The 72,089-nt window shown below is 35.5% G+C and overlaps 1 long non-coding RNA gene across 1 annotated transcript; it reads left to right on the top strand.

Annotated features, from left to right (window-relative positions):
* The first annotated feature begins 22,118 nt into the window (after window positions 1-22,118).
* LOC122901863 lies at window positions 22,119-69,041 on the top strand. Its single transcript, XR_006383695.1, has 3 exons — window positions 22,119-22,225; window positions 65,704-65,813; window positions 68,983-69,041. It is a non-coding gene; the product is annotated as an uncharacterized LOC122901863 (long non-coding RNA).
* Window positions 69,042-72,089: the final 3,048 nt, after the last annotated feature.

Genomic DNA, 72,089 nt, shown 5'->3' with positions numbered 1-72,089 from the left:
ATGGAATAATCTGCTTTCCTTTCTGGGTTACCTTTATCCACGTTTGTAGTTTATTTGCCACATTTGTAGCTTATTTGCTCATCAAATACAATTCCATAAAATACAGTTTTATCTGGATTTATCCTCTACAAATTTGAGAAATCAGAATGTAATTTTCCCTGCTATGAAATATTATGTGATTAACTCATTTCCTGCGTTATAGTGCATTAGTGGGTCATGGCAGCTCATAAGAACCTTCTGACATAGTTTTCTAATTTTGAAAGATTTCAAGTCTATTCTGAAGTGGAAATCTAAATCACTATATTTTTTTTTCCTAGAAGTGCTTCTCAGACTTTAGTGTGCTTAAGAATTATCTGAGAACTTATTAAATGTAGATTTCTGGACCCTACTTCTTGAGATTCTGATTCAGGTTTGTCTGGGCTCTGAGGTTTTGCATTTCTAACAAGGTTCCAGGTCATGCTGCATAGCTTCTGCCTTCAGTTCGGGAAATGTCATTCAGATGTCCTTATAAAGATGCATGGCAAATGGACACTAAAATCCATCCTTGTACACTGTAAAAACAGATATTCATTGTTCAATTCACATCATTCAATCTGTTAAGTGAAATATGACATTTAAGAGATGGTGGCATAGTGGTTTCCATCAAATCACATGACGATCACCTTCCCGTATAATTACGCCTTTTTATTTGAAAGTACATATGTGTACAAGAGAAAGCACAAACAAAGCATAACAGAGCTCCATTTGTAGTAAAATATACATGTATTAGGGGGGTGGGGTTATGGACATTGGGGAGGGTATGTGCTATGGTGAGTGCTGTGAAGTGCGTAAACCTGGCGATTCACAGACCTGTACCTCTGGGGATAAAAACTTATATTTATAAAAAATAAAAAATTTAAAAATATATATACATATATTTATGAATTCTCATGATTAATGATAACTGCCCCCAAAGCTACAGCGACTTGGCGATCCCTCATCTCTAATATTTTACGGAATGAACTGGTAGGTCTGTGGAAAAATCTTTACAGGATTATAGAAAAGTAAGAATAAATAATAAAACATAAAAACAGATAGATGTGCCAGTTAAAGGCATGAATATTTCAGGGAGAAGGTTTTCAGGGGTCACTGTTTAGAGAATGCCTCAGATATAATAGGGAATGGGGACAGACAACTATCAATTGTGTTCTCTTCTGATCTAGAAAGGGATTAAGAATTTAAAGCCTTCTGGATAAGCTGAATGATAAGGAATGATAAGAGAAAGTTGACTAATATAGGAAAGGATGTCTTCTGCTTTAGAAAAAGAACCAAGGGGCACTTGGGTGGCTCAGTTAGTTAAGCATCTGCCTTTGGCTTGGATCATAATCCCAACATCTGGCTCCCGCTTGGCAGAGAAACTGCTTCTCACTCTTGCTCTGCTGCTGCCCCTGCCTGTGCTCTCTCTCTATGTCAATTAAGTGAATAAAACCTCTTAAAAAAATTACTTTGATCATGCCATCTCCCACTAAAATATTTTTGAGCACACACACCCAGTATATGCATATTTACTTATTTCGATGTATTTATGCTTCTCATTTTAACCTTATTATAGATATTATAAAACACAGACTAAAGTATATTTTTGAAAGTTGAGATGAGGAAATAAATATGTTTAAATGTTTTACTGATCATATCTTCATATTTTTAAAAGATTTTATTTAACTAAAAGAGAGAGAGAGAGAGAGATCACAATCAGGGGGAGGGCCAGAGGGAGAAGCAGACTTGCCACTGAGCATGGTGCCTTCTGCAGGACTCAATCCCAGAACCCTGGGATCATGACCTGAGCCAAATGGGCCACCCAGGCACTCATATCTTCATACCAAAAAGGCATAAATATACTTAGGGAAAGATTTATCATTAGTTTATTAAATATAAAATCATATTTCAAATGCACTTCTTGATAATTTCAACTTTTTGCAAGAAAATGTGTCAATATAATTGGCACTATATTTTTTAGCCTCCTAATGTGGCTAAACGACCATATCAGAAGTAGGAGAAATATCAGCTGTGCCAGTTTCTTGTCATTTATCTGTGCTTGCCCTATTAGATTACATTCAATTTGTGGTTCCTTTGCTGGAATCTTTATGCTTTCCCTTTACACCCTAGTTGGAAATCATCTCTTTTTCCCTCAACTTCCTTAGCATTCATAGTTTGTGTATCACTCTTTGGTCAATGATCAGTTACAACCTACATATTCTTGAGCACCTTTTACTCCTTATATTCCCCTCCTTACCTACCATAGTATCTTAGCCATAGCAAGTGAATAATAAATATTTATTAAAAGAGAAGTGGTAGAGGAAGAAAACACTCTTTCAATTAGAAGTATACTAAGAGGCAAAAGAAGCTTTCATTTGTTTTTAGTTAGAAATCAAATCTACTATAGTCCTTCTTTTGTAAATAAAGGCTTTCAATTAGAATTAATTTTCAGCAATAATGACAAAAGAGTGTTTTTCTATGAATTTCTTTGCCATGCCAACAGGATGATTACTCATACTCCACTAGAAAACTGGCACATCACATTACTTTCACTTATTTTTATAGTGTGTAAATTGTCTCACATCCGATAAGTCGGCAACAGAACTCCCTGGAGATGGACTAAAATAATTTAGGAGGAGAAAATCTATTTAAATCTAAAAAATTCTCAGAAAATATCTACTTTGAATGTTATATAGACAGGATAATAAATGTACATTAGCTGGTCTCTTTCACTGGTGTGTCAATATATAAATATATCTGTAATTCTTGTGTTTCATGAAATAATTGATTTTTTAACATAAATTTACAGAAAGCATTAGTTTTATCTCTTGAAACAGTCAACTATTTCACAAACTAAGAATCTTTAATATGAATGAAATATATAAAATATTGAAAATATCTAAAAATCACATACAGTACTTGGAAAATAGCAACAGAATCAGTGAATTCACATAAACAACATAGCCAAACCAAGCAAAAACATTTGGTTCAAAAAATCAGAAGGAACATTTCATATGGATAACATCCCCTCTTCTCTGACAAATACTGTACTATTAATGATTGGGCTTGAAGGTTTATTATACAAACTTCACTTTAAAGAAAGTTATTAATAATTTTTTTATTTAAAAGTTTTATTTAAAAGTTAATTTAGACATGGCAAACTTAAAATCCTCCAAAAACACTTCATGGTAGTTTTGTTAACAAAAGTCTGGGATTTTCCTTACCTTTCAAGTTTATCTGTATGGGAGGAAGTAAATAGCTACAGGGGCCCATTAGCCTTTATTCCCCTCCATACTTAGGTATTGTCCAGGATTAGTTGGTCTGTGGGCACACAAAAGCAATTTTTGACCCTTAACATCCCTAGTCCTTCAAATCAAATCTAATAAATCCCCTGGCATTTTGAATGAAAGCATGGGTTAACAGAGAAAGATACAGTCCCTCAAAGAGGTAAAAAACACCATAGTCCCTGAATATTCTAGGAAGGAAAATATATAGACATTAAATCTAAAGACATATCCCTGTCCTTTAAGAGAGTTTTGTGACATAGACAAAGACACACACATCTAATTCTAAAATTGTGTGTCTATATAAGGTGACAGACAAGGGCAGATGACATATTTTTTTTTAAACCTTCACAGTCTTAGTCTTAGTAATTGAATTGATTGACAATTATGCTTCTCTTAGAGGGAATTATTAATAAGATGTTATCTTAATTATTCAGTGATGCATTTTTTTAAAAGATTTTATTTATTTATTTCATGGAGAGAGATCACAAGTGGGCAGAGAAGCAGGAAGACAGAGAGGGAGAAGCAGGCTCCCTGCTGAGCAGAGAGCCCAATGCGGGGCTTGATCCCAAGACCCTGAGATGATGACCTGAGCTGAAGGCAGAGGCTTATCTACTAAGCCACCCAGCGGGGCTTGATCCCAAGACCCTGAGATGATGACCTGAGCTGAAGGCAGAGGCTTATCTACTAAGCCACCCAGGCGCCCCATCAGTGATGCATTTTTAAATGCCAGAATCGATACCCACATACTTGTGTATACACTTACATATTAGAAGAAAAAGTATTTTATGAAATAAAGATGAAAATGTTAAAAAAAGTATTTATAGGAAATATTTCAAGCCTGTTATCATTCCTAATTAGTACTGTGTTATCTTTGGAACTCTCTTATTTAATCTTGGAAAGAGAGCTTTAAAATCCATTTAGAAATTGCCTGACTTAGAAAAAAATATATATATATATACACACACATATATATACAGTATCACCAAAGTAAAGACTTTAGCTGTGGTAAAACATAAACATTAAAAACATAGATAAAAATTAAATATCAGAAAGAACTACCTGATTAATAAGCATTTCACCTGTCATCAATAGAGCAACCTTCTCCCTACGTTCAGGTGAGACTCTTGTGAGTGTCTGGGAAGCTTACATGAATACCGAGGTAAGAAGTTTGTAGTCCATAGAGAAAACAAAAGCTGTGGAATCTTATGAAGAGCAAGGCTAAGAAGGGGGCATGATGGAGGCAGAGAGACTCCAAAGCAGAAGGCGCTCAGTTCTTACAGTTATCTACAGTCATTGATGCTCACAGTGTAGTCCCTGGGCTAGCATGTCCCCATCACCTATGTGATAGGCAGAATAATGGGCTCACAAAAATGCTCATATCTTAATCCCTGAAAACTTACATGGAAAAAGAGACTTTGCAGATACGATTAAGTTAAAGGTCTTGAGATGAGAAGATTATCCAAGATTAACCAGTTGGGGCCAACATAATCACAAGAGTCTTTATAAGTAAAAAAGGGAGGGACAGGAGAGTCAGTGGTCCAAATTTGAAAGATTTGAAGATACTACCTTGATGGCTTTGTAGATGGAGTAAGGGTCTGCAAGCCAAGGAATGCAGGCAGCTTCTAGATGCTAGAAAAAGCAAGAAAATATAGTTTCCCCTACAGCTTCCAGAAAGGGGACACTTTGATTTTAATCCACACCAACCTATTTCTGATTTCTGACCTCCAGAACTGAAGGTAATATATTTGTGTTGTTTTAAGCCACTAAGTTCATGGTAATTTGTCATAGTGGCAATAGGAAACTATAATACCTAGAAAACTCTTAGAAATGTGAATTGTGAAGAACCAGACTTGCTGAATCAAAAACCTGGAGGGAGGAGGGCAGCTATTTTAACAAGTCCTCCAGGTGATTCTGATATACACTAAATGTTGAGAACTACTGCTCTATATCAATTGCTTTTCTTAGATATTGAGCTTTTCCTAAATATACATTATATAATATACATTTTAATGTAAAGTAATGTCATACTCAAGAAGTTAATCACAAAATTAACAACAGAAGTATGATTAAGAAACATGTATTGACTGTCTTCTGGTTTACAATACATTACTGCAAGTTAAGCAGCTTAAAACAACAGATTTGTCTGATAGATTCTGTGGGTTAGGAATTTGATCACAACTTAAATGGCTCCTCTGCTTCTGACTTTCTCACAAGGATACAATCAAGCAACAAGCAGAGCTGGGGGTTCATATGAAGGCTCAATTAGAGAAGTATTCACTTCTAAAATCAATTACATGAGGTTGGAAGAATTTCAGTGTCTCAAGTGCTCTTGGGCTAAGGTCCTCAGTTCCTAGCAGAACTCACCTTTTCTATTCCAGGGGCCTCATTTTCTTGCCATGTGGACCTCCCCAAAGGGGTAAGTTGCTTTATCAAAATCAGCAAGGGGAAGAATCTCCTTATACACTCTCAAGCTATTGGGTATATCAAATTGGAAGTTAGTATTTTATAAGCTAAACACAGAAGTAAGATCCCATGACCTTGGCTCCATTCTACTGGTTAGAAGCAATTCACTGGTCCAGCACCCATTTGAAAAAGATGACTGATGACAGAAGGGTGTAAACACTAGGAGGTGGGTATTACTAGAGGCCGCAGCAGAAAGCCTGCTAGCTACAGACTTCAAAATACTCAGTAAGATGTCACAATCCAATTGACTATTTCATATTTTATTAGTACTCCTTATATTACCACCTCTTCTTCCTGCCTTTATATGTTCTTTTAGAAAAATTCATGCCAGGACAAAAGACTCCTCCTGCTTACCCAGCTTCCCCCTTAAGACTTGGACTCGAAAGCTATCCCTTAAGATACTGCATCATTCAAGGCTGTCACTGTATCTTTGGTGAATAATCTACCTAGTGTTAAATGTATTACCAATAAGTATAATTATGATTACTAGTAATTGATCAATACTCATGCAAATGACTATATGAATTAAAAGAATATTTATTATTTAGAAAACATTTATTAGTAAGGTTTATTATTAAGATATTAAGATTTAACCTTATTAAGATAATATTATTAAGATTTATATTATATAAAAAACTATCCAGAAATACCACATTCAGAATCACACTCACCAATAACAAACCTGACTCATAATCCAATGCCCCATTCCTTAAAACAAATATTCTAGTCATTGAGATTAAAAGTATGTTAAATCAGCATGTATTTTCATGTTGGGAACTCTTCTGTTCACTTAGATCCATATCCTTAAAAAAACACTTCTCAAATGCTGATAGAATAATTCATTTTGTATGTTAACTAGCAGAGGACTTATTTTCCCTCTACAGAATATTTTTAGTAGTAACTAAAATACATACAGTTTAAAATAAAATTGAGGTTGTGGGCATAAATCATTAAAAAAAAAAAGACCGTTCTTACTGGCTATATAATTCCCTATCATCTTTGGAAAACCACTTATGTTTCTTTAGCTTGTTTAAGTCTTGAAGAGTAATTATATCTAGAATTTATCAGAATATTTCCTTGTGACTTTGGAGAGCAAAAGAAGGGAGGTGGGATTATCTTTGTATCTCCAAAATTGCTCCAATACAGGTTGATGTATGGTCATTAGGATACCTTCTAGACATTCAAGAGTACAGCATAAATCACATGGTATTCTCCTTCAGTCCTCCTTAAGAGGTCACATTTGGAAATCAGGATAAAAGGATCAATCTAAACAAATGCCACAGAAGGGCTTCAATCCTGTATATAATATGGAACAGAAAGGGGCAGCCCTTTCACCAGGTTATGAAGTAGAAGAGGGATAACTTATCTACTGACTGCAAAGAAAGATATTTTCTCTAGATATTTCTGATACTGATTTCTGATACTGATACAGTGTTGCCTCGTTCATCTTGGACAACAATCCTGAAATGCTGGTTCAGTACACTATGATTATGAACCAAGGCAAACCTCCAAATACCATGTATCCTAAGGAGGTATCTAGCAGTGCTCCACTGGATAGTCTAACATACAGAAATGAACACACAGAAAGAATCAGTTTATTTTTCTTTAGCTAAAAAATTGATGACATTCCAACCCTTGGAACAGAGATATAAAATATGTTACTCTCTTTATTTTGGTAAGATATAAGCAATCAATTGCACTCTATTAGAAAAAAAAATCTATTTTTTTCTTTAAATGAATAAAAGTGGGACCATACCTTTAAAATATTTGGGAAAAAAATTTTTTTATATTAGTTGGCAATTAGGCTTGTTAGGGAAATTGATAGCACTTAACTTGATTACTATAGCAGGACACTCTCAAGCATCAAGACCAAACAACAGAATTAGGCATTTCATGTCAAATGAGATACAAAGAACACCTACAGGAAACATTTTATATTTTTTCATGTTTTAGTGTAGATAATAAAAAACCTGAAAATTAAAATGATTACAACATTTTGTGATTAAGTGAAAAACTTCAGAGAAATGAGTTGTTGGAAAGGAAATATAACTTAACTATTTATACTCTCTGTAATACTGGCACTTCTGAAAACTGACAGGACGTATAGAACAAGGGAGTCTTTCACAAATAGAAATAAAAATCAAACTGAAATTGTGTAACAAGTCTTCTACTCCTAGCCTGCCAAGATGAAAGCCATGGAACAATACACATTTTCCTTCTTCCAAGAGAATAAGCAACAGAGAACTTCAAGTAAAGCAGCTCCAAGAGCCAATAATGCAATACAAAAATAACAAAAAGCACAAAAGGCTAAAATATCCCAGAATCTCTATCCCAGAGGTTCGTTAGAAAGTATACTTTCTCCAATTCTGCTTTCTTAGTAATTTTTCCAAGGCCTGTGTATTAATTTTTACTAGTTTATGCCATGGTAGCAAATGATTCATTTTCAATGCCTTGACACAACAAAGTTTATTTATTTATTTTTTTTGAGAGTAAGAGAAAGAGTAGGAGTGGGGATGAGGGAAGAAGGAGGGGAGGGAGAGAAAGAATCTTAAACAGGCTCCCCATTGAGCACAGAATTCAATCTCACAACCTGAGATCATGACCTGAGCCGAAATCAAGAGCCATCCAGGGACCCCCAGCAAAGTTTATTTCTAATTTCTCACTCATGATATACCTTCTACAGCTATTTTTCATGTTCTCTTCACCCCAAGATTCAAGGATCCCCTGTCTAGATACTGTCCTTCCCACTGCAGAGAGAAAAGACCAAGAGTACAACCTCAAAGTGATTCTTCAGAACTCTGCTTCAAGGCAGTACACACCACTTTCAAAGCCAGCCACTTAGCCAAGCCTGATGACAACAGTTCTGGAATGCAGAACTCAGAAAGAGGAGAAAATATGGGACAAAAATCAAACCTATCACAGATCATCACATACAAGCACATAGCATGGTATCAAGAACAAGCAGCTAGCTCAATCTTTGCTTAACCATGACAAAGGAAAGAACTGGAGTTGAGAGTTTTAATCTTAAACATTTTCCCTACATAGAAAAAAAATTCACTTCAGGGTGCAGAGGTATACATGCATTCTAGCAGGAATGAGTCATCTCCTTTTGGTTCATTGTCATGGCATCTGTTCATATTACCAGAGTTTAATTATGAAAGTAACATGTGATCATGGTAAAAATTCTAAAAGCAACAGAAAGCAATACAATGAATTTTTTTTTAAAAAAAGTACATCTCTTTTTTTTTTCAATTTATTTATTTTCAGAAAAACAGTATTCATTATTCTTTCACCACACCCAGTGCTCCATGCAAGCCGTGCCCTCTATAATACCCACCACCTGGTACCCCAACCTCCCACCCCCCGCCACTTCAAACCCCTCAGATTGTTTTTCAGAGTCCATAGTCTCTCATGGTTCACCTCCCCTTCCAATTGGAAGGGGAATTGGAAAGTACATCTCTTAGAACCACTCCCCAAAGATACTCATTACAATATCTCAGATATCATTCTAGAAATTGTTCAAGTAGATATTCTTTGTAAGTTTCCTCATTCGAAAATTGAGAATAATAAATATCACTTCAAATGATTGTTATATCAAATGACTTAAGATGCATACAATATATAGAAGACTGCCTTACATATAATATATTTCATATAAGTATTAGTTACTATTATTACTTTTGGCAAGCACTGTTCTAAGTGATCTGCACAGATGAGCACACACACACACACACACACTCGCACACATAAACACCACAACTACCGCTACCACCATCACACACACAAATAATTTAACAATATTCTCTTAAAATAAATTTCCATGTTAATTCAAATACATCCCACTCATTTCTCAAAGGCTGTAAGGTATCCCAATGGATGAGTTTAACATGAATGTATTTAACCAGAAACCTTTCTGGGGATTTTGCTTTTTTATATTACAAATAACACAGAAATGAACATGCTTGTGTCATAGTATAAATTCCTAGCAATGGAAATGCTAGGTCAGAGCTATGCATTATTGAGTCATTTGCCAAGTTGTCCCTGAGACAGTCATTGGAGATTTTACCAAAACCAGGGTTCTGGTTGGACTGCACTTTTCTCCCTCATTACAGTGAGGCATGACTATATGATTTAACTTGACCAATAAAATGTTAGCAGAAATAATGCGCTACATATTTCACTGAAACTGGCCCTCCTCCCACAAGAGCGAAAGACAGTGTTAAAATAGTGGCTGCTCCATCAGTTTGTTCCTTTAGTGAGGAGAACATGAAGGAATGTTCTTCCCCCACTGATCTGAAAAAGCCATGTAGTGTAAAAAGTAGTCTTTCCAGCTTTAAATCCCTAAGATTTTGGGATTGTTTGCTTTCACAAACAAACTTATCAAAGTATCGGTAAATATTACAATGGATTTGCTCTTTATTAAGAAAATACTAATATATATTATCTATATAACTAATACATGCATTATAACATTTTTCAGATCCTTATTCAAGAAAAATCAAATTATAAAATGTTACCTATTTTAGGAATTAGGGGGAGAGGATTAGGTATATTAAAGTGTATCTGACAAAGGCATTTTTTTGAAAATGATAGATTACTGTTATTATTAGTCAAATGATAAAAGGTTTTCTTCCCTGTGATTCCATAAGAAAACAATTCTCTCAATAAATTATAAGGCAATTTTGAGGTTGATGTCCCTTTCATCTTGATAATCAAGGCATATCATACAATTGAGACAAAACAAGGATTTGTGACTTAAGTGACTTAAGGTCACTTAAAGGTCATGCAGGTACATAAAAACCAGCTATAACATTTAACTGGAAAGCCATGATGGTCAATGGAATTAGAGTCTAGATTCCATTACTGAATATATAGGAAAACATTATGTACCAATTCTTCCAGGCACATTTATGACATGCTACATTCTATCTTTCCTAGATAGAACCTTGTAAACCCAAAGAGGATATACAATGTACCTAGCAAGGAAAACTGAAAGTTTAATATTTTAAAGTGCATCATTGTTTTCCCATGTGAACTGAATTGTCTCCATTCAAATTGCCCCCACTCCTGATCTGAATGGAGAAGACTTGAGTCCACACCAAATCCTGACAGCAGTTGCTTCTTCTTGGACAGAGAATACTGTTTCATGTCTTAAGGAATCTCACAAATTTCTTATTTTTTTCCCAAGCTTGTTTATGACCTTCATGAACACTACACAGTCACCTTCATACCTCCAGAGGTAGGCATCTGTTTCCCATTTAGGATGCCATCTGTTGTGTCCCCACCAAAAAACAAGAGTCATGTTCACCTTGATGCACCTTTGGCAGCATCTTTAAACAAGATCCACTGTATACTTCTAGGCATTCTGGTCAAATTTTGTAAATCTGAAATTGTTCTGGTAGCACATTTTCCATTATAGTTGGTAGATAAGAAGAAACATTTATTTACTGGATGAACTTTATGGACAAATAAGGATTTCAACCAGATACTACTCTGATGTCTGATATAAGAGACTGTCAATCAGCAGGCTGAGCTGAAGTGGTAAGGGAGGCCTGCCTACCTTAGAAGTCTCTGCTCATGCCACCATCTTATTCTGCTCCTCAGATTTCATGCTGCAAAAGAAATGTTTGAATTGTGTTAAAATTCATATTGGAGACTGAAGGAGAGAAGCCAATACACTAATATGTATAAAACAAAACAAATATTTCACAAGCTGAAAGGAATTTATGTTAAAGTACCTTTACTTTAGGCCTGAACTATTCTTCAGTGTTAAGTTTCAAAATCTTATGTTTTACTAACTATCAATAAAAGACCAGAGAACACAGATGAATGAGGATATATTTGTAAATCATATGCAACTTTATTTTAGGAGTATATCTAGCTTTTGCTACAAAAGTTAAGAAGTTATCCACATACATTTTGGTTTCAAAAATATACCCATGTAATGTCTTAGACATTGAAAATAATTGCTGAAGTAATTGTTTCCTTTTGGCATTTTCTAAGCATTGACATTCCAGTAGAGCTCAAATTGAAGTGGGTATATTAACAACTTCTATAACTAAATATCTGTTTTAAAATATCTCTGTTTTCCTAATGCATAATTGATTGTCTTACCACTATACCAAAATAAATACTGATTTGCTAACTATTGCATCGGTGGCTTTAAGAAAAATATATTGCTGTTACAATACCAATTCTCAAAAACATTGCTTAATAATTTCTTTGCTTTGTGACAATATACTTTAAATCCATGACTCAATCAGAAATTCAAGAAATTCAAGCTATTTTTTATTTAAATTAAAGTAAAGGCCAATTTGCACACACACACACACACACACACAAACACACTTGGATAATCACAGTTGAAGTTTCAGGCTGTGAGTTTTAAAGATGAATTAATTTGTGAGATTGTGTATTTCTTCAGTAGCCTGATAGAAGTGAAGCCAACAGATAACTGATTAATCCAAGTGTGTATAAACTCTATAGGGACTTTCACACACCTGCTTGAAAATCCTTCTGGTTTTTTCAGTCAACTCTCTTTTCTACCTTTCATAGACATTATTGAAAACTTTTCTCCTACCATCATTCACAACACTATCAAAAAAAGCTCCTCAAAAATCATGGGAGATACTGTAAAGATTTAAAAAGATTTTTATATATATTATGTGAGGGCTCAGACCATTTTTATGTGAATGTTACAATATAAGATGGCTTCAGCTATCAGAGAGCTCAGAGACTACCCACTGCTAACAAGTGGGTAACACAAACATGTCAGATAGGTATAACCCTGTTTCATCCTCCTCACCATTTTCATCACTGTAGAAAAAAACTGCAGTTTTCACAATCATTAAAATAAGGTCAATTATCATACAATCTCAGAAGAAGAGTTATTAAGCAATAATTCAACAAATATTGAATGCCTGCAACTATATCCCATGAAAAGTTTCTCAAAAAAGTTTTATTTTCACTATAGGAGTAAAAACAGGATTCTCAGCTTGTATTATATAACTGGAATGTTTCTATGCCATATACTCTTTCTTCTTGTTAACTGAAACTCATGGAGTTAATACCACTGGAGAGGGCAGGGTCTCTATTCCTCTTCTCCATATGGTTAGTTTTTGAAGAAAGCCATCTCCAACAAGTTTTGCCTACTTTAATTACTGTCTCCACTGGGTATATATGTGGTATGAAACTAGATGCTACCTTGGCCACAGACGATTAGACTCGAGACTATTTTCAAAGTTATATATAAATAACTGCTACAGCTACTTTTAAATGTCAAAGAAATTACATGGATAAGTAAGCACATATGAATGTAGGTCCCTTCTGTGAGAGTGCTCATAAATTCTGCCCAGTAGAGGTGCTCAGTATCAGGAGTGCCAAGACAATCCTACTGAATCCTCTTATAGAGCTAAAATACAAGGTGAATGACTCAGTTCAGGGTGCTTCTCCAAAGAGAAACAACTCTCACGATGTTATTATATAAATGGTTGCACCACTGGGATCACTGTGTAGCTGGTAGAGCAGATAATCCTTCTTGCAAATACTCCTACCACTACATGAAATCAATATGATTCTCTCTTTTGTAGAGTGTTGAGAAAATTTACCACTTTTAGGTCAATTATTAACCAATGAATTTTTAATTAACCATATTGTACATAAATTATTTATTTGTTACACAAAATACATAATAAGGGTAATTTCTACTTTTTTTGAAGCCCTGTTACCTCATATTGATTCAATACCCCCATGTATCTTTAAGCAAAAATGTTAAATGAAGGAAATTTTGAGGTAGGATAATCACCTTGACAAAATACAAGTACCTCAATAATCAAAGTTAAACTCGTTTCCCCTTTAGATTATAAATTTTTTTAAAAATACGTTACACATTTTACACATTTGTTTAAATAACTTGTCATTCATGGGGAAAACCCAATCACTAAGCTAATCAGAAGGAAGTATATGAAGAGAAAAGAGGTCTTCAACCACTAAGACAGGATTTGCAGAGGTTAGGTATGCGGGCAGCCCTTCCAATGACAGGCTGACAGATGGTAATGATGACTATGAGGTAGATGAAGCATCAAAGGCCATTCCAGAACCAAGTCCACAGGTCTAGATCTAACCAGAGATCCAGAGTTGTGCAGAGCTAGAGATGGGCAGGTAGGCAAGAGTCAGATTGGGAGCTACCTACTGAAACAAGTATTCAAACACATGCAGGGGTGAAATACATGGTCAGAAAGTCAGGGTAAATCCCCAAGGAAGCAGAGAAGTTTTGGTGAGGCCACAGTCATTCTTTCTGGAAGAAATAATAATTGCTTTTTTATGTTTCTTGAGAAAACAGTAATTGTTTTTTTTTTTTAGATTTTTTTCTAATTTATTTATTTTCAGAAAAACATTATTCATTATTCTTTCACCACACCCAGTGCTCCATGCAAGCCGTGCCCTCTGTAATACCCACCACCTGGCACCCCAACCTCCCACCCCCCCGCCACTTCAAACCCCTCAGATTGTTTTTCAGAGTCCATAGTCTCTCATGGTTCACCTCCCCTTCCAATTTACCCAAATTCCCTTCTCCTCTCTAATGCCCCTTGTCCTCCATGCTATTTGTTATGCTCCACAAATAAGTGAAACCATATGATAATTGACTCTCTCTGCTTGACTTATTTCACTCAGCATAATCTCTTCCAGTCCCGTCCATGTTGCTACAAAAGTTGGGTATTCATCCTTTCTGATGGAGGCATAATACTCCATAGTGTATATGGACCACATCTTCCTTATCCCTAAGGAGAAAACAGTAATTGTAACAAGATTTACTGATTGTGAGATACAGTATAGCATGGTATGTTGCAAAAAGAGTCTTAAATCCTTCTTTGCTCTATCTGTGCCCCTTAATACATTACTTCGCACCCCTTCATATCAAGATCTGAGTCTATTCTCCCTCCTCCTAAATTTTGGCTGGTCCTATGGCTTCTTTTGGTGAACATAATACAGCAGAAGTAAAAGTGAACTGGTTGAAATTCAAGGTCTCAAAGACTGCTTGCCTCTGTTCAATTTCTTGGAACTCTAAGCAGTCACCATGAGAACAAGCCCAGGCTATCCTGCTGGATGATGAGAGAACACATGGTCCAAGATGAGTAGCCTTAGCTGAGGCCATTCTATACTAAGCAGCTCCCAGCTGACCTGGCAGCTGACTGCAGACACAAGTTCAACTGAGTTCAGCCCAATTTAATGATCAGCACGATTATGAGCTAAAAAACTTTTTTTTAAAAGGCTATTGTTTTAAGCGACTAAATTCTGTAATTTTTTTAAACAGCAAAAACTAACTGATGCAGAAATAATTGGTTCCTAGAATTGAGGTGCTGCCATGACAAAAATCTAAAATAAGTGCCATTGGCAGTGAGTACTAAGTAGAGGCTGAAAAAATGGCAAACAAACTCTCAGCAAATGCTGGGGGAAATAAAGCAAATTGTTATTGGAGGTTAGAAAAAATGGCAATCTGTGTTTCTTAGAATAAAATAATATGCAAATGTATTACCTACAAGAACATGAAAGATGACAAATGTATATAATTAACTTTGGATTTTGGCTCTAGAGATCTCCACAAAATGTAGAAATGTCAGCTGGTTGGTCCTGGCTACATATAGGTACAGGAAGAAGGAAATGGGCTAAATAAAGAACTGGCCAGTCTGCAAGGAGAATTTTGAGGGAATACAGAGGGGACATAATTTTCTGGGATGCAAAAATTGTTTCTTATCTTCAGTCTTCCCAGTCAGTAAAAATCCTCTACATATAATGAGGACTGAAGAAAAACATCCATTCAAAAGTACAACTCCAAAACCCTTTCTTAAGGAATCTGAAAGAACTAATATGTTGTTAAACAAACTCTCAAATACCCAAAACTGTTCCTTAGATTCTTCAGAAGATGGTCTCATACAAGCCCAATTCCAAAGTGACAGTAAATAAGTGTATCTATAGAGAGGCATGTCTTCAAAACAATCAGGGCTGTACATTTTTAATAAAGGGAAAAAATCAAACTCATAGTCTATAGTAATTCAGAAAAATTTTATATGTAAAAATGACATCAACCTGGATTAAAAGAGAATGATTTTACTCACACACAACTATAAGCTATTAGTATCCTTATTGCTATTTCTAAAGAGGAAACAAAAAGGTCTCTGGGCTCCCAACTTTCTAGGGCTGGCTGACAAAATATTTTAAAGGTCTAAGGAAGGACACCAAAAAAGGAAACATGCCCTAGAGGGCAGTCAATAGCCCTAATAGCCCTGAAGGTAGAACCAAGAGCCATGAAGATCAAACTGGGGAACCACTTCCAAAGAATATAACCTCACCTTAATCAAAGAATATTTGCTACTCTACGATCCCACTTGGATTTTAAAATTGCTATGGGCCAAAGACTGCTATGTATCTCTGATTTTTTCTCTTATACAATTATATTTATTGAGGTTATTCTATTTCTGTGTCAGTGCCATATACTGGATGTTTTCATGAGTCTCAGGATCAAGGGAATCCATATATGATGAGTTTCATTTGGACATACCATGATTATATTCTAGATTTAAACCTGATGTCATAGTTCATGGTGTGACATTTAGGGATTCTTGAATAAAGAAGAGAATATTTTCCATGGGGAAGAATGTGAGAATTGTAGCCAGAAGGCAGACTATGGTGTATTCCAATATTAGTCATAATCCTTCATTCTTCCTTGTATCTGTGTTCTTTGCAATATGTCTATAAAGCTTCTCTCTTTGAGAGATGCATTCTATTTCCAATTATTTTAAGTCTGGGCTGGCCTATGACTTGCTTTGACCAACTGAGTGCAGTATAAGGGATGATGCACCAGTTAGAAGCTGTGGCCTCAAGCAGCTTAGATTTTTGCTTCTCTTGGAACCCTGACCAGGAAGCAAGTAAGTCCAGGCTCTCATGCTGGAGGATAAGAGCCTTCATGGAAGAATGATGAGCCCTTACAGCCAAGTCTATTCTTGACTAGGTAGTTCCAGCCAACCAGATAGCTAACAACAGACACATGGATGAATCTGCATGCATCCAGAAAAACCATTTAGCTGATCCCATTCCTAATAGTTGGCTCATAAAATAATGATCTAAATAAAGAATTATTGTTTTCAGCCACTTGGTTTGAAATGGTTTGAAATAAAATGAAAGCTAACTTTGGACATATTTTGTAACTTTTCTCAGCTTCTCTTGTTCACCTAGAAAATGTTGACAAGAAGAATACTTGTTATATAAGTATTTGGGATAACACCATGAATACAACAAACACTATTAACTATAAGCTATTATTATTCTTACAGGAAACAATGGGTCTTCATCAATATTATAATAAATATTACCATTTATTGAATACTTACTAGCAGGCCACTATGCTTGGTACGTTCATGTTATCTTTAATCCTCACAACAAAACTATAGATAATTATTTATTTTCTTTTTTACAGATGTGAAAACCAAGTAACAATGATGTTGAGTAACTACACCCAGACAAACAATTAAGTCAATAAGCCAGGGTTTGAAAGTCATTCTGAATTTTTTAACCCTACCATAGCTTCCCTGGTAAAATAATGTAGTCCCGTTCTCTCCCTTATAGTATTATTAGTTGTTCATTTGTTTACCACAGCCTCATGGTAAGTGGCATGTACTTCCCTAGCCCTAGACTGTGGTATTGCTTATGTGAAATACTTTTAGCCAATGATTAACATATGTGACCTAAGTAGAGGCTTGAAATATGGCTAGGCACTTATATTTGTCCTCTTGTGCTTTTGTCATAACCAAAAGAAGATCAAAGCCCAGCTAGTTTCTTCCCCTGAAGTTGGGTACTTTAAATGAGACAAAAGAAGTAGAGTTGCCCTGACTCACAGACACAGAACAATTACAGCCAATTCACATGTTCATGAGAGGAAAATAAATGTTCAGTGTTTTCTGTTTGCCATAGAGATTTTGTGGTTGCACTGCCTAGCCAAATGTGACTGATACAGCTTTTCAGTCTTTGAATGTTGCAATAACAAAATATTTGATAACATAAAGTGGGCTAAAAGGCAAGTGAAGCAAGGGCAAAAATGAACTATTGGGATTTCATCAAGTTCAAAAGCTTTTGCACAGCAAAAGAAACAGTTAACAAAACCAAAAGACAACTGACAGAATGGGAGGAGATATTTGCAAATGACATATCAGATAAAGGGCTAGTATCCAAAATCTATAAAGAACTTATCAAACTCAACACCCAAAGAACAAATAATCCAATCAAGAAATGGGCAGAGGACATGAACAGACATTTCTGCAAAAACATCCAGATGGCCAACAGATACATGAAAAAATGCTCCACATCACTGGGCATCAGGGAAATACAAATCAAAACTACAATGGGATACTACCTCACACCAATCAGAATGGCTAAAAGTAACAAGTCAGGAAAGGACAGATGCTGGCGAGGATGTGGAGAAAGGGGAACCCTCCTACACTGTTAGTGGGAGTATAAGCTGGTGCAACCACTCTGAAAAACAGCATGGAGGTTCCTCAAAAAGTTGAAAATAGAGCTACCCTATGACCCAGCAATTGCACTACCGGGTTTTAACTCTAAAGATACAAATGTAGTGATCCAAAGGGGCATGTGCACCTGAATGTTTATAGCAACAAACCTAGATGTTCATCAACAGATGAATGGATAAAGAAGAGGTGGTATATATGTACAATGGAATACTATGCAGCCATCAAAAGAAATGAAATCTTGCCATTTGCAATAACGTGGATGGAGCTAGAGGGTATTATGCTTAGCAAAATAAGTCCATGGGAGAAAGACAACTATCATATGAGTTGATACGAGGAAATGAAGATGCAACATGGGGGGTTTGGGAGGGTAGAAAAAGAATAAGTGAAACAAGATGGTACCAGGAGAGAGACAAACCATAAGAGACTCTTAATCTCACAAAACAAACTGAGGATTGCCAGGGGGAGGGGGTTAGGGAGAGGGTGGTAGGGTTATGGACATTGGGGTAAGTATGTATTATGGTGAGTGCTGTGAAGTGTGTAAACCTGGTGATTTATAGACCTGAACCCCTGGGGCTAATAATGAATTATATGTTAATAAAAAAATAATAATAATAATAATAAAAACATGAAGTGGGCTATAACCTGGTAAATGTAGACAAAAGATAAGTAAATTTCAACCAGAAGGGAGTAAAATGCACTTTCACAATAGGAGATAAAAAATATTGTTTCAAATGTGAGCTACTCTTCCCGGTAAATATATGGATAGATAACTTGTTTGAAATTTAGATGTAAACTTCACACAAGGAGAGATGGACTTTGCAGCACTAGGGTGTTCAACTCCTGCACATTGGTCAGGAAAGGTTTGGTCCTTGACTGGCTCCTGAAAGTCTTTGGAATTTTCTGCCCTGAGAGTGTCTTCATTTATCCAGGCCCTTGGGCCATGCCAGATCGTTATGCTAACAATGCAATCTATGGTGGGGTCTTGAGTCTCATGGTACTGGCTTGTTCTTTGGAGGGGCTGGAGACTAACGTCAACTATATGGGCACTCCGTGCCTATATGACTAACTCCAAATAAAATCCTAAACACCAAGTCTTAGGTGAGCTTCCCTGGTTGACAATACTTATATGTGTTGTCATATATTTTAACTGGAAGAATTAAGTGCAGTTGTCAGACTCCACTGGGAAAGGTCAACTAGAAGCCTGTATATAGTCTACCGTGGACTCTGCTTTATGCGCCTTTCATTTTCGCTGATTTTAATCTGTATTCTTTCACTGTAATAAACCATAACCAGGAATATAACAGATTTTCTGAGTTCCATGAGCTCTTCTAGAAAATCACAGGGCACCTGGCTGGTTCAGTTGGTAGAGCACATGACCCTTGATCTCAGGGTCTTGAGTTCAAGCCCCATATTGGGTGTAGAGCTTACATGATAGAGACAGACAGATATATAGATAGGAAATCACTGAACCTGCAGAGTCATAGGGACCAATGTCAATGATGTTATTGTCCCCATAAATTCTTGGAACTCAGATTATTTGCCAGGAAAAAAACAGAAAGAAAGAAAGAGAGAGAGAGAGAGAGAGAGAGAAAGAGCAAGCAGCAAATATATCACATAAATATGGCTACTAGTCTCTCCAAAGGTATTGCCATTTCTCTAGGAAATCCCTTTAAGTACCCAAAAGAGTCTTGGTAGCCAGGCCCTCCTTTTCTTTTAAAATATTGGTTCTTGGTAGAGGATATTTCTGGATTCAAGAATGTCCTGGAATGGATGGCCTCTGGCATGTCATTAAAGACATCTGGTTCTCCAATAATTGCTGTGAAATCTGAAAAACCTAAACTGAGTAAAACTACTGCTTTATTCCCCCCAAATGAGAGCAATGTTTGAATGGCATTTGGATCATAAAACATTTGATCACTCATTATTTTGATAGGTGGGAGTGAGGAGTAGAACAGAAAACACTTCTTTTTGGAAAAAGTCTAGTTTTTGGATCAAAAAGTGCCATGATGAAGGCCTGCAAATTGGGGAAAAAAAGACCATGGACTCAAAATTGTATATTCTGGAATGCAGAAAATTGAAGGGCAAGGCTCTCAAAATTGTAATGGCATAGATTATTTCTAACACAGAATGATAGAGTTTTACTATCTTGGAGAAAATAATATGTATAAAAAACTACCTGTGGTCCTTATAGCCTAAAATGTTCACTATCTGATCTTCTGCATAAACAGTTTGCCAACTCTTATTTTAGAAGAACAGTGCTTATTCTTGGTAAGAATGCAGCATGAGAGGGCTTCTAGGATTTGAATATTCTGTTTCTTAATCTGAGAGCTGGTTATAGTAGTGTGTCCAGTAAAAAATTCACCCAAATGTACACCTATGATGGATGTATGTGCTTTTCTGTATGTATATTACATTTCAATTAAAAGTATATGGACATAAATGTGTGCATATACCTGTGTGTATAAAGTATCTCTGTGTATATAAAGCATAGACATATCAATCTATCTACCAACATCATCACCACTTTATTCTAAGCCACTGCATCTTTTACTTGCATTTTATAACTTCCTATCACTGATTCTCCCCACAACAGTAGAACCACTCAACAAATACATTCAGAAGTTTCCTGAGACCCCAAATAAATTCTGAAGACCTTACTATGACCTATATCCCCTATCCTTCTCCAACCTCTCCAGTTACTCCTCCCCACTTGCTCATTCTAATCCGTCCTGGAGGTCCTCCTTGTTTATTTATCCTTACAAACACAAAGCAGTGTGTATCTATATCAGGATCTTTTGGATCTCTGCATCTACTACTTTTTCCATCTGGCATTCTCTCTCCCTAAATATTTTCATGGCTTACCTCCTCATTTTATTTTTATCTCTATTCAAATGTCACCTTATCGAAAAGGACAAATAGGAAGAATATTACTCCCCTGCACAATTACACTCTTTCCCTCTACCCTGCTCTATTTTTTAACAGAACTTACTTCCACAACCATAACATATTTTTATCATCTTCCTCTCCCATGAGAATGCAAACAACATGATATCCATGGATTTGTCAGTTTTACTCACTGCTTTCTTCAATATCAAGAATAGTGCCTGAGACATAGTAGGTGATCAATAATTACTTGTTTAATGAAGTGTGAATTTGGATGTGTTCGTGTAGTAAAGACCCCTAAAAACAATAAAAGTTTGGAAATCTCTCTCTCTCTCTTTCTCTCTCTCTCTCTCTCCCTCTCTTTTTAAATAGATACCCTGCCTCTGCAGAGCATATATCCCACCTATAGGTTATGTGGCTTCTGGAAACCAATAATCTTGGTTGAAACATTGACTGCCAATTCCTAGCTGGGTGATCGTGGTAAGTCTTAATTTCCTTGGCTATAAATTGGAGATAATTGCAGCAGCTACTTCATGGTGTGGGTGGAATGGGGAAATCATACGAGCAAATCCATGTAAATTACCTGGCACAAGTAAGCACTAAACATATATTAACCATTTATTATTATCATTGTTAGGATTTCTCTAGTGCCCATGGGGTATTTCTGAATACTGACACTCACAGCATTGGGAAAGACAGTGAAATTCTTCATACCTAGGTCTAGATAAGTGGAAAATGTTTTTGACTGATAAGTGGATTTAAGATGGAAGATGAGGAAAAAAAAAAACACTGGCTTGCACATTCATATTCCAGGCTAAAGCAGTAACTACAACGAAATAAACCAAGGTCAATTCTGATGGCGGGGTTGGATTTAAGGGATTAATAATTAACAGAGATCAAAGGAGAGCTGAGAAGAGGACTGAAATAGAGAAGCAGCAGGTTGGCCAGGAAAAACAGACTTCAACTAAGAAGAGAGAGAAGGAATTAATAGCAGGATGGTCAGAAAGCTGTCATCAACTACTAGGGGAACCGGGTGAAAGGAAGAAGCTGGACTGGGTAGGTACAGCAGTTAAAGTACTTCATTTGGTAACTGACTGAGTCGATATTGTGTTGATTACTCTTAAAGACAGTAACTCAGTACTATTTAACCAACTCTAGGCAAGGAAAGGAGGGTTAAAAGGAAAGGTACGGGGAGCTTCTCACACTTGTGACCAGATTTCCTGGACAGATTCCACTATAATCTTAGTGCAACCTATTTTCCAAGGAAATTTATTGACAACTAACTGTCCAAAAAATTGCACTGAATAAAAATTCCAGTATAGATAATACATACACATACAATGTGTGTAGAATTCATACAATTAAGAATTTAACTTAAAGCAGTTGTTTCAGGGAGGTACACAATTAATACATTATCAAGGAACACCAATTTTCTAAAATAATGTTATAGTTGCCCAAACATTTCAAAATGTCTTCCTTGAACTTACTAACATTTCAGGATAAAGTTAGTACTGGAGAAAAATTTATTTTTCATAAAACCAGGAAGAAAAGTGACAATAAAAATTAAAATACTGTGCATTGATAATATGTGAGATGCCCAATAAAATATTTTTAAAAAGTCCTCAGATATATTTATGCTTCTTGCCACCATGTAAATAGTCCACTTACATAGTAAAAAATATACTTCCTTAAATACAAAGATTTTTATATAAAGAGATATTATTTCAGCATCATAAATGCTGAATTTCCCAATGTCATTCAGTTATTCAATAATTTTATATAAAAAGAGCCAATTATCTAATGTGGAACTCACTTTCTTCTCAAAGTAATTTTCCATCCTATTAGTTTTATATCACAAGTGATATAGAACATGCTTTAGATACTATAAATCATTTCCCAGTATAGTTTATAAAAACTAAAAATAACAGAAATTATTCAAATATTGGTTAAATTGTAACTTATTTGAAAGTTGGAATATATTTTCCAGTTCCACTACAGATTATGTTCTACAAAAACTTCTTTCAAATCTAGGAGACTTGACCAAAAAAACAAAACAAACCAAAAAACAAAACAAAGACCAATTTGCAGTTTTCTCTTCTGAAATAAAATGTGAATCTGAAGCTAATGAATACATCCAAAAAAATAAGAAGATCTCCCAGATAACACCAAGTACAAAAGCTTTTTTTCAGTTGTCAACTGTGTTAGAGGTTAATCCATAGCTTATATGACAGTATATAAGCAGTAGCTTGATATGTCCCTATATTTTTTCATATTATGCACATGGAATGAATTTGATAATTATTCTAAAATTCATTCTTTTTTTATACACAAACACAACACACACACAGAGCTGTACATACATTAAACAGTTATATTAAGAAGCATATCTGGGAAAAGGTCCATTTCACACAAAGCTAAAAATCAAAACCACCCTGTTAATAGCAAAAATGTTTATCAGCTGATATGGACTTATCACCCCTGGTTGCTATAATAAAACTTCACACAGATAACCATTTTCTGAACACAAACAGCAGATTCATCAACCAAAACATTCTTGGTCCGAAGTACATCTGAATAGATCTTTCTCAAAAGTCTCTAGCACAGGCAAGGTTTGTGATTTCTAAATAGCACAGCAACTGATAGTCAGGGTTGGTGAGCAAAAGGGTTAAGGTCTCTGCATTTTTATCAGAAGTACATATATCTATTATACCAATACACTGTGAAGAAAACCAGAAAAGAGTTCCACATGAATTTGTCTTCATGATTTAAAAATGCTACCAGAAAGTATATTTTAGCAAAGAACTGAACACTGAACTCTCTGGTCTCTTCTTTTTAATTTACACATTCTATGAGAGCTAAATCTAGCATTAAAATTCACTGGTCTCATTTCATATAAAGAGTTTTTTTCAGTTACATGTAGTATAATATTTATGGTGACCTTCAAAGTGCATTTCCATTAGGAGGCATTATGGTGTTTATAGACATATAGGTGTATATAGACATGATCCTGAATTGTCAAATTGTTTGCATGAATATTTGGCCTTAAGTATATATACACTACAATAAAGAAAATTAATGTATTACCCTATCTGAATTAGATCAGACTATAGGGAAATTTAAGAGTTGTCAATAGCCATTATAGTAATTATTAGACCTGCTGTTATTTTACCCATTGTTATTAAGATTTAGATAGTGCTCTAGTTTCTAACACAAAACATAGTCACAGTCCACTTGTTAGGCAAATTAGTTGCATTATACCTGGCTTAACCAAGAAAGATGATGTTCATCTCTTTTGTTGCTATTCAGGTGAAACTGACATAGTACCTAAAGAAGTTTAACCAGATGTAAAGACAATCAAAAATGTCATATGAAAACATCACGCCTTATCTACAGCTAGTCATTCATACTCACTGGATAATAAAATAATCTGTTATACCTCAGCTGGGGAGTAATAAATGGAAAGAGAATTTCATCTCTACTATCCAAAACTATATCCCATGAGGGCTTCTCATGCATCTCACCCTATATGTAAATGTATTATGACCGTTCTGCTGCACTGAAAACACCTATGAGCAAAATGATGTTTCTTTTTTTTTTTTAATATTTTATTTATTTATTTTACAGAGAGAGATCACAAGCAGACAGAGAGGCAGGCAGAGAGACAGAGAGAGGGGAGCCGGCTCCCTGCTGAGCAGAGAGCCTGATGCCGGACTTGATCCCAGAACCCTGAGATCATGACCCGAGCCGAAGGCAGCGTCTTAACCCACTGAGCCACCCAGGCGCCCCCAAAATGATGTTTCTTAATACTGTCCCTTACTTCCCACCTGGTCATGTACAGCTTAATATGTCAAATTCCAACACAGAGCCATACTTCTCATTTATATTTAAAAACTCACTCTCCTTTATGAGCCATGAATTGAAACTAGACAACTTTACCTAAAGTGTTACAGATTGCTCAGAAACCAAAATCTTACACTCTGGACTTGAAAAATGGGTACTTTGTTAGACACAGAAGGAAAAAAAAAAAAAGATAAGAAAAGAAAGACACAGAAGCCTAGATTGTGGCAAGAGTCTATATTCCAAGATAAAACTGAAACTGGGAAGGAGAGGGACAAATAAACACGATTTTGCTAATTCTTAATAACTGTGAATTTGATTAGATTTTTTTTCCAGTTGTTAAACTTCTAAACCTAATTCATGTTATCATTTGATGAGCTCTTTTTCCTTCTTTGTTGGGTACACAGTCTATCTGTGCCAAGACAATAGATGACCCATTGTCTCCCTTGGAACTCTTCACTCTAATTTGGCTAAAATTTAAAGGTATAAAGATGACAAGACTGCTGGAGTTTAACATTATTTCTCTCAACTTATTTCCTCTCTGCAGACCCCTGCTGGTAAAACCATTGAATAGAGTCACAGTATTAAACTGGTTGCAGCTCTTCTTCTTCTCAGATTATATATACACCAAAAAAAAAAAAAAAAAGTGTCCTTAACACATAGAATGCTCTCTGCCAGCACAAAAAAGGGATTAGGTAGCTTTCATACTTTCACGTGGAAATATGTTTCAACATAAACAAAGCCCTGACAACTGTCCTTGTGACTGATCAAGGGTGGAAGTCAGCTATTCTTTAAAAAAGAAAAACAGGGGCGTCTGGATGGCTCAATGGATTAAAGTCTCTGCCTTTGGCTCAGGTCATGATCCCAGGGTCCTGTGATTGGCCCTGCCTTGGGCTCTCTGCTCAGTGGGCAGCCTGCTTCCTCCTCTCTCTCTGCCTGCTTCTCTGCCTACTTGTGATCTCTGTCTGTCAAATAAATAAATAAAATCTTTAAAAGAAAAAAGAAAAAAAGAAAAACACACTAAAAAATCAGAATTAAGAAAGGTTTCCAATTGATTGCAAAATTATCATTTGTATTCTTCTATTTGACAGTACCACATTAAATCAATTACTAAATTTCTTACCATGATATATTCCATGCTGTATCTGTCCCAGGAAAATGACACTGATATACTCACCTTCCTTGAGAATGAAGCTTCTATAACTTTCCTTTAAAGGTGTCTTGAGCTTTTCCTTCTTTGTGTTTTATGATATGTCTTTAGTTTTTGTAATTTCACTTTGTCAAAACATTATGTTATCAGTCATACTGAAAGACAGGATATTATGAAGATAAAAATCTACCAAGGACTATCTACCAATCGTTTTGATACAGAAGATTTAAAGAAGATTTAGAACACAAAATAAACAAACCTTCCTAAGGACATATCAATACATCAAAAACCATGAACAGTTTACATTTGTAGGAAATTAAAAACACTTTCAGTTGAACTGAGAAAAAATTAACTTTGGACCATAATAAAGATTTCATATCCTAGCTATAATCACAGAAGGTAATAATAGTTGATAACCATTTTTAAGAATAAAAATAGATTCTGTGAATAAAGGACCAAAAATCTAACAAAGAAACAAGTAAACTCAGAACAGGTTATCCACACAGTACCCCTGAAGTTTTCACCTTACAACTGAGATGATACTTCACTGACAAAGTTTAAACACAGTAACATTAAAAAAAAATTATATAAGTACTTCATAGAGAAAGTCGCTAAGAAAAAAATTCAGCATTAAATTTTAAGGATGATTTTGAAAGTTTTCTGAGGGCAATACATATTTATTAAAGAATATATAGAAAGAAAACATAAGTAGATGATAAAGATGAACTAATAGTAATGAAAAGTTTTTTCTTAAATCCCCATCAGTTAAACTCTTATTTTGAAAAGCTACCACAATACTTTAAGATAAAGACATTATCAAATATTGTTTGTGATTTTCATTCATTACAGTGTGGTAAGCCAGTATTCCAATAGTCAAAAGATATATACGTAAAATTTATAAAAGCCTTCCCTAGTACCCAAATCACAACAAATGAATTGCTAAAATGTATCTGACTTTGAACATGTCATAACCCTAGTATTCATTTCCATTTTCTCTCTAAGGCAGGGAGCTGGCTCATAACCCATGTTTTTCACAACCAGGAGTTCTTCTTTATCCCTAAATAACCAAATCCTCAAGAGAGCAGCAGACAGTGGGAAAAGACAATTTATTTAGAGAACTATTATGTGAGGAAGAAAACAAGTTGCCATTTCCAATTTGGAACATAATTAGGGAGACAATAGCCTCCTGACTGATGCTCTTTGTTCCCCTTGGATATTTATGTAGGACAGTAATTGGAGTGTATTTTCCTGTTTCACTTCACATTGTCTAGAAAGGGTTTTTTCATGCTCCATGACTTTCTAGTTTCAGAAGAAAACATCTTGCAGCTTCTGCCCTGTGCCATGTACCTTCTGGACATTGTCAGCTGCCCAAAACTTTTTTATTTTTATTATTATTTTTTTAAATGCTAACAAGTAGCAGAGTTAACAGGATTGTTAGAAGGAAAAGGTGGTGACAGGATTTGGGTGACTGAGGGCTTTTTACCTATTACTAGAGAACACTGGGAAAATCAGCCATTATTTTCTTGAAAACTTGATATACATATTGCAAATTTCAACCGATGCAAATAAGTGCATATACCAAATATATCAAAGGATATGGTCAATGGCAATATCAAATGAAAGCAAGGATTAGGAACCATTACATTTCTAAGGAGATCTTTTCAAGAGTAGAGCAGGGCAGCTACCTCCTTTCCCTGTATAAGCGGAGAAAAATATGTCTTCCTCATTGCCTGCATACAGACTGTCTAGCTACTCATATGGGAGAAGTTCCCATTGACTCTCATCATGTTATCCTAGTGATAAGCTGTGGGCAAGGGGGATGGACATATTTATTATTTACTGTGAAATAGTTACTAAGAAATCTATGATCCAAACCATCTCATATGCATATTCTAGATAAAAATTTGAAAGGTAAATATTAAAAACCCACTTTATATCTTGAATAACCACTATGGTTTGACACAGTGATCAAACCTCACAATAATTTATGGTGTAGATATTATTATCCTCAATTTTTATAAAACAAAATTAGAATTCAAAACTTATGTGCTTAAACCAAGTAACACAGCTATCAAGAACTAAGACTGACCCTCCTCATTTATTTCATTGCAGTATACTTCTCCCAGGTAAATCATTGCATTAATCTGATCTATACACCCTCATTTTGAAGAATCAAGAATCCTTTGGATTCTCTGAAAGGGTGTCAATCTGTAAAGATATAGTTTATTTTGAGAGGTGAATAAGATATCTACAAGCACCTGGAACTGGGTTAGGCATATGCTGACCAATGGGCCAGTTCAGACCATCTCTGTAAGCCTCAGGAAAGAAAATGGGCACTCCCAAATATTATGTAGACAAATCATCACCACTGGGATTTACTAACCCCTCCATGCCTCCATAATCCCAATGGTGATGACATTTTATGAAAAGTTATATGCATATAATAAACCTTAATGTAATCAGAAACACATTGAACCTGCTCAATATCCTTCTATTTTCTAAGATGCATTAAATGTTTTGCTTTCCAAATATTGGACAACTTTTGAACCTTAAAACTTGATATTGCATTTCTTTTCAGATTTAATGGTGGATATATTATTCAGAATAGGATTTGTTAGTCTGCAGTAATAAAAAAAACCCTAAGTATCAGTTGGTTAACAGTAAAAGTTTCTGTGTTTCTTCCACACATTTTTCATTGTGCAAGTTTAAGGTGTATAAAATATTTATTTGATATATTTATATATTGCAATACGACTGCCATTATAGCATTAGCTAGCACCTCTATCATGTCACATAATTATTTTTTTGGTGAGACTAAGATCTAAACTGTCAGGAAAGTTAATACTTATAATATTCTGGTCTCTAATTATTATCCTGGCTTTTTCCTAAACATTTTTTTTTTTAAAGAGTCATTCATCCATTTTAGAGAGAGAGAATGAGTGGGAAGGGCAGAGGGAGAGAGAATCCAAAGCAGACTCCACACCAAATGTGAAGTCCCACATGGGGCTTGATCCCAGGACCCTGAGAGCACAACCCCAGCCGAAACCAAGAGTCAGATGTTTGACCGGCTGCGTCACACAAGTGTCCCTTTCCCATGCATTTTTTGCCCTTAAAGCCTAGGTAGAGGTTCTGTTACTTATCATTTTCATGAAAGAGCTGGTATTTGCATTACTGCCAATAATTGTGGGAGAGAGAGACAGCATGGCAAATCTTGCATGACCTTTAGAGGTTATGTCATTTTTGCTCATATTTCATTTTCAAAACAAGTCACATGACTGTCGTGTGCGTGCACATGCTCTCTCTCTCTCTCTCCATATATATATATATATATATATATATATATATATATGCAAAAAGCAATCTTACTACTTGTTCAGGTGGGCCAGAAACATTTGATATGAAGCTCTAATGACTAAAAAGCCTGTTTTATGGTTACAGAATAAATGGTTCACTCTCCTTCTTGCATGCAAATACATTAACCAACCCCAAAGGAAATAACCCATATGATCACAGTTTCAAACTCTAAGTTCAGAATCTCTGGATAATGGTTGATGTCTCTTCATCAGATCCACTCATGGACCCTTTCAATCAATATGAAGTAAACAGACAAGTCTACCACCCTACTTTCTAACATATTATGTGTTCATTCTTCTAACCCTGTTATTTGGTCTTTAAGCTACAGGATGTAAAAGAGGGATTAGAGGGGAGCCTGGATGGTTCAGTTTCAGTTAGGCATCTGACTTTTGATTTTGGCTCAGGTCAAGATCTCGGGGTTGTGATATCAAGCCACACACAGGACTCCCCACTGGGCATGAAACCTACTTAAGATTCTCTTTCTTCTTCTCCCTCTGCTCTTCCCTGACCTTCCTGCTTGTGAGTGTGGTCTAAATATAGAATAAAACAAAATAAAATAATATAATAAAATAGGGATTTGACTTGGCTAGTAAAGGTTTGAATATCACCAAGAGTTGGGTACCATACACATGGGACTTTGTATCCTTCCTTATTTTAGATAAATTGATCATGGTGGGGGTACCTGGGTGGCTCTGTGGGTTAAAGCCTCTGCCTTTGGCTCAGGTCATGGTCCCAGGGTCCTGGGATCAAGCCCCGCATCGGGCTCTCTGCTCAGCGGGGAAACTGCTTCCCCCTCTTTCTCTGCCTGCCTCTCTGCCTACTTGTGATCTTTGTCTGTCTGTCAAATAAATAAATAAAATCTTTAAAAAAAAAAGAAATTGATCATGGCTTCAGTCATATGAGGGTTATGCATATGTATGTAATATTAAAATCATGATTTGGTGGTTGTGATGAGGGTGGGAGTCAAAAGTTTAAATATTGGTAAAAGAATATCATAGGATGATGAGGCGACTGAACTGTGCTGGATTAACTGTTGTCAACATCACTGCCATTACATTCAGTAACCTTCTCGGCACCACAGAAGAGACTACTAACCCATTCCCTGGAATCCTTTTTCCTACGTGATTTCCTGTAGGGTTAGATTCTGCCATTGGCAGTCACTTATGTGAGCTTTGGGAAATGAAAGAGATAAAACTATTATTCACTGGCAGCAGATAATGTTTGACATGTGCACAAATATCAGATGTGAAGTCTGTAGGAACTTCAGGGTGAAGTTCTGCAAAATATCCACGTAAGTGTTCCAAGCAGCTGTGAGAACTGATGAGTCTTCTTAGGAATCACTCACTTCAGTGCAGCTGGCTAAGCTAGACACCTGGACACACCAGAGTTCTGTAGAAGCTCCAGCAGGAGCTCTGAGATTCACCATTCCATTCTGTAAGCTAAGTGAGTTCCTGCCTTTCCTTCCCTGGTGTCCCACAATTATGGATGCCTCTCATTCTGTTATCAAAGACATATGCACTGGCTTCTGTTTTCTTAAACACTGATGCTCCAAGTAATACTGAGTATCATGGGGAAGATATCTGACAACCACAGATTATATTCAGTTACTTTTTAATAAGTAGATTTTTAAAAATTTTATATTTTAATATCTATAAGAACACTTGCAATTATTACAATGACAATGAAAATGCAGGCATGTATTTTTGTTCATATTGTTACTAATTTTTCAAGTTTCAGTTACCAACGGTATTACATTGTCAGAAAAAAATGTATTTTTTAAGAAATCAATCTAAAATTTCTCATTGAATCTCTAACTACAACCTCACAAAAAAGGGAAATATAGATTTTTTTTGCTTTTAATTTAAATTCATTTGAAATTTGGGCAGAATATATGTTTTGATAATAATTACTTGGATATTGATTTTTTTTGTTGTTTCAAACCAAAATAAAATCTGCAAAGAATGGCAAAAAAAAACCCTCCACTTATAAGCATAAGGAATCATAGATGAGAGGCACGCAGAGTTTCAAATTATCCACCATCTTTCACAAATGACATGTCTGAAAATCTAACAAGTAGCTCTCACCTCTAACAGACTATCACGTCCCTATTTAGTTTCTTATTTGTCTCTGTCAGGCTGATCCATGGGTTTAGTCCCCAAGTCATCAAGATGAGACTTGGCATTGATCACTGTAATTTATGATGCTTTGAAAGACCGCACCTGATAAATGGCACAGCCATACTTTATGTATTTTCATAGCCATACTCATTCACAGTCAGTGCTGGTAGCATGTTGAAATTGTGGGAGGACTTTTAGATAAATTGGAGATTGGCATAAATCCTGGGGTCTCTATCTCTTTATGATTAAAAAGTTGCCACATCCCTTCAAGGAGTACCAACAATTTGAAGCACATTTTGTCCAATTAAAGGCTTCATTTTAGCCTAACCCTAAAACCTAAAAATTAACACTTAAGACATTTTAAAATCATTAGACCCCTAAAAATTTTAAAACTCTTGGCACTCTTTCAAGGCTCTTACCCATCAGTCTGACACTTTGTCCTTTCTCTTCCTATCCAAGCTCTCTATTAATAGATTTGGCATCCCTGAGCCTCAATTTCCTTATGTATAAAACAGGGGTAAATAATGTGCATCTTCAAGAGGGTTATTTTGAGTGTAAATGAGGTACTTATGTAAGTCCTCTGGTGCTAGGCATCTAATAGCTATCAACAAATGTTATCACTTGATTTCCTCAATCAAATAGTATTGAATCAAACAATATCCAGTAACATAAACATCAAATGAAGATTAAGATAAATAACATAATCAAAAGTTATAAAACTATTTTCCAACCTTCCCCATGTCAATTTCATATTTTGGTTGGGGACGTTCAGTTTAAGAACCCATATTATTTCATGGATTTCTTATTGCATCAGTAACTCTAGAGTTAAGTGATCACATGCACAACTCTCCTAGGTGGTCTTTTTTCCCCAACAACTTAACTTTGGACTAAACTTTGCTCAGTCTCATAACATCTAAGGAGATCACTATCCAGGGTGGTATGGCTCTAGGCAAATGAATGCAAAAACAAAACATCTAATGAGAAACAAAGTTAAAATCAATTAAGTAAATGTGAGCAAAATTCTTGGAAGTGATATCCACATTCCTTGAGATTCCTTTTTATTTTATCAATATTGGTTTCCTCATTGATGTGTGTCTAGTTAAAGTTTTACTTCCTTAAATCATCGCTTCCCACAGTAGTACATAGACCTCCCAGGTACCTCACATATGGGAAATCTGAGGTCTGTGCTCACCTGTCTTCCCTGCTACATTCCACAAAATATGAGCTCACCCTCCACAGCTGTCAGGAGCTTTTGAAGTTCTCTTGATGTATCCTGTCATGCTATTATATCATTTTTCCATGTTATTTTTCCTTATGTAAACTATACTGTTTTGTCTGTAAAACTGCCAGAAATACAAAGGAATGTCTAAACAAAATTCAAAGATCCTTATTTTTATCATACAGAAACTTCTTCAAGTCCTTCTGAAGTTCACAAACTTAAAAAGTGAGGTGGGAATTTGCACCTGCTACAGTGCCTAAGTTTCTCACCTGGAATATTTATTTTAAGGTATCCCTCTCTTACTCAGATCAGAGATTTATATTCTTCCACAATCAATTTCTGAGCCTTGTCACCTGATTTATTTTTGATAATAGAAAACTATTTACTAGACCCTGTGGATAAAACAGCAAAAAGGGAAACAGATGGTAATTAAAAGTGGTATTCACATGGACAATATGGGCAATTAAAAGCAAAACATTTCTGATTCACAACTTATCCTGATCATCTGCACAAAGGGTTAAAAAATGCAAATAATTGAAGATTAGATAAGAGGTATTCTAGATACGAGTGCTAAATTAAGACAGGGTTAGAACTCCATCCTTCTAAAAAGTATATGTGTGTTTTAAATGAACAGTATTTTTCTTCACTCATGTAAACAAAGCAGAATTGTTTAAGAAATTTTGCTCTGAGGGGTGCCTGCGTTAAGTGTGTTAAGTGCGTGACTCTCAGTTTTGGGTCAGATCATGACCTCAGGGTTGTGAGATGGAGCCCTGCATCAGGCTCAGCATTCAGCAGGGAGTCTGCTGGAGAATCTTTCCCCCCCTCTCCCTCTGTTCCTCCTTCCCGCCCTCTCTCTCTCTCTCTAATAAATAAATATATCTTGAAATTTTTTTTTTTGCTCTGCTTTTTGTCAATGACTAAAGATCCATCTCTAATTCAATCCTGTTTAGTACACAGTTTATATTTGAAATTTTTCTAACAGGAGTCATCATAGTAGACAGAAAAACAAAACAAAGGATATAAATTTAGTGAATGGAAAGACTTGAATTCTGATTTTTATGTTAACCATGTACGTACAAGTCTCATTTTCTTCATCTTAATGAAAATAATGATGATTACCTTGCAGGGTTAGGGTCTTGGGGAAAAAAACAAAACACTAAATAAATGTTATTTTCCTTTTGTCAACATTTCCTATCTCCTCCCTCTTTAGAGCACCCTTCCTCCACTGCTAGTTTGTCTGTTATTCCACCTTCTGACTGCATTACTCAGGTATTTTAAAACTGTAACCTCAAAATAGCCCTCTGAAGTAGGTAATTTTATCTCCATTTTCAGAGGAGGAAATGGGAACATACAGAGGTATATCAATCAAGGTCTAGTCAGAAAGATAAATACCACTCCAGGTATTTCAAACAGAGGGACTGTAAGCTGGAAAACGGTTTACAAGGGTGATGGAAAAGTGGAAAGAGCTCTCAGGAGGGAACCCAGGAATTAGCAAAAGCAGGGAATGTACTTCCTCCCTACCTAGAGTTTAAGGACAAAAGGAAGGAAACCCAGAACCAGGGCCATCCTGGAGCTGTGCGGGGCAGCTATCTCAGGTAGATGTTGAGAGGAAAACTGAAGCCACTAGAATATGCAGCCACTGCTGAAGTTAGTGCTTAAGTTAGAAGAGACAAATATAGTTACATTCTTGAGGCCAGATGGCCAGTAAACAGAAGATTTAAGACTGGAATCCAGACCTTTCCAACTCTTTTATTATGAAATAAATGTCATATGTGAAAATGCCTGTAATCATACTTACTGTATTATAATACATTTTATATTGAAGACAACTTTTAGAACTCCCTTCAAGAAAGAAATCAGAAAGAATCTTTGGCTGTCAAACATACTTAATACTGTTTCCTTGAGTGATTACATTTATTCTAATGGTTCTGGATCAAAAGTAGACATTCAATAAAGATTTGTTGAATGCAAGGAATTCCAGTGGGTTTTTACCATAGTTTTCATTGTATCTTCTCAACCAACAGATGACCATGAAATTTCATTTTGGAAGAGAAAATCAGAAGACTGGATGAAATACATTTAGATAGTAGTTTGAGTTTTTTTTTTTGTTTTGTTTTGTTTTTTTTTTTTTTTTTTTACTTTTTAAAATCTTATTTATGTAACTGAATTAAGTTTGGGGGAAAAATGTTAAGCAGAAATATTTGAAGCAATAGATAGTAAGATTGAACTTCTGAAACGTGGTTCCTACCCACCATATTTCCTAAACCAAAATCCTGGGGTAACATGTTAAAGGGATTTGCAATGAAGGATATTCAATGCACTGTATATCAATTATTCAAACATTTCAATTAGCAGTCCAACTAGCAAACATTCAATGAGTGATCTTTATTCCTACAAAGTAGGAAATTTATAATGAGAGGAAAAATACTTGCAACAGCCCAGTACAAGAATGCTTATGTGCAGATAGTTTTCAAAGCATTTTTTGAAACTGCTGACTAAATTATCCCAAACTACAGTTGAACTTCCACCAAGCTATAAAAGGCTGTGCTTGAACTCCATTTCACAGTTTCTGAGTTTCATAGCCTTTAGGCGAGCACAATTCATACTCGTTACTATGCTTGGAAAGATCCACGTCAAGAACTGTTACACAAACAAAGAAGCTAGCACACATTATCTTAGAATGTTATTGAGTTTAATAAGGAGGAAAAAAAAAGGATGAAGAAGAAAAGTCAGACAATTTGTTAAAGTTCTATATGGTACACCACTATGATTTGTATATGGATAATTTTTAAAGCATTTGTATTTATAGGCTTTGGAAACTATTAAGTGTTAATATTTTCAGATATCTGAAGTATGACCAACTTCTCTCATTTTTTTTCCAATTTATGTTTGAAAACCAAAGGATATTCTGTTCTATATACTTTTTAAATGATGATAGCAACTGGATTTTGTATAAAGGAAAGTAGTTGTTTAAACTGAGCTGTGAAAAAAGGGTAGACAAAACTAGGAAAAGTAAATAGTAAATGGTTCCTTTTACTTATAAATACAAGTGACCATGAGCTATAATCATGTGTATTAAGACAGCAAGATTTCAATAAATTAATTTCTTTCCATTCAAAATATAGGTATAATTTTCTTCACAATATTTTGGTTAAAATATCATTCTGACATTATGAAATTCTACATCTAAATATATAGGCAGTTAGCCTTGAAGCAACATTTAAGAGTTAATTAAGAACAAAATTAATGGAAAAATCCCTGGATTCAGATCAGTAGAGAGAAGAAAAAAATAGATAACTGGGTTTGGCATAATATACAATAGGGCCTAGAAAATGTTGAACAAGATAAAATTAACTTTTTCCTTGTCAAGGAATATGATACAAAAAGCAAGGAAAACACAAAATTATGTAACTAGTGCACAAGTAGAAACTGTATCATTACATAATATTTGCAGGTCAAAGTCAGTTTAGATTTTTAAGGGATAGGAAACAAGGGCTCTTTCCAAGTCGGATTGCAGTCTGAAAAGAAAGTGGGGTAAGATGGTCTTATTTAGATGAGATTGTTTCCATTAGTGCTTGCCCCGTGGACTTAACAATTCCTTTAGGATCGGAGTCTCCTTTCTACTGCCTAACTTGATTCTTGTAAGATTCACCTCCACTGTCACCTCTGGTGGGTAGTTTTAGCTGATTCCTCTTCCAGATTGGGGCATGTCCCACATTTCCAGACGAGATTGGGCGCGTTCAGGGTGGTATGGCCTTAGACTGTCCCACATTTCCAAATGCAGTCTGTAGTGTACTACTACCCTAGCTACTCATCTGCCTTTCCACCTAAATAGTAAATTAATGGGTAGCAGGAACCATTCTGTTAACCTCAATACCTAACACAGGAACTGCACATAGATAGGCACTGAATAAGTGTTTGCTAATTAACCATGTGAAAACTCACTTCATACAAGTTGAAATTAGTAAAAAATGGATCTTCCCAATTTTCCGAACTCTATGCACAACAATATTTTCCTGTTGAATGTTGTTTCCTTTCAGCCCCAGTTTTAACATGCTAGTTGTTCATGTTAGGAAAATTTCAGCCTCTCAGGTTTTTAAATGAGGAGACCAATGTCTATGCAAAGCCATTATCTTTGTCAGTTGTATATTTTAAATATACAACTATTAAATATATTGTTTATATTTTAAATAATATTAGACTATATCTAATTTTAATGGAAAACTATATTTAAGTATTATATGTTATATATATAACATATATATATATAACATATATATATATAAATAATAAAGCTGAAATAAATCCCCTAAAAATGAAAAGCAATGTAAAGTCACTCCCTGGGGAAAGAGTCTACACTAATAGAAAAACTACTCTAGTCCTTTACATTTTATATTGAGTATTTACTTCTGAAGTTTGCATTTCTATCTTTACATCTATAGGGTTGGATTCTCAAGTATTTCAGATAGCCTCACAAATTAACTGTTTCTTCAAAGAATGCTCTTTTGGCTACTCGGGGTAATAATGCTTGGTTTGTTCAATTCCTGGTGACTCCATCACCAGTAATGCATCATCACAATGTCACCTTGCCTGTCAGACTCAACAAAGGAGGGATGAGTATGGGCACTTAATTGCTTTCTTTCTTGCTGGAATTGGCCGCTATTATTAAGAGTTAGTATACATGGGCACAGTGAGCCTAGAGAGATGTCTTAGCTTTGGCATATATGCTTTACCTAAAAAAAGAACTTTGATCTTCAAATCTGCCAAGCTGACATCCTGCACAGGCATAATGGTCCCTAAAAATTATAAAACAAAAACAAAACCGTACCCATCTGGGATTACTGTCATATAATTCCTATATACAACTGGCTTCAAAGGACTGAATCTTTACCATGTTATTTCAATCATTTTAGAAATGAAAGAGAACAGAGTCTTAGGATGGCTGCCCCACACAGCAGCTCAGCTGGACAATGATAATGTTTCTGAATGTTAACTAGAAAGAGGCCATTCTTTGCAAAGCCAAAAACTTTCCATTCAGAATATATGAAAAAGGGAATGCTCCCAGTGGGATGTCTCTCTGAACTAGTTACTTAGCTAGTTATAGCCTGCTGAGTACTAGATAGAAATTTTCACACAGATTTTGTTTGTTTAAGGTTGTATTTGAAACTCCGATTTTTGTATCCCTCATTCTTATTGTGTTACAAATATCCATACTTGCTCAGTTAGTTTAAAAAGATGTATAGTTTAGGGGAGAAAAAGAAAAAAAAAGAAAAGAAAATTGACCACCACATCCAAAAACCTTAGTGTCCATGTCCTAGTAATGATGGTAGTCATTTCTTCATCTTTATGATTGTGTGTCTGTACAGATATGTAAATACCATTAATTCAATACACAACCACAATCACTTCGTAACTGGTCTTTCTCAGGAAGTCCCGTAAATGAAAGGCCCACATATTACAACAGGGAGATATAGAAGGGAAATGAGAAGAAGGAAATAACACTGGAATCGCTGGAAAGATCCCAGGACTAACAGGTTATCGTTCAGTCTCGGCTTGACTGGCAACTAATCAGCTTGTGATCTTAGATAAAACCCTGAGCTTCTAGATCTATTTCCTCACATATAAAATGAGGATGATCACTATAATTCTAATCTAATATACTATCATTTGGCTACAAAGAAATGTGAAAGAGGTATTTCTCTCTCTTCATTCCAAGAACCAGTGAAACTTAAGTGGGTAAAAGTGTTCTAAAGTTAATAGCCCTAAATATAAATTATGAACCTGTCACAAACTCACTGGATAAGTTGATCACTTAGAACTTTACGCATCAGCAAAACAGGTATAACAACAATTTCTCCTTCACAAGGCTGTGTTACAAGTTTAAATGACAGAATGCTCAGAAAAGAATATACCGTGGTAACCAAGTAATGTGAAGATTTCAATGAATCTTAGCAGCTAGTTCTAGTAATAACAATGGTAGATAAGACATAGAAATGGTATTCTAAAGTCAAATACATTAAGAAGACAGAAAGCCTTCATGGTTAACAAAAACTTAGCTGGAAACTGATTGAAGACAATAAATAATTCAAAATAGCCAACATTGACGCAAAGCAAGATTATTTAGCAACAGAAGCATAGATGCAGAGTACAGAGGAGCCACTGAGGAAACAGCCACTGATCATGCAATCATTATCAATGCAGGAAAGGTTGTGTTAGACGTATGGGAATAAAGGTCCATCAGACAGGAATGTTCCTATTATGGGCACTGATATATCAAGTTATGAGCCCCTGATAATATTAAATCTCAAAAAAGTGTTAAACATCTGTTCTTGTGATTCCAAAATAGCCAAACAACTACCTGATAATTTTTCTTTTCATGTTTTTATCTATATAGAGAAAATGTAATTATCAAGCTAACAAGAGAATTCATTCATTCTGCCTGACACATTACTCATTGTGAGTCAACAACCTAATATTCTGGATTTCTACTTCAGTCTCTGTGAGCTATGACAGCAAGAAACAGCACCTGAATTTGATCAAGACTTCAACACTGAAAAAGAATTAGTTTATCAGCCATAAAGCCAGACTGTGGATTATAATGAATTAATTTAAACACTGTTTTGAAAACATTATCAGCATTTGACTTTAGTTTTTGATATGTGAATCTCTTTAAACCCTGTTCTTTTGATTTTCTAATATAATTCAAACTTTATGCAAGAGATTAACCTAGTAGCAAATCATACTATAATACCTATGTAATATATATAGTAAATCAATGTTCTATATTACTATTCAAGGTAACAAAAAGAAATTATATACATTTATATCCCAAAGCCAAAAGTTAAGGATAAAACAACAAACCCAGGGGTGCCTGGGTGGCTCAGTCAGTTAAGTGGCTGACTCTTGGTTTAAGCTCAGTTCATGATCTCAGGGTCCTGAGATTGAGAGCCCCACTCAGTGCAGAATCTACTTGAAATTCGTTCCCCCTCCTTCTCCCTCCCTTCTGCTCCTCCCCACTCCTGCTCCCATGCTCTCTCTCTCAAACAAATATATAAATAAAATATTTTTTTAAAAAACCTATACTGTTCAGGTAATGATGGTGTAAATCTAAAATAATACAAATACATAAGAATTTTTTTTATAATGGCAAGAACTGCATTAATTGGAAAAAGCAGTATAAATTCAGTCTATGTAAGTCTATAATTATGTTAAAAAATTAAAATAGTAAAATATGAATATAAACATTTACCAAATTCAAGTTTTACAACACGGTGGTCTAAAATACAGACTTTACAGACTTCTACCTCATTTCAAACATGTAAAAATGCTGAGTAAAATATAATAAGTAAAATAAAGGAAAAACATAGCTGACCTTAAAAAAAGAAAAATGTCCAGGTGTCAAGAACTTGAAGTCAGCAAAGCAAAGCACATGAGGTAACATTCTAATATAAGATCTAAAATATGAGATAAGGGAAATGGGAAATCTAAAATTATCCCAAAAAGTAAAGACCAGAGTATTATTCCAGAAAGGCCACAGGGTTGGAACTGTAGTCCCTGAATGAGACTTGGACCTCCAGGTATCTTCCCTCTTAATGAAAATGGAATTAGAGATATTATGCCCTTGGGCCCAGAAAAGTCATCAATAAGGTTTTATGTCTGACTAGGATTGATTATTTATTTATTTATTTATTTATTTATTTATATTTAACTGCTTACAAACTGAAACCTCAAAACTATTCTGCATATATAAATTTCTAATTTACAGTATGCCAGTAGTGCAGAAATATACCTAAAAATTGATACTGGACCAATTAATCTCTGAGGGCACTGACAAATGCAAACTAAAAACCACTCTGGAAACTACTTCCACAACGTCGCCTCATAGAGCACACACACAGGAAAAAAACTAAAAATATAAAAAAAGAAAGTCCTAAAAGGGATTTCCACCATGAGGGAGAGAAGGAAGATATAATGAATAGGAGAATTAGTACCCCAAAAAACTTGTGAAATAAAACCATCTAAAGTGTCCACAAAGTAAGTATTTTAAAATTTATTTAAAGTAAAAAGGTAGGAGTAGAGTCCTATAGGTAGAGACAAAGAAAAATAGGAGGGTTTCAAAAAGAAATCAAATATACACTTGCTGAAAGTGTGTAGCATCAAAGAGATCTCAATTCAAGAAGAATATATATACTGGGAACTAAATATCATTATATTACCCAGGAAGCAAAAGAGAAAGATGAAGCTAGGCAGTACAAAAGCAGAATTATGAAGGCATCAATGTGAGGTTCCAACTTATGTCACATAAAAAAGTATCCAAAGAATAGAATTCGTTGTAGGATAGGCAAATTCCAAAGAAACAATGGTTGAATATTGTCCAGAACAGGTGAAAAAACAAACCTTGGACTGAATAAATAAAATGAGCCTGACTCCAATAAATAAATACAAACCCAAACTTGTAGACATTATGGTCAAAATGAAGGATTTTTTTTTTAAAGGGTAAAGTTTTGGGGTTCCTGGGTGGCTCAGTGGGTTAAGCCTCTGCCTTTGGCTCAGGTCATGACCTCAGGGTCCTGGGATCCAGCCCCACATCAGGCTCTCTACTCAGCAGGGAGCCTGCTCCACACCCCCAACTCCACCCCCACCACCACCTCTCTGCCTGACTGCTACTTGTGATCTCTGCCTGTCAAATAAATAAATAAAATCTTAAAAAATAAAAAAGGGTAAAATTTTAAAGAAAATAAATCTTAAAAAGAATTAAAATTTTATGCCATTTCAAAAATGTAAAAACAATAAAATAATATTCAAAAGGCTAAGAAAAAATATCAGCCTCATATTCCAAAGTTTCAGTAAAACAATTTCAAATACTAACACAAAATTAAGGCATTTAAAAAAAAAGTGAGATATTTATCATTCAGATTTTCATTGAAAGATCAATCAGTATATGATCTTCACTAAAAAAATCCTGAAGAATCAAGAAAGCAAAAAATTGTTTATAAACTTCTAAATTGTTTAGAATATGATAAATTTAGACATTAAGTAATTTTTTCTTTTAGATAAATTATATAAATAAAAAATCACATCTACTAATTTAGTGGGGAATTAAAATGAGAATAAAAATTCTAGACAATTTGAGAATGTTTAGAGTAAAAAACATCTCTAAGGTCCTTTGAATTCTTTAGACTAAGTGGAAATAAACCAATTAAACAGATATCAAGATGAGTTGGTATGTTAAATTTTAAGGCCAATTACTAAAATAATGAAAACTGAATGACTAATTTCAAAAAATGTACCATAGAATGTGAAAAGGGTTGAAGGAATAAATTAACCATTAATAATTTAAGAAAGAGAGAAAGGTAGAAAAGACAAGGAAAACATGATAAAAAGACAGCCTAAGCTAATATAGGAAGCCAAACATAACAGCAATCACAGCAAATTCTTATCAGATTCAATTCATATAATGGACAGATTTTCAGATTAAACACAACAACAGGAATTCAGTTGTTAAACTAAAATTCAGCTTATAAAATTAGTAGTCAGAATTGACTACTCTATACTGTGATAACTCTACAAGCACAGTGACTTAAAGAAACAAAAAGTTCTTTCTCCCATGAACCTGAAATTATCTACGGCTAGATATCTATGAAACATGATCAATATGCTCTTTGGCCAGGTCTACTCACAACTGACGGAAGGCTGGGGAAAAACAGAGATGACATCCATAACTTGGTGAACACTATCTCTTTCACACATTTTTAAATGTAACTCAGAAATAACATAACATAACATAATTTAAAAAAAAGAAATACTGAAAATAAAGCTAAGAACAAGTTACATCTTGCAAACACTAACTGAAAGAAAGCCAGGGGATTCATTTAATACCTAGAAATGGACTTTATGTTAAAAGAAATCACTCTTTCACAAAAGAAACAATTTGCTAGGAAGATACAATAATCCTTGTATGTATGTAACAAGACAATCTCAAAATATTTAAAGAAAACATTGCAGAAATATAATGAAAACCTAGTAAATTCACTATCCACTATATAATATAGATGATTAGTTAAGTATATATATCTAAAATATACTTGGATATATAAACCTATACATATAATATATAATATAATATATATATTATATATAATAAAAATTCAATTATCTAAAAGACAGAAATAATATAGAGCCCATGAATAAAAATGTAATTTAATAGATGTGCATTTATATACAGGAGACCATGTCCACAGAATGTACAGTTTCCAAACACACATATAATTTATAAAAATTTTCTATGCACTGTCTATGAAAGAAGTTTAAACAAACCCAAATCCATGATCAAACAAATCCTCTTGTAAAATGCAATGGAATTAGAATTAAAAAGTCTATGATGCACAAATACATTTGAAAATTTAAATTACATTTGTAAATATGTCTTTGGTCAAAGAATGAATCACAAAGGAAATAATAAAATACTTAAAACTGAACAATTTAATTGCAATGCATCAAAATTTGTAGGATATAGCTAGTGCAGCACAGAATATAGTCTTCAAAAGACATACTTATGACCTAAAAATTGGATAAAAAATTTTGACACACACAAGAAATGACAGCTAACCTAAAAAGAAAACAAGGGAAGGTCCGATGTTAAAAGCAGAAAACTGAAAAAAGTAAAAAATGAGTAGAAAGTATCAGTGAAGCCAAGAGAAATCTTTGAGAAAAAATTTATTTAGAAATATTGACTGGTAAGCAAAGATACAAACAAAAATTATGAGGGATTGTAAAGACAGATGTGTAAAAACAGATTAGAAATACTATGAAGAAATGTATGAACATGTAGATAAATTGTATATCCTTTCAGGAAAATACAAATTATGAAAATTCAGTTGCACTGGTATAGAAAGACTGAGAAAATGTGTAACTGTGAAGAAAATGGAATTACTAATAGTCAAAAAACTATTCACAGAAAAGCCCTCTTAAATTAATAAATAATTCATTGTTATGCAAATTGTTCCAGATTATGAAGAAAAAAAGGAAAAGTACTCCCAGCTCATTTCATGATACTAGAGAAACTTTGATATTAAAATGGGCAATGACAGAATAATAAAGAAGAGTTACAAGCTAATTAAACTTTTTAGCCTGTATGGAAAACTCCAGACTAAATGATTGGTGAATCAAGTTATAAAATGCCTTTTACGATGAGAAGGGTTTATTCAGTAATGAAAGGATGTTTTAATTTTAGAAAATCTATTAACATAATTTTCCACTTCAACCTGTCATATGATCATACAATTATCTCAACAGAGAAAAAGCATTTAAACAATTCAACTTTTGTGATTCAAAACTGATAACAAATTAGTAACACTAGGGAGTTCCCCTAGATATTGACTAAAAATTATAGTAAATACCGTACTAAATAGTCAAATTTTAGATTTTCTTTTAAATCAGGAGCCTAGCAACAGTGTTTATTACTACCTCTATTAAACATTGTATTGATTATATTAAAGGATGAATATAAACAAAAAGATGACTGAGGAATTTCAAAAATGGAAATGGTAAGAGGAAATTGCCATCATTAACAAATAATATGAAAGTGACTTCGAAATGCAAGAAAATATCTAAACAAAAGTTAGGTTTAATGAGAAAATTCAGTAAGTTTTCTTAATTTTACATGATAAATAAACACATGAAAACACTTTTTATTCATCAGAAGTATATTTTTTAAAAAAACTTATTCATTAGAATAACAAAAAATATATATAAAGTACCAAAGACTAATTTTTGGTGAAAATAATTACTTTTTAATAAAAGACAAAAAAAGAAGCCATGGATAAATGGAGAGAAATACCATGTTCATGAATGGTAGGGTTCAGTATTGTAATTATGGTAATTTTCCCTAAATGAATCTGTATTTAATTAAAGCCAATTGATACTTCATAGAAACCTTTGAAGAATTTGAGAAGATAATTCTAAAATTAGTGTGAAGAATAAAGGAAAAGGAGAAGCCAAGATGAGTTTTAAAGATAAGGAACAGGGCATCTCGATGGCTCAGTGGGTTAAGCCTCTGCCTTCGGCTCAGGTCATGAAGTCCACTGGACTTTTTAGGCTTGAGCAGGTCTCAACATGTAGTCTCTGACTCTGAAAGATCTGGAAAGACAGTCACTATACAGGCCAGGACAGAGGATTTGCCAAAGGACTGAGCATTCTGGACATAAAACTGAGCACTGCCAGATTTTCCCCACACTTGCACCACTGACCAGCCATGTAGCAGAAGCAAAAAAGCAGCAGAAGAAAACACATCAGAAACAGCAAAAAGAAGTCCTATACCTACTGGAATGTCCTTCAAGACCCCTCTGCAGATAAAGCTTAACATCATACCCATTATGATAGAGAACTGTTAATAATTTCAGTCTATTAACCCAATAGGTACTGGCAAATAATGAATCTTCACAATTTGAAGTAAATATCCACGTAATATTCAATATTTTAATATTGAAACCTAAAATTATTATAAATTAGACCATGTTGAGCTTAAAATTTTCTGTACAATAAAGGGCACATTAAATAAAATTTGAAACAAACCACCATTTGGGAAAAGATAGTTTCAACTCATGTAACTGATAGTTTTAATTTCAAGAAAGAACTCCTACAAATAAATAAGACTTACTAACCGAATATAAGCCAAAAATTTATAGAAGAGAAATATCAAGTGAGTCATAAATACATAAAAACACATTCAATCTTACAACCACTTAAGGACTACTAATTAAAATAACAATGCGTACATTCTCCCACCGTTAAGCAAAAATTTGAAAGGCTGAAAATACAAATTTTTTTAATTTAATTTTTTTCAGTGTTTCAAAATTCATTGTTTATGCACCACACCCATGCTCCATGCAATTATCTGCCTTCCATAATATTGATCATCAGGCTCACCCACCCCCCAACCCTCCCACCCCACCCTTCTGTCCAAAATTCTCAGTTTGTCTCTCAGAGTCTACAGTCTCTCATGGTTCGTCTCCCCCTCTGATTTCTCCCAACTCACTCTTCCTCTCCATCTCCCAAGGTACTCCGTGTTATACCTTATGCTCCACAAGTAAGTGAAACCATATGACAATTGACTCTCTCTGCTTATTTCATGCAGCATAATCTCTTCCAGTCCCGTCCATGTTGCTACAAAAGTTGGGTATTCATCCTTTCTGATGGAGGCAAAACACTCCTTTGTATATATAGACCATAACTTCTTTATCCATTCGTCCATTGAAGGGCATCTTGGTTCTTTCCACAGTTTGGTGACTGTGGCTATTGCTGCTATGAACATTGGGGTACAAGTGACCCTTCTTTTCACTACATCTGTATCTTTGGGGTAAATGGTGCAATTGCAGGGTCATCAGGTAGCTCTATTTTTAATTTCTTAAGGAATCTCCACACTTTTTCAAAGTAGCTGCACCAACTTTCATTTCCACCAATAGTGTAAGAGGGTTCCCCTGTCTCCACATCCTCTCCAACACTTGTTGCTTACTGTCTTGTTGATTTTGGCCATTCTAACTGGTGTAAGGTAGTATTTCAATGTGGTTTTGATTTGAATCTCCCTGATGGCTAATGGTGATGAACATCTTTTCATGTGTCTGTTAGCCATTTGTATGTCTTCTTTGGAGAAGTGTCTGTTCATGTCTTCTGCCCATTTTTTACATGATTATCTGTTTTGTGTGTGTTGAGTTTGAGAAGTTCTTTATAGATCTTAGGTATCAGTTCTTTGTCTGTAGTGTCGTTTGCGAATATTTTCTCCCATTCCGTGGGTTACCTATTCATGTTGTTGACTGTTTCCTTTGCTGTGCAGAAGCTTTTGATCTTGATGAAGACCCAAAAGTTCATTTTCGCTTTTGTTTCCTTTGCCTTTGGAGACATACGTTGAAAGAAGTTGCTGTGGCCAATGCCAAAGAGATTACTGCTTACATTCTCCTCTAGGATTTTTATAGATTCCTACCTCACATTGAGGTCTTTTATCCATTTTGAGTTTATCTTTGTGTGTGGTGTAAGAGAATGGTCAAGTTTCATTCTTTATATATAGCTGTCCAATTTTCCCAGCAGCATTTACTGAAAAGACTGTCTTTTCTCCACTGTATATTTTTTTCCTGCTTTGTCATAGATTATTTGACCATAGAGTTGAGGGGCAATATCTGGGCTCTCTACTCTGTTCCACTAGTCCATGTGTCTGTTTCTGTGCCAGTACCATGCTGTATTGGTGATCACAGCTTTGTAGTAAAGCTTGAAATCAGGCAACGCAATGCCCCTAGTTTTGTTTTTCTTGTTCAACATTTCCTTAACAATCGGGGTCTCTTCTGATTCCACACAAATTTTAGGATTGTTTGTTCCAGCTCTTTGAAAAATGCCAGTGGAATTTTAATCGGGCTGGCACTCAAAGTATAGATGGCTCTTGGCAGTACAGACATTTTGACAATGTTTATTCTTCCAATCCATGAGCATGAAATGCTCTTCCATCTTTTTGTGTCTTCTTTAATTTCTCTCATGAGTGTTCTGTAGTTCTTTGAGTGCAGATCCTTTACCCCTTTGGTTAGGTTTATTGCCAGGTACCTTATGGTTCTTGGTGCTATAGTAAATGGAAATGATTCTCTAATTTCCCTTTCTATTTTTTCATTGTTATTGTATAGGAAAGCAACTGATTTCTGTACATTGATTGTGTATCCTGCCACATTACTGCATTGTTGTATCAATTCTAGTAGTTTGGGGGTAGAGTCTTTTGGGTTTTCCATATAAAGTACCATATCATCTGCAAAGAGAGAGAGTTTGACTTCTTTGCCAATCTGAATACATTTATTTCTTTTTGTTGTCTGATTGCTGTTTCTAGGGCTTCTAGTACTATGCTGAATAGCAGTGGGGAGAGTGGACATCCTTGTTGTGATCCTGATCTCAAAGGGAAGGCTGTCAGCTTTTCCCCATTGAGGATAATATTCGCTGTGGGTTTTTCATAGATAGATTTTATGAAGTTGAGGAATGTTCCCTCTATCCCTATACTTTGAATCATTTTAATCAGGAACAGATGCTGTATCTTGTCAAATGCTTTTTCTGCATCAATTGAGAGGACCATGTGTTTCTTCTGTCTTCTCTTATTGATTTGTTCTATCACATTGGTTAATTGGTGAATGTTGAACTACCCTGGCATCCCATGGATAAATCCCACCTGGTTAAAAAGGTGGATGACCTTTTAAATGTACTGTTGGATCCTACTAGCTAGGATCTTGTTGAGAATCCTAGCCTCCGTATTCATCAGGGATATTGACCTGAAATTCTCCTTTTTTGGTGGGGTCTTTTCCTGGTTTGGGGATCAGGGTAATGCTGGCTTCATAAAAAGAGTCTGGAAGTTTTCCTTCTGTTTCTATCTTTTGAAACATCTTCAGAAGAATAGGAGTTATTTCTTCCTTGAATGTTTGGTAGAATTCTCCAGGGAATCCATCAGGTCCTGGGCTCTTGTTTTTTGGGAGGTATTTGATCACTGCTTCAATCTCGTTACTAGATATCAGTCTATTCATGTTGTCAATTTCTTCCTGATTCACTTGTGGAAGTTTTAGGTTTCCAGGAATGCATCCATTTTGTCTAGGTTGCTTAACTTATTGGCATATAACTGTTGATAATAATTTCTGATGATTGTTTCTATTTCCTTGGTGTTAGTCATGATCTTCCTTTTCATCCATAATTTTATTAATTTGGGTCCTCTCTCTTTTCTTTTGGACTAGTTTGGCAAATGATTTATCAATCTCATTGATTCTTTAAAAAAAAACAGCTTCTAGTTTCATTGAGGTGTTCTACTGTATCCTTAGTTTCTATCTCATTGATCTCTATTCTGATCTTGATTATTACTCTTCTTGTATGGGGGGCTGGCTTAATTTGTTGTTGATTCTCCAGTTCCTTAAGGTATAAAGAGAGCTGATGTATTAAGGATTTTTCCATTTTTTTTGAGAGTGGCTTGCATGGCTATGTATTTCCCTTTTAGGACCACCTTTGCCATATCCCGTAGGTTTTGGACTGAAGTGTCTTCATTCTCATTGGTTTCCCTGAACTGTTTAAGTTTGTCTTCAATTTCCAGGTTAATCCAAACATTCTAAAGCAGGGTGGTCTTTAGCTTTGAAGTGTTTGAATTCCTTCCAAACTTTTTCTTGTTGTTGAGTTCCAGTTTCAAAGCATTGTGGTCTGAGAATATTCAGGGAATAATCTCAATCTTTTGGTATCAGTTGAGCCCTGATTTGTGACCCAGTATGTGGTCTATTCTGGAGAAAGTTCAATGTACACCTGAGAAGAATGAGTATTCTGCTGTTTTAGGGAAGAATGTCCTGTATATGTCTATGAAGTCCATCTGGTCCAATGTGTCATTCAGTGCTCTTGTTTATTTATTGAATTTCTGCTTGGATGATATTTCTATTACTTTCTATTATTATTATCATTATGTACATAAATATTAAATACCTCGTTTTTGCTACCTTAAATACATATATGTACCTACAAATAAGACAATTTCAAATACTACAGCCTAACACAAAGTCTTGCTTTTAGATACAGAAAGTCAGTTTTTCTTGTTTTAAGAAATTATCTGAGCTAATCTGGTCATTTCTTCAAGGGTTCTTTTTCTTCTGTGTTATTATTTAAAGAATAGAATGACTTGGACTCAAATCCATCAACATTTACAGAGCACCTACTGTGTGCCAGGACTATGCCAAGTGCTTTCCAAATTGAAAACAAAATACTATTATTGAGATGTATTAACAGTTTAGAGACTCAACTTTAAAACTGAGAAAGTAAATCCTGCAGGCAAAGAGAAACATTTTAAAGTTCTTTATCTAGGAATAAGATACGTGTTTTGAAGAGAGATTCTAAGATCTACATCTGATTTAGAAGCTTCCTTTCATCTGGATCCATAGTTCTCAATTGTTAGTATACATAAGGAAATAGTACAGCCTATGCACCAGTTTAAAGAGTAGTTTTAACCACACATTATTTATACCCTATGTGCTAACTTTAGAATCTGAACCTTGAATATGATATATTGATACACTATTAAGTGCTTTATTCTGTGTTATATACTACAAAAGTTGGACTTTCTAAATAAAAGAAACACCTCAAATGATGATAAGTGGGCAGAAATAAGGTAAAGTACTCAGAAGCATTGATATATATATATATACACACACACACACACACACACACAGTTGTACAGGTTGAGTATTAGACAAGAGGGATTAACACTGCAGTCTATGTGACTCCCTGGGGCTGACCACCATACTGATGCATGATCATAAAATGTGGCCACAGTGACTGACTGACTTCAAAGTTATGAGCCAAAGGAAACAGAGTGTTAGACTCAATTAAATTTTAACTTAACAAAGTTACATTATAAACGGATGCAAAAATTCAGATTTTCTTACTTATTGAACAAATTTTCAGTCATAAAAATTCCTCACTAGTATTAATATATTGTTACGTAAAACCACATTTTTAATTTATGATATTACTTAAAGATACTAAAATATTATAGCTTAAAACTAACACTTGACACTAACTTGGTTATTTTAGCATTTTGTTTTGATTAGTTGGAAGAGAAATATGGGTAAAATCTTAAAGAAAAATATGTGTAAAACTGGGTAAAATTACATGGTGATATATATATATATAAGAAGAAGGGTATATATATACCTTTTATTCTTTCTTTTTCCCAGTTGCTTAAATAACTTGGATGTTGCAGTATATTTAAATCAGCTTCCTGCTAATATTATGTAAAGACAGTAGCCCAAAAATGAAAAGATGAAAAGTATCTAACTACCTTCAGAGAAGCACTGGGAAGAGTGCTAAGTATTTAAACAGAATTGCATTTACATAATAAATAAGAAAAAGTACAGATAAAAATAAATTATTGAAACATAGTTTAAAGATTCTCCTTTAATACTTTGTTTTTAACAACAAAGACTAACCCAACCTCATTAATCTACTGCTGGCTAGTATCTCTCAGCTATTAGCCCTCTCTAGAAATTGTCCTTGGCTATATATAGCTGTCTGGCTCAAGTCATGCACTCTTCAGAAGGTCAGCCACCATCCAATGATTGTCCAAATGAAAGCATAAAGACCCTGTCCCTTTGCTCCAAAGGAGGACAACTCTAAAGGGCCATCCCAGCTCCACAATCTTCATAGCAGTTCTCACTCAGCCAGTCCTCATTCCTCCCCTTCTCTTCCACAGGTATTGATCTCAGGAACACTCCCTAATAAACTTTCTGCATCCCTATATTTCAGAATATACTTCCTAAAGAATTCAACCTGAAATATCTTCCTCAAAATTAGCAACATTAACACACACACACACACACACACACACACACAATTTGTGAGTGAAAATCTTTTAGAAACATAAAAAGTCTGATAAGAAAGAAATTAATGCTTACCTAGAACAAAATATCTGTGATTTAATAAAAGAACAAGTTTAGTACATATGGATTGGGAAGAAAGCTAAACCACGTCTAGATAATTGCGAATAGTTGGTGTGTATGTTAATATTTTTCCCAACCTAATGTTTTGTGAACTTAAATATACTCATTAATAGAATTTGGCAAGATAGAAAGGAGATTAAAAATACAATCAACCTATGGAAGAGAAGAATAAATGTAAACACATTAAACAAGACTGCTTTGCCATATTAATTAAAAAAGAACCCATTAGTTAATATAACTACTTTTAAATTTTATATAGTATAGAATGTAGGCCTATTCTGTGTATTTTTTGTTGTTGCTGTTTATCTCTGTTAGTTAAAATGTACAAGGTCTTTGCAAGACAGTATTGAGGGAGTACAGCTAGAAATTATGCTAACATATATTTGATCCATCCCCTTACTCAAAAATAACCAAATCATCTTCCCAAGTGAGAAAACAAAAACCTGCAAAGTTCTTCAATGCTACTGGATCTTCATATGGTATCTAATTCCATGTTCATTTCCCAAGATGCATAGTATATAAACTGATAGCATTTAATGGCTTACTTTCTCTCTATGGACATCTTTGAAATTTGTAATTCCTTCCTTTTGTATTAAAAAGGAATAACCTTCTCCCCTTTCATACAACAGGATGGATCTGGGATGGACACAAAAGATAAGAGACTCTTAATCTCAGAACACATACTGAGGGTTGCTGGAGGTGGGGACGGAGGGGAGAGGGTGGCTGGGTGATAGACACTCCTTTAATACTTTGTTTTTAAGAACAAAGACTAACCCAACCTCATTAATCTACTGCTGGCTAGTATCTCTCAGCTATTAGGTTATGTGCTATGGTGAGTGCTGTGAATTGTGTAAGACTGATGAGTCACAGACCTGTACTCCTGAAACAAACAACATACATTAATAAAAAGATTAATTAAAAAAATAAGCCATGTGACCTAAATTCTGCCACTCACTGGCTATGTAAACTGGGACAAGTCACTTAAGCTTTCTCAGCTTCATTTAGAAAACTGAGGTCTTAATTCTGATCTCACAAGATTGATATGATCATTAAATAATATATTTTATTTGAAACTCTAATGCACGATACAAAAATATAACTTTATTATTATAATGGCAAAAAAATAAAAAGAAATAGCCTTATGATGTTGAGGTATGTTTCTTCCATCTCTATTCCATTGAGGGTTTTTATCAAAAATGGATGCTGGGGAGGAGTCAAGATGGCGGAGAAGTAGCAGGCTGAGACTGCTTCAGCTAGCAGGAGATCAGCTAGATAGCTTATCTAAAGATTGCAAACACCTGCAAACCCATCAGCAGATCGAAGAGAAGAACAGCAATTCTAGAAACAGAAAAACACCCACTTTCTGAAAGGTAGGACTGGCGGAGAAGTGAATCCACAGCGACAGGAAGATAGACCCCGGGGGGAGGAGCTGGCTCCGGGCAAGCGGCGGAGCAACGGAGCACAAAATCAGGACTTTTAAAAGTCTGTTCCGCTGAGGGACATCGCTCCAGAGGCTAAACCCAGGCAAAGCCCACGCGGGGTCAGTGTGGCCTCAGGTTCCGCAGGGTCACAGAAGGATCAGGGGTGTCTGAGTGTCCCAGAGCTTGCGCGTATTAGAACGGGAAAGCCGGCTACAGAGACAGAGCCGACAGTAAGCTCACAGCTCGGGGTTACCTGGAACCGGCCACAGGCTCGGTGAGCTCGGAGCGCGGCCGGAGGTCAGGCAGACAGGAGTTACTGGGCGCTGTTCTCTGAGGGCGCACTGAGGAGTGGGGCCCGGGCTCTCGGCTCCTCCGGGCCGGAGACCAGGAGGCTGCCATTTGTATTCCCATCCTCTGGAACTCTCGGAACTCTATGGAAAGCGCTCAGGGAACAAAAGCTCCTGAAAGCAAACCCAAGCGGATTACTCAGCCCGGGCCCTGGTAAGGGCGGTGCAATTCCGCCTGGGGCAAAGACACTTGAGAATCACTACAACAGGCCCCTACCCCAGAAGATCAACAAGAAATCCAGCCAAGACCAAGTTCACCTACCAAGGAGTGCGGTTTCAATACCAAGGAGAGCAGCAGAATTCCACAGGAGGAGAAAGCAAAGCACGGAACTCGTGGATTTCTCCCTGTGATTTTTTAGTCTTGCAGTTAATTTAATTTTTTTCTTTTTCATTTTTTTTTCTCTTCTTCTGCTAAAATATTTTTTAACTTTTATCTTTTTCTTTTTTAACGTTTTTTAACTAGTATATCTAATACATATATTTTTTCTTTTTTACACTTTTCTTTATTCGTTTTCTTTTTTTAATTCTTTTCTTTTTTCTTTTTTTTTGAACCTCTTTTTATCCCCTTTCTCCCCTCTCACAATTTGGGATCTCTTCTGATTTGGTTAAAGCATATTTTCCTGGGGTTTTTGCCACCCTTTTAGTAATTTACTTGCTTCTTCATATACTCTTAGCTGGACAAAATGACAAGGCGGAAAAATTCACAACAAAAAAAAGAAAAAGAGGCAGTACCGAAGGCTCGGGACCTAATCAATACAGACATTGGTAATATGTCAGATCTAGAGTTCAGAAGACAATTCTCAAGGTTCTAGCTGGGCTTGAAAAAGGCATGGAAGATATTAAAGAAACCCTCTCGGGAGATATAAAAGCCCTTTCTGGAGAAATAAAAGAACTAAAATCTAACCAAGTTGAAATCAAAAAAGCTATTAATGAGGTGCAATCAAAAATGGAGGCTCTCACTGCTAGGATAAATGAGGCAGAAGAAAGAATTAGCAATATAGAAGACCAAATGACAGAGAATAAAGAAGCTGAGCAAAAGAGGGACAAACAGCTACTGGACCACGAAGGGAGAATTCAAGAGACAAGTGACACCATAAGATGAAACAAACAACATTAGAATAATTGGGATTCCAGAAGAAGAAGAAAGAGAGAGGGGAGCAGAAGGTATACTGGAGAGAATTATTGGGGAGAATTTCCCCAATATGGCAAAAGGAACGAGCATCAAAATTCTGGAGGTTCAGAGAACCCCCCTCAAAATCAATAAGAATAGGCCCACACCCCGTCACCCAATAATAAAATTTACAAGCCTTAGTGACAAAGAGAAAATCCTGAAAGCAGCCTGGGAAAAGAAGTCTGTAACATACAATGGTAAAAATATTAGATTGGCAGCGGACTTATCCACAGAGACCTGGCAGGCCAGAAAGAGCTGGCATGATATTTTCAGAGCACTAAACGAGAAAAACATGCAGCCAAGAATACTATACCCAGCTAGGCTATCATTGAAAATAGAAGGAGAGATTAAAAGCTTCCAGGATAAACAAAAACTGAAAGAATTTGCAAATACCAAACCAGCTCTACAGGAAATATTGAAAGGGTTCCTCTAAGCAAAGAGAGAGCCTACAAGTGGTAGATCAGAAAGGAACAGAGACAATATACAGTAACAGTCACCTTACAGGCAATACAATGGCACTAAATTCATATCTCTCAATAGTTACCCTGAATGTTAATGGGCTAAATGCCCCAATCAAAAGACACAGGGTATCAGAATGGATAAAAAAACAAAACCCATCTATATGTTGCCTCCAAGAAACTCATTTTAAGCCCGAAGACACCTCCAGATTTAAAGTGAGGGGGTGGAAAAGAATTTACCATGCTAATGGACATCAGAAGAAAGCAGGAGTGGCAATCCTTATATCAGATCAATTAGATTTTAAGCCAAAGACTATAATAAGAGGTGAGGAAGGACACTATATCATACTCAAAGGGTCTGTCCAACAAGAAGATATAACAGTTTTAAATATCTATGCCCCCAATGTGGGAGCAGCAAACTATATAAACCAATTAATAACAAAATCAAAGAAACACATCAACAATAATACAATAATAGTAGTGGACTTTAACACTCACTGAAATGGACAGATCATCCAAGGAAAAGATCAACAAGGAAATAAAGCCTTAAATGACACACTGGACCAGATGGACATCACAGATATATTCAAACATTTCATCCCAAAGCAACAGAATACACATTCTTCTCTAGTGCACATGGAATATTCTCTAGAATATATCACATCCTCGGTCCTAAATCAGGACTCAACCAGTATCAAAAGATTGGGATCATTCCCTGCATATTTTCAGACCACAATGCTCTGAAGCTAGAACTCAACCACAGGAGGAAGTTTGGAAAGAACCCAAATACATGGAGACTAAACAGCATCCTTCTAAAGAATGAATGGGTCAACCGGGAAATTAAAGAAGAATTGAAAAAGATCAAGGAAACAAATGATAATGAAAATACAACGGTTCAAAATCTGTGGGACACAATAAAGGCAGTCCTGAGAGGAAAATATATAGCGGTACAAGCCTTTCTCAAGAAACAAGAAAGGTCTCAGGCACACAATCTAACCCTACACCTAAAGGAGCTGGAGAAAGAACAAGAAAGAAACCCTAAGCCCAGCAGGAGAAGAGAAATCATAAAGATCAGAGAAGAAATCAATGAAATAGAAACCAAAAAAACAATAGAACAAATCAACGAAACTAGGAGCTGGTTCTTTGAAAGAATTAATAAAATTGATAAACCCCTGGCCAGACTTATCAAAAAGAAAAGAGAAAGGACCCAGATAAAAAAAATCATGAATGAAAGAGGAGAGATCACAACTCACACCAAAGAAATACAAACTATTATAAGAACATACTATGAGCAACTCTACGCCAACAAATTTGACAATCTGGAAGAAATGGATGCATTCCTAGAAACATATAAACTACCACAACTGAACCAGGAAGAAATGGAAAGTCTGAACAGACCCATAACCAGTAAAGAGATTGAAACAGTCATTAAAAATATCCAAACAAACAAAAGCCCAGGGCCAGACGGCTTCCTGGAGGAATTCTACCAAACATTTAAAGAAAAACTAGTTCCTATTCTCCTGAAACTGTTCCAAAAAATAGAAATGGAAGGAAAACTTCCAAACTCATTTTAAGAGGCCAGCATCACCTTGATCCCAAAACCAGACAAGGATCCCACCAAAAAAGAGAGCTATAGACCAATATCCTTGATGAACACAGATGCGAAAATTCTCACCAAAATACTAGCCAATAGGATTCAATAGTACATTAAAAGGATTATTCACCACGACCAAGTGGGATTTATTCCAGGGCTGCAAGGTTGGTTCAACATCCGCAAATCAGTCAATGTGATACAACACATCAATAAAAGAAAGAACAAGAACCATATGATACTCTCAATAGATGCTGAAAAAGCATTTGACAAAGTACAGCATCCCTTCCTGATCAAAACCCTTCATAGTGTAGGGATAGAGGGCACATACCTCAATATCATCAAAGCCATCTATGAAAGACAAATATCATTCTCAATGGGTCTTTGGTTTTAGATTCAAGGTAATGCTGGCCTCATAGAATGAGTTTGAAGGTTTTCCTTCCATTTCTATTTTTTGTTATAGTTTGAGAATAACAGGTACTAACTCTTCTTTAAATGTTTGGTAGAATTCCTTTGGGAAGACATCTGACCCTGGGTACTTGTTTGTTGGGAGATTTTTGATTACTTACTCTATCTCTTTATTAGTTATCAGTCTGTTCAAGCCAAAGAAATCTTGTAAAAGAAAACCAAAGCTAAAGGCATCACAATTCCAGATTTCATACTGTATTACAAAGCTGTAGTGATCAAGACAGTATTGTACTGACACAAAAACAGACACAGAGATCAATGGAACAGAAAAGAAAAGCCAGAAATGGACCTACAACGATATGGTTGACTAATCTTTGACAAAGCAAGAGAGAATATCCAGTGGAAAAAAGTTTCTTCAATGAATGGTTAGGAAAAGTGGACAGTAACATGTGCAAAAATTAAAATGGACCACTTTCTTATGCCATACACAAAAATAAATTCAAAATGGATAAAAGACCTAAATGTGAGACAGAAAACTATCTAAATCCTAGAGGAGATCAGAGGCAATAACCTCTTTGACATCAACCATAACAATTCCTTACTAGATGTATCTCTGGAGGAAAAGGAAATAAAACAAAAAATGAAATATTGGGACTTATAAAAAGCTTCTGCATAGTGAAGGGAACAGTCAACAAAATGAAAAGGCAACTTCTGCAATAGGAGAAGATATCTGCAAATGACATATCTGATAAAAGGTTAGTATCCAAAACCTATAAAGAACTTATAAAACTCAATACTCAAATAAACAAATAATCCAGTTAAGAAATAGGTGGAAGATATGAATAGACATTTTTCCAAAAAAGACAAAGAGAAGGTTAACAGACACATGAAAACATGCTCAATATCACTCATTATCAGGGAAATACAAATCAAAACTACAATGAGGTGTCACCTCACACCTGTCAGAATGGCTAAAATGAATATAAGAAACAAGATGTTGGTGAGAATGCAGACACAGGGAAACCCTCTTACACTGTTGGTGGGAATGCAAACTGGTATAGCTGTTCTGGGTAAGAGCCTGGAGGTTTCTCAAAAAATAAAAAATAGAACTAACTGTGACCCAGCAATTACATTACTAGGTATTTACTCAAGGGATACGAAAAGTACTGATTTGAAGGGTTACATTCACTCTGATGTTTACAGCAGCATTACCAACAATAGCCAAATTATGTAAAGAGGCCAAATGTCCATCAACTAATGAATAGATAGAGAAGATGTGGTGTGTGTGTGTGTGTGTGTGTGTACATACACACACATATATAATGAAGTATTAATCAGCCATAAAAATAATGAAATCTTGCCATTTACAAAGATGTAGATGGAGCTAGAGAGTATAATGCTTAACAAAATACGTTAGTCAGAGAAAGACAAATGACATATGATTTCACTCAGATGTGGAATTTAAGAAAAGAAACAGTTGAACATGGGAGAAAAAAAGAGAAATGCAAACCATGAAACAGACTCTTTTTTTTTTTTTTCAAAGATTTTATTTATTTATTTGACAGAGAGAGCTAGAGAGAACACAAGGAGGGCAAACGGGAGAGGGAGAAGCAGGCTCCCCACCAAGCAGGGAGTCTGATGTGAGACTCAATCCCAGGACTCTGGACTCATGACCTGAGCTGAAGACAGACACTTTAATGACTGAGCCACCCAGGAGCCCCCCCTTTTTTTTTTCTTCAGAGTCTTAACTATAAAGAACTGAGGGTTGTTGGAAGAAGGTAGGCAGGGGGATGGGCTAGATGGGTGATGGGCATTAAGGAGGACACTTGTGATGAGCACTAGGTGTGGTATGTAAGTGATGAATCACTAAATTCTACCCCTGAAACTAATACTATACTATAAAAACTACACTATTATAATATAATTCCACTACCTGGAATTTAAATAACAACTTGAAATTATAGAAAAAATAAATCAAAATAAATAAAAAATCAAAATAGAATAGAATAAGTTGATAAGTTTTCTATTCCTATTTCAACCTGACTGGTTGTAGGGACTAGACATGACAGGAGGAGAGAAGTGCCTTGGTGAAGGAAATGGGAGCATGCCGCACACAGGGGTGTGCAGGCAGTAGTACAACAACCCAGTAATGGACTAGTGCAACTGCCCAGAATGCACAGAAGCCTGCAGTTACTCAGCTATCCATCTCTCTGACTGGAGATAAAATGTCGAACCTCTGGAAGGAAAAAGGAGGACGAGTAAAGAACTACCATCTTGGCTGACTAGAATTAGTATGCTCTATTGTCACAGCTTTTGATTACAGGTCAATGTCAGAAAAATACATACATCTCCATCTCTCACTGAAGCCAGTTTGATGGCACAGTGGAGAGTAAGGAAGGATTACCTACAAAGCTAACTGGATTACAAATCGGTGTTATAGATCATGAGTTCAGCTCTGCCTCTGTTTTGTGCTGGTAATTTCTCTTCACTAACCTCCCCCTGGGCTTTCAGGAAAACCATGTGGGTGCCAGAGAAGTCACAAGCAGAGCTTTGCATACTATTCAGCAGCTGCTCTCAATGGTGCAGAAAAGTAGCAGAGAGCACCCGTTAGGGAGGAAATGAATAGGACCATGTTACCAGCAAAAATAAATAAATTAATAGATAGATAGATAGATAAATAAATAAATAAAATAACCTTTTGTCTCCTGAGCTAACACTTCCATTCTTCTCTTATTGCTCTACCATCATTTTCCTTTTTACATCTTCCTTTTTGTTGCAGTTAATATTAGAATTTTATTTGTACTTAGGTCTGACTAGCTCTTGAAGAATAAAACTTAGGCATATCAGATCCAAAATACTTCATATTGATTCTGTAGCCTCTTCTTTTCTTGTTTGTATTACCATTACCCAAGTTATTCTAACTCATAGTTTGAATCAATTAAGAATCTCTGATGGTTAATTTTATGTGTCAGTGTGTGCTGTTGGTTTTGTTTCTGTGGAAAACTCTCATAAATATGGACCCAAATTCAATCACAGTTATCTTGAATCCAAATTTTTTTTGTTTTTTGTTTTTTTGGGATTTTTTTTGGGTCACTAATATTTCTCTGTGGGATAAGTACATGTATATGACAGAGGCTATATATAGAAACCCTGACTCTGGAATGGCTACTCTTAAAGAAGACAGCAGATATTACCTAAACAAATACAAAGATAAGCATCACATGGTATTTTTTTAAAAAATTATGCTGATGCTTTTTAAAAGCCTTTTTTTCCAGTTAAAATAGTTCAAAGGGAAGTTAATAAAAATCTCATTAAGTTCTAAGTTTCATTTAATTATTTTAAGCTCCTAATCCTTTCAAATTTTTAACTAGTTATATTTAACATGACAAAACTATTTTTTATTAACATCAATATCTGTAAATTGCTCCAAATCAGCATTTTCTCTACATTTGGGCAGTTTCTATTCGTCAATATGATAGGTCGTCCATTTGTAAATCAGTTCTTTTCTCCCTATTTGTCATAATATAATAAAATTAATGTTGTACATCATATTCTAAAGTAACCTGGTTGATCAATTCAAGGTGATTCCAGGCTCCCAAAATAATTCATCAACACAGGGATTTATGTCCATGTCTTTCTACATGGATTGATGTCTGTGCAGTCAAGTGTTATGAAAGTAGCCATTACTAGGAATCATATACAATAATAAACACAAAATCCCCATTTTTTCCCAATTTTCAATTCTTAAAACATTTTATTTCTTTTTTTTTTAATTTTTTAAAAGATTTTATTCATTTATTTGACAGAGAGAGATCACAAGTAGGCAGAGAGAGTGAGAGGGAAGCAGGCTCCCTGAAGAGCAGAGAGCCCGATGTGGGACTCCATCTCAGGACCCTGAGATCACGACCTGAGCCGAAGGCAGCAGCCCAAACCACTGAGCCACCCAGGCACCCCAAAACATTTTATTTCTTTTATTCAATTTAAATACTGGTCTGTTCTAATATAACCTTTAGTAGTGGGAATTACTGACAATTTTCAAGACTACTCTATTAAAAAAAAATTCTGCCTCCAACCAGAGGAACAAGAATACCGCTCTTGACCCTGGGCATACACTACAGTGGTTAATTTTATGTGTCAACTTGGCTATACTCTATGGTGCTCAATCACTTAAAGTCTAGATGTCACAGTGAAAGTAAATGCAAATATGATTAACACAATCAACTGATTTTAAGTAAAGCAGATTACTCTCAATGAGTAGGCCTCATCCCATCCGTTGAAGACCTTAGAAGCAGAAGGACTTAGAAGCAAACATAACGTTTCCCAAAATAGAAAGAGAATTCCTCAAGACTGCATCATAGAAACCTTGCCTGAATTTCCAGCCTGCTGCCCTGCCCTATAAATTTCAGATATGCCAGCTCCCACAATTGCATAACTGCATGAGCCAATTCCATAAAATGAGTCAGTCTTTCTATATGTATCTTTCTTTCCATCCTTTTCTCTTTCTCTCATATACGTATCTCCTGTTGTTTCTCTGGAAAACCATAATAATGATATAATATACATTATAAAATCTATCATCCACATTTTATATCAGTTTTAAATTTGCAAAATCCAATGTTAGATTTTAATTTGTTTTGTTTTGGGGGGCAATAACTTTGGAATATATGCTCCTTATTCTTCTGTCACAGGTCTGACATATAGTAGACAATCCATTGTTCTGTCCTTATTTGCTAAAAAGCACATAATACCCAATTATGGAGTGAGCACACTATTTTTTTTAAAGATTTTATTTATTTATTTGACAGAGAGAGACACAGCGAGAGAGGAAACACAGCAAGGGGAGAGGAAAAGGAAGAAGCAGGCTTCCCGCTGAGCAGGAAGCCCGATGTGGGGCTCGATCCCAGAACCTGGGATCATGCCCTGAGCCGAAGACAGATGCTTAATAACTGAGCCACTCAGGTGCCCCGAGCACACTATTTCTTTTTTCCAATTTATTTATTTTCAGAAAAACAGTATTCATTATTTTTTCACCACACCCAGTGCTCCATGCAAGCCGTGCCCTCTATAATACCCACCACCTGGTACCCCAACCTCCCACCCCCCCGCCACTTCAAACCCCTCAGATTGTTTTTCAGTCCATAGTCTCTCATGGTTCACTTCCCCTTCCGAGCACACTATTTTTTATTTGATTCATCCAGAAAGAAGAGTGGTTCTGATTTAAAATTAGCTTAAATTGCTCTTTGAAGGTATTTGAAGGGTTAACGAACTTAAGGTCATTCTATTGAATAAAAAGCAAGGCCTAAGTGTTAACAATCAAATCATAGTCTGAACATGAACTAAGCTGCAAACCTGACAGTAATGAGTTTGGAGAGAATTTCCTTACAATTCAACCTAAGATTTTCTCTTTCCCTCCATATTTTATCTACTTCAAATAGTTAAAACCTGGATCAATTGTAAATTCAAATATTTATAATTTTCATCCTAATGTTCTGATAGGCACCCTTCCTAAAGGTTCTCATGTCCTCATCCCAGAATTGTTTATCTTTTCACAGCTACATTTCTGAGTGCAGGGATCATGCTTGTCCTGTTCACAGCTATATTCTTAGCATAAGTTCAGGGCCTCACAGTACAGGTTAAATAATTTATTTTTGAAGTATGAAGACTTCTTCCTTTGCCCTTAAAAACATGAAGAGGGGTAGGAACATTTATTGCTTTTTAAAGTGAATAATGACCTGGGGAAAGAAAAGCTGTCCTGTCACTGTTCCCAAGGGCTTTCTCGTATGTAATAATGTTTTGCTAACCTAATTCAGTAGTTACTCCTCTCACACTATATATTATATTGATTAAAATTTAGCCTTTGGCAAACTACTTCATTTTTCTGAAACTGTCTCCTCATCTGTAAAATGAGGATAGATGAGACAAGAGCATGATTCTATACTTTCTGAAATCTGGGTTATAGGGGAAGGGAAGGAGTTTATAAAAGTTCTAATTTAAGGAAACAAAAATAATAATAATAATTGTACCTAGATGCACTATATATATTCAGGTACTGATGCACTATATTTATTCATATACATTCATATATGTTATTATATATATAGATATATAACTAATAATATACTATAACTAATATATATACATATATATCAGCCATTATCTCCACCATCATCATTTTTTTTTTTTTTTTTTTTTTTAGTTTTTGCAGGACCCTTAACACTAAATAGTTTAGCTACACCCATGGCAATGACAGCAATTAGGAGGACTTTGGAGATTATTCTCATATTCCTCTAAAGTTACCTAGAGAATCAAAAGTAGTCCTTACTACACTATATAATATTTTGTTGGCACTCTGACCATCTCATCGTCCTCAGCAGCTTGCAAGGTAGACGACATTCACTGTTATTCATGTACAACTGCCTCAATTCTGTTACCTAGATAAGCGTGTAACAGTTACAGATTTCTCCTCAATGCATCCAGCCAGCCTGACCAGCACATGGGAGCACGAGTGAAAATCATGTTCAAGAAATAGGCCCATGCAGTTTATGTGTCAGACAGACCTGGAGTAACCAAGTACCACATACAAGCAATCCTGGCACACACCAACATTTCCATAGTATTCCTCTCAAACTAGTTGAGGCATCAGTAGTGTGATAGATGGGCTTGTTAATATAAATAAATTATATACAATATTTCACATTAAGCCCAGTAATATGAGTGATATGGCTTCCAGGAAAATGACATTTCAGAACTTCAAGCTTGTAGAACCTAAACAGACACTTCACTTTGACACTTCACTTAATATAGAAAAAGAAGTTAATTCCTTCCCTACTGTTCAATAATTGCAATGAAGACAGACATTAAGAGACAAAGTGTTTAGTTATTACAAAATACATCTGTTTGGAATTTTTTTAATCATTGGGCATCATGGGATCTTTAGTTTTAATCATGGGATAGTCTTTTACCAGGACCTTCCCTAAGAACATGATGAAAAATAACTCCTCCAGCTATAAAATCTTTAATCTTCTAAACCACAAGCTCGTCACCAGAAATCATACCTAGATTTTATCATAACCAGAAAAATATTTACCCTCAAATAACTTCATTCGTACTCTGAATTCATTAACAAAGAGCCATGTCAAATTTCTACTACTTTTTCTTCCTTTATTGAAAGTTTTCTGATGTCTGAAAGGTAATTTAAATTAATTTTATTTATTTTTTTTTATTTTTTTTTTAAAGATTTTATTTATTTATTTGAGAGAGACAGTGAGAGAGAGCATGAGCGAGGAGAAGGTCAGAGAGCGAAGCAGACTCCCCAGGGAGCTGGGAGCCTGATGTGGGACTCGATCCCGGGACTCCAGGATCACGCCCTGAGCCGAAGGCAGTCGCCCAACCAACTGCACCACCCAGGCGTCCCTAAATTAATTTTAAAATGAATGATATACCTATTCATACAATACACACTAATGGTACACTGCTTATCCATACGGACTTCTTTTGAATTTTTCTTGTTTGTTTTTCTTATAAATTTTACATTATAAATGTAGAAAATGAAATATTTATTATGATGGGGGAATTCACACCCTTTCCTATCTTTAATCCTTGCAGTTTTTTAAGTAATCAGGAATATATTTATTATAACTCTATTTCTCTAGATTTAGGTTTTATTTTGTAAGAGAAAAAGGGAAACTATCATTTTCTAGACATATTTAATATATATCCAGTATATTTTCTAAGCACACACTAATATATGTCTAATTAACCCACATTCTCTTATTTCATCCTTGCAATAACATTTTTTGTAGGAACACCTAAAAAGTAAAGTAATTCCTCTCCTTTGCGAAGTACTATGTCAAAACTCAAATAACTGTAATATACTGTTCTCAGGACCTCAGAGGGAAGACCTAGCCAAGATGAAAACAGGCAAGAAAGAGATAGAGTAGTCACGTGTGACTTGTCTATTCTTCTCCCATGGAGCTCTGAGTCAAGGTTCACACAAATCTTCTGAGGAAGTATCACACTACATACAGCAGATGGGGTCCTCTGATGAGCAGCTACTCTACTGTGATAATGTGCAGCTTTCACCCAAGACAGCTCAGATTACTCAGTCTATACTTAACCTGGGCCATGGTCAAGACTCTAAACAAGGAAGAAAGTATTCAGAGATGATGGTAACCAAAGAAGACATGGCTGGAGAAACTTGGGGCACAGACCCCATGAAGACATGTTCCGGTTAATAGGAGATAGCTCTAGTTTCCTTCCCACGGGGGGTGTGACTCATACTTACAGATTTTTAATGTTCTCAAGTTTCTTGGGTCCAAGGAACCATTTTGATGTGGCTTTTTTGCCGTATTTGCAGCCCAGAACAGGTCGGCTGTCCTCTGTTCTTTGATATCTTTCCTACTTGGCAGTTGTATTTCCTCCTGACTCAAATGTGCTTCCTCTCTTTGGGAAGGCACAGGATGCCACTGACTAAATGTCAGAAGAATGTATGCCTCAGGTTGTTTTGCCAGCAGTGGGCACAGGCTGAGTGAAAGAGGGAAGTAAAGGAAGAGGTGGGGCACCCAGCTGGTTCAGCTTCTCTCCTTCCCTTACAAGGTACATGACCTTGGACAAATCATGCTGGTGTCTCATATTCTGCATTTGCAGAGAATGAGAGCAGAGGATGTGATAACATACCTGTAAAGCAGAGGTAGCTAACTACAATGTGCTTCTAGAAGTCCCATTTAATTAAAGTCCAAAGTTATAAAAATAGTAACAGCTAATAAACTTTTTACTGTGTTCCAAGATCCTTGTTGAACATTGTATGTACAGCATCTCTGTTCTTCACAAATCCTACATGATAGGTATCACTAGCCATGTTTCACAGAGAAAAGCTGTCTGAAGACTGAATAAATTACAGTGATGGACCTAAAGGTTTCAGTCCTTGGTCTACATGACTCCTAACCCTCTGTTCTTTTCTTTGTGCTCTGCTGTTCTCAGGTGTATGACTTATGCTGGTGTGATCGACGTTCCCTATAATTCTTTCAGGTTGAAAGCAGTCAACCATGTTTCATGAGCCCCAGTCTCTGATGGCTGAGTATGCACAAGAGGTATTTTGTGTTGCAATTAAAATTACAAGAAGGTTAATCAGACACACATTTAATGATATGTATAACAGCTATTGTGCTACACATCATTAGGCATAAATGGTAAGCTGTTCATATAAATGAAAATAATTATTCTTACACTAATGAAGAAAGCATGGCCGTACTCAGACAGGAATTGAGATGGAATGGAAAAAAAAATGTTGGAATAAAATTGTTTCCATTTAGTAACTTATTACTAAAACCCAATCATTATGCAAAGTATTTTATATGCAGTAACTAATTTAATCTTCTTAGTAACAATAGTAGAAAAATATCAGTAATAAATATTATATTTTTTAACAGATGGGGGAAACAGAAAGGTTAAAAAAATTGTCCTAGCAATGACTGGGATGATATGCCATTCCAGAAAGTGTCACTTAATGTCCTCCTCTAAAACACTTGGGTCTCATAGCCTCGTTTAAATGGAAATACCACTCCCTTTCTCATCTTACCAGGTTTGCTTGCTCTTAATGGGAAGTGCACTCTTGCCTTCAACTAACTTAGCCTTAGAACACCAGTGTCCATTCTGCTTAAATTCCAAATTGGTAATATATAAATAACTCTTTCAACTTCCTGTTTCCAGTGCAGAAGTCCACAGACTTTTTATCATTAGGGAAAACAGTGGGAAATATACCAGTTAGGACAGGCTAGCTTCTGTTTAAGATCTGATAACTTACGAACCAAAACTTCGGTGGCTCAGAGTTTACTTGTTTACCACAGGATGGAGTCTGAGTGGGCAGTCACTGAATAGTGCTAACCATCTCAACAGAGGAAAGAGAGGATTGCAAAACTTTAGCTCTTTCATTCTCCATGTTACATGCCACAAAAAGTGAAGTTTGGGTCAGGCAAAGACATTTTGGGATCAGGGCTCCAGGATTTCATCAGATAGGGAAGAAGTTTTCTTACTGATTAAAATAAGCTATCCATAAGGGGAAAGTTCAAAGAAAAACTTCAATAGCTTTGAGAATTTGTTTACAATCTGCTCTCAGTGACCTAAAAGGTCAATTCAAGTATCACTTAACTCTGGACCCCATTCCCTTTCTTAGCACTACCCTTTCTTCATCTCCACTGCCCAGAGTTCTAGGGCTAAGCAGGCAGGGAATGTTGATATATCCTGCTCACCTTTATTATATTGTTTTGGATGGCCTCTTCAATGTTAATAGCATTTATTTGCAAAGCATATTGTTCCTTTAGTGGTGGAAAACATGTGCATTTTGTGAAGCTGTTTGTGTCCTAGAGTTTGGCCAATCACAATGTCTGGTTTGCATCAAATGTAGTAGGAGAGCTAAATGGCCCATAATAGGACTAAACATTGACATGATTAGTTCAGTGCATGCGCTGATACAAATAACCATGGATTTATATGGCAATAAGTTATTGTACTAATGGAATAGTTATTAAACTTAATACCAAGAAAAATAAGCAGTAGCGACCAACTTATTTTCTGGTCAGTGAGTAGTATTATTGAGAAAATGTGTACTGAACATTTCACAGGATAGAAAGAATGGTTCTGAGTCAGAAATCTGAGGGCTCCAGGCTTCTACCTCCTTTAGGTGTATGACATTTCTGCACCTCAATTCCTCAATTTAAACAAAAAGAATAAATGAGATAGAGCTGAGGATCCTCAGAAACCATAATCCAGCATTGTTTCCTCTTTAGGTTTAAGTACCACTGCAAAATCTTCTCTTAGTTTTGGCAGGTGGAAGCCTCCAGGGAGAGGATGAGGAAGAAGGAAGAAACACTCATGCTCCCACTATAATATAGGACCTCGGGTTTGAATAAGAAAATAATAAAGATGGTTTAGCCTCACAAAGTTCCAGCTGTCTCAGAATTCACGCAGTATAAAGGCATCACTGATGAGTTAAGATGCTTTAAATTTCCCTATGAGAGTTGGGTACATACATGGATATGGCCTCAACTTCCTTGAAAGTGTTTCCCTGTGTCCAAAGAGGATTATTTAAGACTATAGTCAGAGACTGTGGCAGAGTTACTGAGGGCTCTTGGGATCAGGATCTCCAACATTATGAAGGTCTGGCAGCTCTAGGAATGAGATACAAAGCCTTTCCTGCTTGAACTGAGGTCCTTGATACTAACTGGCCCGCCCCTCCCTTTGCCTGTCTCCTCTCTGCTTTATTCCAAGTTCACTCCTTTCCTTATCTGCCTCCAAATTTCTGGTACAAAGCTCTTTCTGCTGATTATGTTTCCATTCCCCTATACCAGCACTCTTACCCCTGCAGTGAAGTATGACCAGACTGATTTCCTGATGGCCAACTCAAAAATACCAATTCTGCTGTGTCAGTTTTCTCTGCCCTCAAACCTTCCATGTTCAGAAGACCTGAAACCAGGGTGGGAAGTGAGATCGAGCACAGTTGGACAAGCTGTTCGAGGACTAATCGTGCTTGTACACAGAGGAAAACAGATGGAAGGAGAGAGATTCCTGGAGAACATATGGTTGATGGGGCAAGGAACAAGTCTATTGAAATGAATTGCAGATTTGGAGAGATGAGAGGCATGGCTCCACTGCCTACCATGGAATAACGAGTTTAGCTTATGCAGGATGTTTGGGATCTGAATTTCAATTTAATCATCAGCAAACTGAAGGTCTAAAAAAAAAAAACTACTTCTTAGAGTTAAGAAGATTAAAAGATATAATCAGTTTGAGATTATTTGGTGGTTATTACTCTAATTACTATTACTGAATAGATAACCTATTGTTTTACACGTTAAAGTAGACAGAATAGACTACTTTCACAGTCAGAGCTAATTGTGGAAGTCTGATTTTACAAAAAAGAAAACAAGGGGGAAAAAGAAAATTTCCCAAGAAAAATAAACATATTACAAAATGTAGCATATCGATTTAAAGGAGCTCACAAACTCTCTGAAGTCCACCTGTGGGTTTCTGGAATGAAATTTTTAAAAAAAGCAAAATCCCAGGTGGTGGGTATTATAGAGGGCACGGCCTGCATGGAGCACTGGGTGTGGTGAAAAAATAATGAATACTGTTTTACTGAAAATAAATAAATTGGAAAAAAAAAAAGCAAAATCTCCAAAAGATATGAGAAGCTTAAAGTAGGAACATTTCAGAAACTTCTTTTGAACTCCTACATCTTTATTTATCTGATTTGTTCCACAGGCTATCTACTCATTACTCATCTCTAATTACTAAATTCAGAAATTCCTAGCAAAGTAAATAACTCAACAAGTAACCAAGTAAATGTATGGCTGAAGGAAAAGTAAGTAAGATCTGTTTCTATGAAACCTGTTTGGAAAGCCACGCTGGCAGAAGCGTGGCATTTTTGCAGATCCTCTTGTCAAGTAAGAATGCATGAGTGCACATGTTTGTGTGCAGAAAAAGAGAGATCATTAAGATTATATATAATATACATATATATATGAACATATGTGTATGTATATATGCATATTTATGTACACACAGATATATGAAATGTCTAAAACTAAAAAGAAAGTATATTAGTAAAAAGCTGAACCTAGAATTCACAAAGAAACTTAGAATTACCACCTCCTTATTTCTTCCCTTCAGATACTAAGGAAACATCATCAAAGAGGACAGAAATCCTTCACCTTTTTTTTTTCTTCATTTCCAGAAATAACTTGTTTTATAAATTTTTCACTCTGCTATCAACATTGTGACACTGGAAAGTATGTATTTAACTCAGTAGATATTCAGTGATCATATAGTATGCTAAAGATTGTTTGACGGGGCAGAGTTAAGCATGGGATATAAACATGTGAAAGGACTTGTACTTGCAATGTACAGTATAACAAGAGTAGTGCACACTTCTGTACAGAAGGGGAAGTACTTAACACTACCTGAAAGGGATCGGGGTTGATTACCCAGAAGGTGATTTGGAACAGAGAAATATGTCCTCTAGAAAAAAAGAGAAGGAAGGATAAAAAGTAGCCTTTCAGAAAGAAAGATCATGTGATAACAGAGTTTGGGAGGTACTAAGTGAAAGGGGGAGCACAAAGTTTAGAGTTCTTTTATGTTGTGAAAAGAAAGCTAGATTGTGAGCTTGGTACCAATCCTTAATGTGTAGCTCCAGAAAGAGCAGTTGCATTTTCAGTACATCATCTAATGACTCTAATTCTATTCTTAGGGAGTGAGGAGCTCATTCCTAATGTATCCGTTTTTCTGTAAAAATGTTCAGTGATAATCTCCCATTTCATTAACTCATCAAATATTTACTGAACACCTACATTATGCTGGTTTCCATCCATTAGGTAAGCTTTTCAAAGTCCTGTTTTCTTAAATTACTACACTTTGGAACTCCAGTCCCTTCACTTTTTTGGGGGGAGAGGGGTGTCTCCAAACTTACTTCTCTATTCCTCTAATAAACCTATCTCTCCAGCTAAAATCAGTTACTTCCTGTCTCTCCATTTCTCCAAATCTATATTAATACTCCTGTCAAGAACATCCTGCCCTCATCACATCAACCTGTGTGGAGCTTTGCCATTATTAAATCTCATTTTCTCTCCTAACAAGAAGATTTTCCAGAAAACACCTTCCCCAAATTTCCCCTTTCAACTATATATGCTATGAATCTTAGTTACCTCTCAAATATTTTCTCATCTTTGTTACTAGATTTTAATCATCTCGAATTAGAACCACATCTTACACTTCTTGTTATCCCTTTTAGTAGCCAATACACTGTTTTGCACATCTTACTTTATGTCTAATATATGCTCAGTTTGAAATTTAGATTTAATTTCCACATTCAAGTCCAGCAGAGCATGTTTTAATGTCATGGATAAACATGGAAATACCATTAGATTTGATTAAAGGGATATGGAAGGTCAATGCTTAGGCCCAGAACTGCTTGGCCATTCTTATAGTCACTTTCCTTTCAATTACAAGAACTTCAGAACGAGATCCAAGATTTTGAGCAAGAAACCATCTGAATTTTATTTCTTCTAAATAATTTTAGCTTTGCCAGAACCCTGATATTTCCCGTTTCTAAACTTTAGCACATTATTACTAGCATCAAGAAGGCTATATCTCCAGATTACACTGCTCCCCTCTGCCTTTTTGGCAGTGTTATATTTGAGCTATACGAAAATCACCAAAGAAGTTCTTACTGCTGTTAATGTTTTTCTATGTGCTGTGGGAAGAACTGGCACCTAAGGCTATGTCTACATTATTTATACCACTTTGATAGATTAAATCTTAACTGTACTATAGAGCTTTTAAAGACAAGTCTGTAAATGTTTAAGGATTCCACAGGTGTTCATCCTAACTGCAAACAAAGACTCCTTTTTGTGGTTGAAAAAGAAAATTAAAATTAGACAGTGTCCTGCAAGCCATGGTTTCTGCTTAAAACAGATCCTTGACTGGACATGTCAGATAGATTTGTTACTCTTGACACATTTTTGGAGTTCAACAAAGTAACCTACATCAATGGAAACATTTCTGTGATCCCATATTTCTAAAATTAATCTCTCTGATGGTGACATTTCATAAAGGAACTATAATGTTGGTATTCTACCAATGTAGCAAAATCCTAAAGAACTTTCATCCTGAAATGTCCCCAAGCTCTAAAGTATTCTTAAAACTGTTTCTTTCTTTTCTCTGCACTGTTACCAACTCCATGGTACAACTTTGATGTGTTACTAAAAGACAAGAGCTTTATTTTTGGAAAGTATTGTTCATAGGGCCCCAGAGGATTATTTTTCTCCTGTTTATAACTACAGGATATGATTCTAGTCCCTGAAACTCAGGATTTGCTGGAGTTTCTTTTCAAGCAGGTGGTAATTTCATGAGTTTTCCTGAAAATAATTATATTCACCTTTGATTCAGTGAAAGATAAATATATTAGCTATCTAAGGTATACGTCAGTACATATCATTGATTTACTCAAAATTACAGGAGCTTGTGAGGTAAGTCAATGAAATATTTAACAAAAATAATAAGGAAAAGTATGATGGTAATTATAAGGTATAAGGGTTGTAATCATGTTTTCCTCAATAGATAACTGAATTCTAATTGGATTTTTAGTTTTTCAGATGTCAAAGTTTCTAATTAGAAATCCCATTATTTACTGAATTCAAGCTTTCACTCCACTTTGATGTTTTTTTTTTTTTTAAGATGTTATTATGGGAATATACCACTATGGAGTAGAGTGAAAGAAGGTTCCTCTTATAAATCCTGAATTAGAAAGGCAGAAAGGAATGACATGCACAAATTAAGAATAGGTTTTAAAATATTTGTCACTGGCCCTTCTT

The sequence above is a fragment of the Neovison vison genome, chromosome 3, assembly GCF_020171115.1.
Source record: "Neovison vison isolate M4711 chromosome 3, ASM_NN_V1, whole genome shotgun sequence".
Lineage (NCBI taxonomy): Eukaryota > Metazoa > Chordata > Mammalia > Carnivora > Mustelidae > Neogale > Neogale vison.
This window is presented reverse-complemented; position numbering and strand designations above follow the sequence as displayed.